The sequence below is a fragment of the Heptranchias perlo genome, chromosome 35 (genome assembly GCF_035084215.1).
Source record: "Heptranchias perlo isolate sHepPer1 chromosome 35, sHepPer1.hap1, whole genome shotgun sequence".
In the NCBI taxonomy this organism is placed as follows: Eukaryota; Metazoa; Chordata; class Chondrichthyes; order Hexanchiformes; family Hexanchidae; genus Heptranchias; species Heptranchias perlo.
The window spans coordinates 21,177,113-21,235,335 of NC_090359.1; the positions used below are offsets into that span (position 1 = coordinate 21,177,113).

General features: G+C 54.2%; 1 protein-coding gene across 2 annotated transcripts; it reads left to right on the plus strand.

The window, feature by feature from the left end:
• Positions 1–16,072: 16,072 nt before the first annotated feature.
• On the plus strand, positions 16,073–57,458 carry tnk1 (tyrosine kinase, non-receptor, 1). Of its 2 annotated transcripts, none has more exons than XM_067972062.1 (13): positions 16,073–16,140; positions 18,735–18,929; positions 20,585–20,737; positions 23,537–23,811; positions 25,720–25,846; positions 30,486–30,632; positions 31,096–31,190; positions 38,278–38,472; positions 39,202–39,260; positions 40,728–41,305; positions 44,729–44,824; positions 52,540–52,650; positions 55,027–57,458. In XM_067972062.1, exons 1-13 carry the CDS (start codon positions 16,108–16,110, stop codon positions 55,036–55,038), a joined length of 2,076 nt encoding a protein of 691 aa, XP_067828163.1. In that variant the 5' UTR covers positions 16,073–16,107; the 3' UTR covers positions 55,039–57,458. The 2 variants fall into 2 exon arrangements, with proteins under 2 accessions (XP_067828163.1, XP_067828164.1); XM_067972063.1 differs by having other exon boundaries at positions 40,728–41,177.
• The last annotated feature ends 765 nt before the right edge of the window (positions 57,459–58,223 follow it).

A 58,223-nucleotide genomic window follows, 5' to 3' on the forward strand; every position in this document is an offset into this window, starting at 1 on the left:
TCTCTCCCCCGTCTCTCTATCTCACTCTCTCCCCCGTCTCTCTATCTCACTCTCTCCCCCGTCTCTCTATCTCACTCTCTCCCCACAGTCTCTCTATCTCACTCTCTCCCCCCATCTCTCTATCTCACTCTCTCCCCCCATCTCTCTATCTCACTCTCTCCCCCATCTCTCTATCTCACTCTCTCCCCCCATCTCTCTATCTCACTCTCTCCCCCCATCTCTCTATCTCACTCTCTCCCCCATCTCTCTATCTCACTCTCTCCCCCATCTCTCTATCTCACTCTCTCCCCCATCTCTCTATCTCACTCTCTCCCCCGTCTCTCTATCTCACTCTCTCCCCCGTCTCTCTATCTCACTCTCTCCCCCGTCTCTCTATCTCACTCTCTCCCCCGTCTCTCTATCTCACTCTCTCCCCCATCTCTCTATCTCACTCTCTCCCCCATCTCTCTATCTCACTCTCTCCCCCATCTCTCTATCTCACTCTCTCCCCCATCTCTCTATCTCACTCTCTCCCCCATCTCTCTATCTCACTCTCTCCCCCATCTCTCTATCTCACTCTCTCCCCCATCTCTCTATCTCACTCTCTCCCCCGTCTCTCTATCTCACTCTCTCCCCCGTCTCTCTATCTCACTCTCTCCCCCATCTCTCTATCTCTCTCTCTCCCCCATCTCTCTATCTCACTCTCTCCCCCATCTCTCTATCTCACTCTCTCCCCCATCTCTCTATCTCACTCTCTCCCCCCATCTCTCTATCTCACTCTCTCCCCCGTCTCTCTATCTCACTCTCTCCCCCGTCTCTCTATCTCACTCTCTCCCCCGTCTCTCTATCTCACTCTCTCCCCCGTCTCTCTATCTCACTCTCTCCCCCGTCTCTCTATCTCTCTCTCCCCCGTCTCTCTATCTCACTCTCTCCCCCGTCTCTCTCTCTCACTCTCTCCCCCGTCTCTCTATCTCACTCTCTCCCCCCATCTCTCTATCTCACTCTCTCCCCATCTCTCTATCTCACTCTCTCCCCCGTCTCTCTATCTCACTCTCTCCCCCATCTCTCTATCTCACTCTCTCCCCCGTCTCTCTCTCTCACTCTCTCCCCCGTCTCTCTATCTCACTCTCTCCCCACAGTCTCTCTATCTCACTCTCTCCCCCGTCTCTCTATCTCACTCTCTCCCCCATCTCTCTATCTCACTCTCTCCCCCATCTCTCTATCTCACTCTCTCCCCCATCTCTCTATCTCACTCTCTCCCCCCATCTCTCTATCTCACTCTCTCCCCCGTCTCTCTATCTCACTCTCTCCCCCATCTCTCTATCTCACTCTCTCCCCCGTCTCTCTATCTCACTCTCTCCCCCATCTCTCTATCTCTCTCTCTCCCCACAGTCTCTCTATCTCACTCTCTCCCCCGTCTCTCTATCTCACTCTCTCCCCCATCTCTCTATCTCACTCTCTCCCCCATCTCTCTCTCTCACTCTCTCCCCCATCTCTCTATCTCTCTCTCTCCCCACAGTCTCTCTATCTCACTCTCTCCCCCATCTCTCTATCTCTCTCTCTCCCCACAGTCTCTCTATCTCACTCTCTCCCCCGTCTCTCTATCTCACTCTCTCCCCACAGTCTCTCTATCTCACTCTCTCCCCCATCTCTCTATCTCTCTCTCTCCCCACAGTCTCTCTATCTCACTCTCTCCCCCATCTCTCTATCTCACTCTCTCCCCCGTCTCTCTATCTCACTCTCTCCCCCCGTCTCTCTATCTCACTCTCTCCCCCATCTCTCTATCTCACTCTCTCCCCCGTCTCTCTATCTCACTCTCTCCCCCCGTCTCTCTATCTCACTCTCTCCCCCATCTCTCTATCTCTCTCTCTCCCCCGTCTCTCTATCTCACTCTCTCCCCCGTCTCTCTATCTCTCTCTCTCCCCCGTCTCTCTATCTCACTCTCTCCCCCGTCTCTCTATCTCACTCTCTCCCCACAGTCTCTCTATCTCACTCTCTCCCCCGTCTCTCTATCTCACTCCCTCCCCCGTCTCTCGATCTCACTCTCTCCCCACGGTCTCTCTATCTCTCTCTCTCCCCCGTCTCTCTCTCTCACTCTCTCCCCCAGTCTCTCTATCTCTCTCTCTCCCCCGTCTCTCTATCTCACTCTCTCCCCCGTCTCTCTCTCTCACTCTCTCCCCCAGTCTCTCTATCTCACTCTCTCCCCCCATCTCTCTATCTCACTCTCTCCCCCGTCTCTCTATCTCACTCTCTCCCCCGTCTCTCTATCTCACTCTCTCCCCCCATCTCTCTATCTCACTCTCTCCCCCGTCTCTCTATCTCACTCTCTCCCCCGTCTCTCTATCTCACTCTCTCCCCCCATCTCTCTATCTCACTCTCTCCCCCGTCTCTCTATCTCACTCCCTCCCCCATCTCTCTATCTCACTCTCTCCCCCGTCTCTCTCTCTCACTCTCTCCCCCCATCTCTCTATCTCACTCTCTCCCCCCATCTCTCTATCTCACTCTCTCCCCCGTCTCTCTATCTCACTCCCTCCCCCATCTCTCTATCTCACTCTCTCCCCACAGTCTCTCTATCTCACTCTCTCCCCCCATCTCTCTATCTCACTCTCTCCCCCGTCTCTCTATCTCACTCTCTCCCCCCATCTCTCTATCTCACTCCCTCCCCCATCTCTCTATCTCACTCTCTCCCCCCATCTCTCTATCTCACTCTCTCCCCCCATCTCTCTATCTCACTCTCTCCCCCATCTCTCTATCTCACTCTCTCCCCCGTCTCTCTATCTCACTCTCTCCCCCGTCTCTCTATCTCACTCTCTCCCCCCATCTCTCTATCTCACTCTCTCCCCCCATCTCTCTATCTCACTCTCTCCCCCGTCTCTCTATCTCACTCTCTCCCCCGTCTCTCTATCTCACTCTCTCCCCCCGTCTCTCTATCTCACTCTCTCTCCCCCATCTCTCTATCTCACTCTCTCCCCCATCTCTCTATCTCACTCTCTCCCCCGTCTCTCTATCTCACTCTCTCCCCCCATCTCTCTATCTCACTCTCTCCCCCCGTCTCTCTATCTCACTCTCTCCCCTGTCTCTCTATCTCACTCTCTCCCCCGTCTCTCTATCTCACTCCCTCCTCCATCTCTCTATCTCACTCTCTCCCCCGTCTCTCTATCTCACTCTCTCCCCCGTCTCTCTATCTCACTCTCTCCCCCCATCTCTCTATCTCACTCTCTCCCCCCATCTCTCTATCTCACTCTCTCCCCCCATCTCTCTATCTCACTCTCTCCCCCCATCTCTCTATCTCACTCTCTCCCCCATCTCTCTATCTCACTCTCTCCCCACAGTCTCTCTATCTCACTCTCTCCCCCGTCTCTCTATCTCACTCTCTCCCCCGTCTCTCTATCTCACTCTCTCCCCCATCTCTCTATCTCACTCTCTCCCCCCATCTCTCTATCTCACTCTCTCCCCCCATCTCTCTATCTCACTCTCTCCCCCCATCTCTCTATCTCACTCTCTCCCCCCATCTCTCTATCTCACTCTCTCCCCCGTCTCTCTATCTCACTCTCTCCCCCATCTCTCTATCTCACTCTCTCCCCCATCTCTCTATCTCACTCTCTCCCCCGTCTCTCTATCTCACTCTCTCCCCCATCTCTCTATCTCACTCTCTCCCCCGTCTCTCTATCTCACTCTCTCCCCCGTCTCTCTCTCTCACTCTCTCCCCCGTCTCTCTATCTCACTCTCTCCCCCGTCTCTCTATCTCACTCTCTCCCCCCATCTCTCTATCTCACTCTCTCCCCCGTCTCTCTATCTCACTCTCTCCCCCCATCTCTCTATCTCACTCTCTCCCCTGTGTCTCTCTATCTCACTCTCTCCCCCGTCTCTCTATCTCTCTCTCTCCCCCATCTCTCTATCTCACTCCCTCCCCCGTCTCTCTATCTCACTCTCTCCCCCCGTCTCTCTATCTCACTCTCTCCCCCGTCTCTCTATCTCACTCCCTCCCCCGTCTCTCTATCTCACTCTCTCCCCCCGTCTCTCTATCTCACTCCCTCCCCCGTCTCTCTATCTCACTCTCTCCCCCCGTCTCTCTATCTCACTCTCTCCCCCCGGCTCTCTATCTCACTCCCTCCCCCGTCTCTCTATCTCACTCTCTCCCCAGTCTCTCTATCTCACTCTCTCCCCCGTCTCTCTATCTCACTCCCTCCCCCGTCTCTCTATCTCACTCTCTCCCCCCGTCTCTCTATCTCACTCCCTCCCCCGTCTCTCTATCTCACTCTCTCCCCCCGTCTCTCTATCTCACTCCCTCCCCCGTCTCTCTATCTCTCTCTCTCCCCCCATCTCTCTATCTCACTCTCTCCCCCCATCTCTCTATCTCACTCTCTCCCCCGTCTCTCTATCTCACTCTCTCCCCCCATCTCTCTATCTCACTCTCTCCCCCGTCTCTCTATCTCACTCTCTCCCCCCATCTCTCTATCTCACTCTCTCCCCCATCTCTCTATCTCACTCTCTCCCCCATCTCTCTATCTCACTCTCTCCCCCCATCTCTCTATCTCACTCTCTCCCCCCATCTCTCTATCTCACTCTCTCCCCCCATCTCTCTATCTCACTCTCTCCCCCCATCTCTCTATCTCACTCTCTCCCCCATCTCTCTATCTCACTCTCTCCCCCATCTCTCTATCTCACTCTCTCCCCCCATCTCTCTATCTCACTCTCTCTCCCCCGTCTCTCTATCTCACTCTCTCCCCCGTCTCTCTATCTCACTCCCTCCCCCGTCTCTCTATCTCACTCTCTCCCCCCATCTCTCTATCTCACTCTCTCTCCCCCGTCTCTCTATCTCACTCTCTCCCCCATCTCTCTCTCTCACTCTCTCCCCCATCTCTCTATCTCACTCTCTCCCCCATCTCTCTATCTCACTCTCTCCCCCATCTCTCTATCTCACTCTCTCCCCCCATCTCTCTATCTCACTCTCTCCCCCGTCTCTCTATCTCACTCTCTCCCCCCGTCTCTCTATCTCACTCTCTCCCCCGTCTCTCTATCTCACTCTCTCCCCACAGTCTCTCTATCTCACTCTCTCCCCCCGTCTCTCTATCTCACTCTCTCCCCCCGTCTCTCTATCTCACTCTCTCCCCCATCTCTCTATCTCACTCTCTCCCCCCGTCTCTCTATCTCACTCTCTCCCCCCGTCTCTCTATCTCACTCCCTCCCCCGTCTCTCTATCTCACTCTCTCCCCCCATCTCTCTATCTCACTCCCTCCCCCGTCTCTCTATCTCACTCTCTCCCCCCATCTCTCTATCTCACTCTCTCCCCCATCTCTCTATCTCACTCTCTCCCCCATCTCTCTATCTCACTCTCTCCCCCCATCTCTCTATCTCACTCTCTCCCCCATCTCTCTATCTCACTCTCTCCCCCATCTCTCTATCTCACTCTCTCCCCCATCTCTCTATCTCACTCTCTCCCCCATCTCTCTATCTCACTCTCTCCCCCATCTCTCTATCTCACTCCCTCCCCCGTCTCTCTATCTCACTCTCTCCCCCCGTCTCTCTATCTCACTCTCTCCCCCGTCTCTCTATCTCACTCTCTCCCCCGTCTCTCTATCTCACTCTCTCCCCCCGTCTCTCTATCTCACTCTCTCCCCCGTCTCTCTATCTCACTCTCTCCCCCGTCTCTCTATCTCACTCTCTCCCCCATCTCTCTATCTCACTCTCTCCCCCCATCTCTCTATCTCACTCTCTCCCCCCGTCTCTCTATCTCACTCTCTCCCCCGTCTCTCTATCTCACTCTCTCCCCCGTCTCTCTATCTCACTCTCTCCCCCGTCTCTCTATCTCACTCTCTCCCCCGTCTCTCTATCTCACTCTCTCCCCCCGTCTCTCTATCTCACTCTCTCCCCCGTCTCTCTATCTCACTCCCTCCCCCATCTCTCTATCTCACTCTCTCCCCCGTCTCTCTATCTTACTCTCTCCCCCATCTCTCTATCTCACTCCCTCCCCCGTCTCTCTATCTCACTCTCTCTCCCCCGTCTCTCTATCTCACTCTCTCCCCCGTCTCTCTATCTCACTCTCTCCCCTGTGTCTCTCTATCTCACTCTCTCCCCCGTCTCTCTATCTCACTCTCTCCCCTGTGTCTCTCTATCTCACTCTCTCCCCCGTCTCTCTATCTCACTCTCTCCCCACGGTCTCTCTATCTCACTCTCTCCCCCGTCTCTCTATCTCACTCTCTCCCCCGTCTCTCTATCTCACTCTCTCCCCCGTCTCTCTATCTCACTCTCTCCCCCATCTCTCTATCTCACTCTCTCCCCCATCTCTCTATCTCACTCTCTCCCCCGTCTCTCTATCTCACTCTCTCCCCCGTCTCTCTATCTCACTCTCTCCCCCGTCTCTCTATCTCACTCTCTCCCCCATCTCTCTATCTCTCTCTCTCCCCCGTCTCTCTATCTCACTCTCTCCCCCCTGTGTCTCTCTATCTCACTCTCTCCCCCGTCTCTCTATCTCACTCTCTCCCCCGTCTCTCTATCTCACTCTCTCCCCCCGTCTCTCTATCTCACTCTCTCCCCCGTCTCTCTATCTCACTCTCTCCCCCCATCTCTCTATCTCACTCTCTCCCCCGTCTCTCTATCTCACTCTCTCCCCCCATCTCTCTATCTCACTCTCTCCCCTGTGTCTCTCTATCTCACTCTCTCCCCCGTCTCTCTATCTCTCTCTCTCCCCCATCTCTCTATCTCACTCCCTCCCCCGTCTCTCTATCTCACTCTCTCCCCCCGTCTCTCTATCTCACTCTCTCCCCCGTCTCTCTATCTCACTCCCTCCCCCGTCTCTCTATCTCACTCTCTCCCCCCGTCTCTCTATCTCACTCCCTCCCCCGTCTCTCTATCTCACTCTCTCCCCCCGTCTCTCTATCTCACTCTCTCCCCCCGTCTCTCTATCTCACTCCCTCCCCCGTCTCTCTATCTCACTCTCTCCCCAGTCTCTCTATCTCACTCTCTCCCCCGTCTCTCTATCTCACTCCCTCCCCGTCTCTCTATCTCACTCTCTCCCCCCGTCTCTCTATCTCACTCCCTCCCCCGTCTCTCTATCTCACTCTCTCCCCCCGTCTCTCTATCTCACTCCCTCCCCCGTCTCTCTATCTCTCTCTCTCCCCCCATCTCTCTATCTCACTCTCTCCCCCCATCTCTCTATCTCACTCTCTCCCCCGTCTCTCTATCTCACTCTCTCCCCCCATCTCTCTATCTCACTCTCTCCCCCGTCTCTCTATCTCACTCTCTCCCCCCATCTCTCTATCTCACTCTCTCCCCCATCTCTCTATCTCACTCTCTCCCCCATCTCTCTATCTCACTCTCTCCCCCCATCTCTCTATCTCACTCTCTCCCCCCATCTCTCTATCTCACTCTCTCCCCCCATCTCTCTATCTCACTCTCTCCCCCCATCTCTCTATCTCACTCTCTCCCCCATCTCTCTATCTCACTCTCTCCCCCATCTCTCTATCTCACTCTCTCCCCCCATCTCTCTATCTCACTCTCTCTCCCCCGTCTCTCTATCTCACTCTCTCCCCCGTCTCTCTATCTCACTCCCTCCCCCGTCTCTCTATCTCACTCTCTCCCCCCATCTCTCTATCTCACTCTCTCCCCCGTCTCTCTATCTCACTCTCTCCCCCATCTCTCTATCTCACTCTCTCCCCCCATCTCTCTATCTCACTCTCTCCCCACATCTCTCTATCTCACTCTCTCCCCCATCTCTCTATCTCACTCTCTCCCCCATCTCTCTATCTCACTCTCTCCCCCATCTCTCTATCTCACTCTCTCCCCCATCTCTCTATCTCTCTCTCTCCCCCGTCTCTCTATCTCACTCTCTCCCCCGTCTCTCTATCTCACTCTCTCCCCCATCTCTCTATCTCTCTCTCTCCCCCCATCTCTCTATCTCACTCTCTCCCCCCATCTCTCTATCTCACTCTCTCCCCCATCTCTCTATCTCACTCTCTCCCCCCATCTCTCTATCTCACTCTCTCCCCCCATCTCTCTATCTCACTCTCTCCCCCATCTCTCTATCTCACTCTCTCCCCCCATCTCTCTATCTCACTCTCTCCCCCATCTCTCTATCTCACTCTCTCCCCCGTCTCTCTATCTCACTCCCTCCCCCGTCTCTCTATCTCACTCTCTCCCCCGTCTCTCTATCTCACTCTCTCCCCCGTCTCTCTATCTCTCTCTCTCCCCCGTCTCTCTATCTCACTCTCTCCCCCGTCTCTCTCTCTCACTCTCTCCCCCGTCTCTCTATCTCACTCTCTCCCCACAGTCTCTCTATCTCACTCTCTCCCCCGTCTCTCTATCTCACTCTCTCCCCCATCTCTCTATCTCACTCTCTCCCCCGTCTCTCTATCTCACTCTCTCCCCCATCTCTCTATCTCACTCTCTCCCCCGTCTCTCTCTCTCACTCTCTCCCCCGTCTCTCTATCTCACTCTCTCCCCACAGTCTCTCTATCTCACTCTCTCCCCCGTCTCTCTATCTCACTCTCTCCCCCATCTCTCTATCTCACTCTCTCCCCCCATCTCTCTATCTCACTCTCTCCCCCATCTCTCTATCTCACTCTCTCCCCCGTCTCTCTATCTCACTCTCTCCCCCATCTCTCTATCTCACTCTCTCCCCACAGTCTCTCTATCTCACTCTCTCCCCCGTCTCTCTATCTCACTCTCTCCCCCATCTCTCTATCTCACTCTCTCCCCACAGTCTCTCTATCTCACTCTCTCCCCCCATCTCTCTATCTCACTCTCTCCCCCGTCTCTCTATCTCACTCTCTCCCCCGTCTCTCTATCTCACTCTCTCCCCCGTCTCTCTCTCTCACTCTCTCCCCCGTCTCTCTATCTCACTCTCTCCCCCATCTCTCTATCTCACTCTCTCCCCCGTCTCTCTCTCTCACTCTCTCCCCCGTCTCTCTATCTCACTCTCTCCCCCATCTCTCTATCTCTCTCTCTCCCCACAGTCTCTCTATCTCACTCTCTCCCCCGTCTCTCTATCTCACTCTCTCCCCACAGTCTCTCTATCTCACTCCCTCCCCCGTCTCTCTATCTCACTCTCTCCCCCGTCTCTCTATCTCACTCTCTCCCCCCGTCTCTCTATCTCACTCTCTCCCCCATCTCTCTATCTCTCTCTCTCCCCCGTCTCTCTATCTCACTCTCTCCCCCGTCTCTCTATCTCTCTCTCCCCCATCTCTCTATCTCACTCTCTCCCCCGTCTCTCTCTCTCACTCTCTCCCCCAGTCTCTCTATCTCACTCTCTCCCCCGTCTCTCTCTCTCACTCTCTCCCCCAGTCTCTCTATCTCACTCTCTCCCCACAGTCTCTCTATCTCACTCCCTCCCCCGTCTCTCTATCTCACTCTCTCCCCCGTCTCTCTATCTCACTCCCTCCCCCGTCTCTCTATCTCACTCTCTCCCCACGGTCTCTCTATCTCTCTCTCTCCCCCGTCTCTCTCTCTCACTCTCTCCCCCAGTCTCTCTATCTCTCTCTCTCCCCCGTCTCTCTATCTCACTCTCTCCCCCGTCTCTCTCTCTCACTCTCTCCCCCAGTCTCTCTATCTCACTCTCTCCCCCCATCTCTCTATCTCACTCTCTCCCCCGTCTCTCTATCTCACTCTCTCCCCCGTCTCTCTATCTCACTCTCTCCCCCCATCTCTCTATCTCACTCTCTCCCCCGTCTCTCTATCTCACTCTCTCCCCCGTCTCTCTATCTCACTCTCTCCCCCCATCTCTCTATCTCACTCTCTCCCCCGTCTCTCTATCTCACTCCCTCCCCCATCTCTCTATCTCACTCTCTCCCCCCATCTCTCTATCTCACTCCCTCCCCCATCTCTCTATCTCACTCTCTCCCCCCATCTCTCTATCTCACTCTCTCCCCCCATCTCTCTATCTCACTCTCTCCCCCGTCTCTCTATCTCACTCTCTCCCCCGTCTCTCTATCTCACTCTCTCCCCCCATCTCTCTATCTCACTCTCTCCCCCCATCTCTCTATCTCACTCTCTCCCCCGTCTCTCTATCTCACTCTCTCCCCCGTCTCTCTATCTCACTCTCTCCCCCCGTCTCTCTATCTCACTCTCTCCCCCGTCTCTCTATCTCACTCTCTCCCCCGTCTCTCTATCTCACTCTCTCCCCCGTCTCTCTATCTCACTCTCTCCCCCGTCTCTCTATCTCACTCTCTCCCCCCATCTCTCTATCTCACTCTCTCCCCCCATCTCTCTATCTCACTCTCTCCCCCCATCTCTCTATCTCACTCTCTCCCCCCATCTCTCTATCTCACTCTCTCCCCCATCTCTCTATCTCACTCTCTCCCCACAGTCTCTCTATCTCACTCTCTCCCCCGTCTCTCTATCTCACTCTCTCCCCCGTCTCTCTATCTCACTCTCTCCCCCATCTCTCTATCTCACTCTCTCCCCCCATCTCTCTATCTCACTCTCTCCCCCCATCTCTCTATCTCACTCTCTCCCCCCATCTCTCTATCTCACTCTCTCCCCCATCTCTCTATCTCACTCTCTCCCCAGTCTCTCTATCTCACTCTCTCCCCCGTCTCTCTATCTCACTCTCTCCCCCGTCTCTCTATCTCACTCCCTCCCCCGTCTCTCTATCTCACTCTCTCCCCCCGTCTCTCTATCTCACTCCCTCCCCCGTCTCTCTATCTCACTCTCTCCCCAGTCTCTCTATCTCACTCTCTCCCCCGTCTCTCTATCTCACTCCCTCCCCCGTCTCTCTATCTCACTCTCTCCCCCCGTCTCTCTATCTCACTCCCTCCCCCGTCTCTCTATCTCACTCTCTCCCCAGTCTCTCTATCTCACTCTCTCCCCCGTCTCTCTATCTCACTCTCTCCCCCGTCTCTCTATCTCACTCCCTCCCCCGTCTCTCTATCTCACTCTCTCCCCCCGTCTCTCTATCTCACTCTCTCCCCCGTCTCTCTATCTCACTCTCTCCCCCCATCTCTCGATCTCACTCTCTCCCCACAGTCTCTCTATCTCACTCTCTCCCCTGTGTCTCTCTATCTCACTCTCTCCCCCGTCTCTCTATCTCTCTCTCTCCCCCATCTCTCTATCTCACTCCCTCCCCCGTCTCTCTATCTCACTCTCTCCCCCGTCTCTCTATCTCACTCCCTCCCCCGTCTCTCTATCTCACTCTCTCCCCCCGTCTCTCTATCTCACTCCCTCCCCCGTCTCTCTATCTCACTCTCTCCCCCCGTCTCTCTATCTCACTCTCTCCCCCCGTCTCTCTATCTCACTCCCTCCCCCGTCTCTCTATCTCACTCTCTCCCCAGTCTCTCTATCTCACTCTCTCCCCCGTCTCTCTATCTCACTCCCTCCCCCGTCTCTCTATCTCACTCTCTCCCCCCGTCTCTCTATCTCACTCCCTCCCCCGTCTCTCTATCTCACTCTCTCCCCCCGTCTCTCTATCTCACTCCCTCCCCCGTCTCTCTATCTCTCTCTCTCCCCCCATCTCTCTATCTCACTCTCTCCCCCCATCTCTCTATCTCACTCTCTCCCCCGTCTCTCTATCTCACTCTCTCCCCCCATCTCTCTATCTCACTCTCTCCCCCGTCTCTCTATCTCACTCTCTCCCCCCATCTCTCTATCTCACTCTCTCCCCCATCTCTCTATCTCACTCTCTCCCCCATCTCTCTATCTCACTCTCTCCCCCCATCTCTCTATCTCACTCTCTCCCCCCATCTCTCTATCTCACTCTCTCCCCCCATCTCTCTATCTCACTCTCTCCCCCCATCTCTCTATCTCACTCTCTCCCCCATCTCTCTATCTCACTCTCTCCCCCATCTCTCTATCTCACTCTCTCCCCCCATCTCTCTATCTCACTCTCTCTCCCCCGTCTCTCTATCTCACTCTCTCCCCCGTCTCTCTATCTCACTCCCTCCCCCGTCTCTCTATCTCACTCTCTCCCCCCATCTCTCTATCTCACTCTCTCTCCCCCGTCTCTCTATCTCACTCTCTCCCCCATCTCTCTCTCTCACTCTCTCCCCCATCTCTCTATCTCACTCTCTCCCCCATCTCTCTATCTCACTCTCTCCCCCATCTCTCTATCTCACTCTCTCCCCCCATCTCTCTATCTCACTCTCTCCCCCGTCTCTCTATCTCACTCTCTCCCCCCGTCTCTCTATCTCACTCTCTCCCCCGTCTCTCTATCTCACTCTCTCCCCACAGTCTCTCTATCTCACTCTCTCCCCCCGTCTCTCTATCTCACTCTCTCCCCCCGTCTCTCTATCTCACTCTCTCCCCCATCTCTCTATCTCACTCTCTCCCCCCGTCTCTCTATCTCACTCTCTCCCCCCGTCTCTCTATCTCACTCCCTCCCCCGTCTCTCTATCTCACTCTCTCCCCCCATCTCTCTATCTCACTCCCTCCCCCGTCTCTCTATCTCACTCTCTCCCCCCATCTCTCTATCTCACTCTCTCCCCCATCTCTCTATCTCACTCTCTCCCCCATCTCTCTATCTCACTCTCTCCCCCCATCTCTCTATCTCACTCTCTCCCCCATCTCTCTATCTCACTCTCTCCCCCATCTCTCTATCTCACTCTCTCCCCCGTCTCTCTATCTCACTCTCTCCCCCGTCTCTCTATCTCACTCTCTCCCCCATCTCTCTATCTCACTCTCTCCCCCATCTCTCTATCTCACTCTCTCCCCCATCTCTCTATCTCACTCTCTCCCCCATCTCTCTATCTCACTCCCTCCCCAGTCTCTCTATCTCACTCTCTCCCCCCGTCTCTCTATCTCACTCTCTCCCCCGTCTCTCTATCTCACTCTCTCCCCCGTCTCTCTATCTCTCTCTCTCCCCCGTCTCTCTATCTCACTCTCTCCCCCGTCTCTCTATCTCACTCTCTCCCCTGTGTCTCTCTATCTCACTCTCTCCCCCGTCTCTCTATCTCACTCTCTCCCCTGTGTCTCTCTATCTCACTCTCTCCCCCGTCTCTCTATCTCACTCTCTCCCCCCGTCTCTCTATCTCACTCTCTCCCCCATCTCTCTATCTCACTCTCTCCCCCGTCTCTCTCTCTCACTCTCTCCCCTGTGTCTCTCTATCTCACTCTCTCCCCACGGTCTCTCTATCTCACTCTCTCCCCCGTCTCTCTATCTCACTCTCTCCCCCCTGTGTCTCTCTATCTCACTCTCTCCCCCGTCTCTCTATCTCACTCTCTCCCCCGTCTCTCTATCTCACTCTCTCCCCCATCTCTCTATCTCTCTCTCTCCCCCCTGTGTCTCTCTATCTCACTCTCTCCCCCGTCTCTCTATCTCACTCTCTCCCCCGTCTCTCTATCTCACTCTCTCCCCCGTCTCTCTATCTCACTCTCTCCCCCCGTCTCTCTATCTCACTCTCTCCCCCGTCTCTCTATCTCACTCTCTCCCCCATCTCTCTATCTCACTCTCTCCCCACAGTCTCTCTATCTCACTCTCTCCCCCCATCTCTCTATCTCACTCTCTCCCCACAGTGTCTCTATCTCACTCTCTTCCCCATCTCTCTATCTCACTCTCTCCCCACGGTCTCTCTATCTCACTCTCTCCCCCCATCTCTCTATCTCACTCTTCCCCAGTGTCTCTATCTCTCTCTCCTGTGTCTCTATCTCTCTCTCTCCCCGGTCTCTCTATCTCTCTCCCCCCCATGTCTCTATCTCTCTCTCTCTCCCCCCGTGTCTCTATCTCTCTCCCCCCCGTGTCTCTATCTCTCTCCCCCCCATGTCTCTATCTCTCCCCCCATGTCTCTATCTCTCCCCCCATGTCTCTATCTCTCTCTCTCTCCCCCCGTGTCTCTATCTCTCTCCCCCCCATGTCTCTATCTCTCCCCCCATGTCTCTATCTCTCTTTCTCTCCCCCCGTGTCTCTATCTCTCTCCCCCCCGTGTCTCTATCTCTCTCACCGACCCGTGTCTCTATCTCTCTCTCTCTCTCCCCCCATGTCTCTATCTCTCCCCCCGTGTCTCTATCTCTCTCACCGACCCGTGTCTCTATCTCTCTCTCTCTCCCCCCCATGTCTCTATCTCTCCCCCCGTGTCTCTATCTCTCCCCCCATGTCTCTATCTCTCCCCCATGTCTCTATCTCTCTCTCTCCCCCCGTGTCTCTATCTCTCTCTCTCCCCCCGTGTCTCTATCTCTCTCACCGACCCGTGTCTCTATCTCTCTCTCTCTCTCCCCCCGTGTCTCTATCTCTCTCTCTCTCCCCCCGTGTCTCTATCTCTCTCCCCCCCGTGTCTCTATCTCTCTCCCCCCCATGTCTCTATCTCTCCCCCCATGTCTCTATCTCTCCCCCCATGTCTCTATCTCTCTCTCTCTCCCCCCGTGTCTCTATCTCTCTCCCCCCCATGTCTCTATCTCTCCCCCCATGTCTCTATCTCTCTTTCTCTCCCCCCGTGTCTCTATCTCTCTCCCCCCCGTGTCTCTATCTCTCTCACCGACCCGTGTCTCTATCTCTCTCTCTCTCTCCCCCCATGTCTCTATCTCTCCCCCCGTGTCTCTATCTCTCTCACCGACCCGTGTCTCTATCTCTCTCTCTCTCCCCCCATGTCTCTATCTCTCCCCCCGTGTCTCTATCTCTCCCCCCATGTCTCTATCTCTCCCCCATGTCTCTATCTCTCTCTCTCCCCCCGTGTCTCTATCTCTCTCTCTCCCCCCGTGTCTCTATCTCTCTCACCGACCCGTGTCTCTATCTCTCTCTCTCTCTCCCCCCATGTCTCTATCTCTCCCCCCCATGTCTCTATCTCTCCCCCCATGTCTCTATCTCTCCCCCATGTCTCTATCTCTCTCTCTCCCCCCGTGTCTCTATCTCTCTCTCTCTCCCCCCGTGTCTCTATCTCTCTCCCCCCCGTGTCTCTATCTCTCTCACCGACCCGTGTCTTTATCTCTCTCTCTCTCCCCCCATGTCTCTATCTCTCCCCCATGTCTCTATCTCTCTCTCTCCCCCCGTGTCTCTATCTCTCTCTCTCCCCCCGTGTCTCTATCTCTCTCACCGACCCGTGTCTCTATCTCTCTCTCTCTCCCCCCATGTCTCTATCTCTCCCCCCATGTCTCTATCTCTCCCCCCATGTCTCTATCTCTCCCCCCATGTCTCTATCTCTCCCCCATGTCTCTATCTCTCTCTCTCCCCCCATGTCTCTATCTCTCTCTCTCTCCCCCCGTGTCTCTATCTCTCCCCCCGTGTCTCTATCTCTCTCACCGACCCGTGTCTCTATCTCTCTCTCTCTCCCCCCATGTCTCTATCTCTCCCCCCATGTCTCTATCTCTCCCCCCATGTCTCTCTCTCTCCCCCATGTCTCTATCTCTCCCCCATGTCTCTATCTCTCTCTCTCCCCCCGTGTCTCTATCTCTATCTCTCCCCCCCGTGTCTCTATCTCCCTCTCCGCCCTGTATTTCTATCTCTATCTCTCACTCTGCCCTCTTTCTCTCTCTCTCTCTGAGACTCCAGTCCCACGCTGACATGGCTGGCTCTTAACTGCCCGCTGAAGTGGCCAAGCAGGCCACTGGCTTGTCTGAAAACCAGGGCAACTCGGGATGGGCAATAAACTCCGGCCTTCCCAGCGACGCCCACATCCCGCGAATGAATATTTAAAAAACTTCCTCCACCAGCTGCAGTTGAACGAGTGGCTTCTTTACATAAATACTTGACCCACAGACTGTGACACACCAGGGGTCCCCTCTCACACTGCGGGGTCTACGCCAGACCCAGAAACCCAGAGAGCCTTGGAACACGGCCAAGCCATCGACTATCAGTCGTGGACTGTGTCTCCGGACTCCTCCCCTTCACTGTGCCTCAGGCCTTTCCTTCCCCGGGAGGCTGCGCCCCGACCCGACCCTCCCCCGGGGGGCCGCCCGCCGACCTTCCCCTCCCCCGGGAGACCACGCCCCTCCCCTCCCCTCCCCTGGGAGACCGCGCCCCGACCTTCCCCTCCCCCGGGAGGCCGCCCGCCGACCCTCCCCTCCCCCGGGAGGCCGCGCGCCGACCATCCCCTCCCCCGGGAAGCCGCGTGCCGACCTTCCTCTTCCCCCTGGAATTTTGGCCACCCAAAGCCCAGTTACCTCGGCCTATAAGGATTTACCCTACGCTGACGGATATTTTCTCCTGTTTGTCTCTCTCTCGCTCTCTCAGGGCACAGACGTCTCTTTGAGGCTGTTAAAAGACGACGAATGATGAGCCGGCCCAAATCCTGGATGTCAAAGGTAACGGCGAAAAGGCGTATCCAGCTGTGAGTCGCCACAGCTGGAGCGATGCGCTGGGGAGAACTCCCCCCCCTACTCTTCTTCGAAATAGTGGCCGTGGGATCTTTCACATCCGCCCGAGAGGGGCCCTCGGTTTAACCTCTCATCCAAAAGACGGCACCTCCGACAGTGCAGCACCCCGTCAGTACTGGCACTGGGAGTGTCGGCCTGGGATTATGGGCTCGAGTCTCTGGAGTGGGTCCCACGACGATCTGATAATGTCCAGATAATCTGTTTTTCGTGAATGTTGGTTGAGGCATAAATATTGGCCCCAGGACAACTGTAGGGAAAATGAGCAGAATTCTCCATAACAGCATAAGCCTGGAACAAGAAAGGCCATTCAGCCCATCTAGCCAGCTGCATACACAATCTTTACACAACTACCTGGATCTGGGACCATTTCACCCCCCCTTCCCTCGCCAACTGTCCCTCTCACCCCCTCATGAACCAAACCAATCTTGACTCAGTGGGTAGCATTCTTGCCTCTGAGTCAGAAGGATGTGGGACCGAGGCCCACTCCAGAGATTTTGAGCCCATAATCCAGGCCGCCTCTACCAATGTCAGTACCGAGGGAGAGTCGGAGGTGCCGTCTTTTGGATGAGACGTTAAACCGAGGGCCCCGCCTGCCCCTCTCGGGCGGACGTAAAAGATCCCACGGCCACTATTTCGAAGAAGAGCAGGGGGGAGTCCTCCCCGGTGTCCTGGGGGCCAATAGTTATCCCTCAACCAACATCACTAAAAAACGGGTTATCTGGTCATTTATCACGTTGCTGTTTGTGGGATCCTGCTGTGCGCAAATTGGCTGCTGCGTTTCAAGAGCGACTACACTTCAAAAGCCCTTCATTGGCTGGGAAACGCTTTGGGACGTCCTGAGGACGTTAAAGGCCCTTAGATAAATGCAAGTCTTTTCTTTCTCCCTCCATGACTTTCAGTCCACTTTCCGCGGGAGGTTTCGATCGCCTCACCCTGAACTCGGGAGCCGGGCCGCGTTTCCGCGTGCAGTGGGGGCTACCGCCGACGCCAGTGTACCCGTTCTGCCGGGCCTGGGTTCCAGGAGATTTGAGTAGGCCGGATCTCGCTTCAAAATACGAAGGCTCGTGGCTCGCCCAGAGCAAAGAGGACCCAACGTCGGCAGCGAGGCCTCTCTGCCCCCTCGGCACTCGAATACTTTAACCTGGTGGGTTACGGCCCGGAATTTCCTGGAAAGTTTCGGCGTGACCATGGTGCGAGAGCGAGGAGTTGCGCCGTCTTATTCTTCCCAAGGAAATTCGCAGCTTGAAACGGATTTACGCCGGAAAATCGCACACGCCAATTTCCTCGATCATTTGCCCCAACTCCGAGTTACGTCCGGCGTAACTCCGCTTGGCTCATTAACATAGCTCCGCCCCTCTCGGGCAAGAAAGTAAGGACTTGCATTTATATAGCGCCTTTCACGACCTCAAGATGTCCCAAAGCGCTTTACAGCCAATGACGTGTAAGGAAAGACCGGAGGACACAAGTTTCCTGCTTATGCCCGTTCTAAACAGGCCTAAATTTAGGCCTAAAATTTTAGGCCCAGCAAGACCCAAAGTCACTATTTCTGGTGTTTTATAGCGATTATTTTGAATGTTTTTTAAAAAATTTCTCCTCACTGCATTTTCTGTGTCTTTGAAAACTTTTTAATCGCACCAGAATCTGTTACGTTAAACACAGGAACAGGAGGAGGCCATTCAGCCCCTCGGGCCTGTTCCGCCATTCAGTCAGGTCACGGGTTGATCTGTATCTCAGCTCCACTCGCCCGCCTTTGCTCGATGCCCCCGCCTAACAAAAATCTGTCGATCGCAAGCTCGAAAGCTCCAATTGACCCCCCGCCCAGCATTCACAGCCTTTTGGGGGGAGAGGGTTCCAGATTTTGGGGCAGCTAGCTCCAGGGAGGAGTACCTTCACCACACGGACTCCAGCGGTTCAAGAAGGCGGCTCACCACCACCCTCTCAAGGGCAAACAGGGATGGGCAATAAATGCCGGCCTCGCCAGCGACACCCACGTCCCATAGAAGGAACATAACTGAATATATTTAAGGAGGAGCTAGATAGATTTCTAGACACAAAAGGCATCAAGGGGTATGGGGAGAGAGCGGGAATATGGTATTGAGATAGAGGATCAGCCATGATCACATTGAATGGCAGAGCCGGCTCGAAGGGCCGAATGGCCTACTCCTGCTCCTATTTTCTATGTTTCTATAAAAAAAAGTCAGTGCCAGCTTTAGGCATGCAGATGTTTCTAAGGCGCTAAAGCAGCCACCATTTTGTCTCTGCAGATGTTCCTAAGCCATTAAACCAGCCACCATTTTGTCTCTGCAGATGTTTCTAAGATGTTAAACCAGCCACCATTTTGTCTCTGCAGATGTTCCTAAGCCGTTAAACCAGCCACCATTTTGTCTCTGCAGATGTTCCTAAGCCGTTAAACCAGCCACCATTTTGTCTCTGCAGATGTTCCTAAGCCGTTAAACCAGCCACCATTTTGTCTCTGCAGATGTTCCTAAGCCGTTAAACCAGCCACCATTTTGTCTCCGCAGGTGTTCAGCGCGAGGACTGACGACTTATACGACCAGCCATCGTACGCGGGCGGCGCCTCGTCCTCGGCCCCGGAGTCGGAGTTCGCCCTCAAGTGCCTGATCAACGACAAGGACTTGGCGTTGTACGAGCGGCTGGGGAACGGTTCCTTCGGCGTGGTCAGGCGCGGCGAATGGAGGCTGCCGAACGGGCGCGTTGTGGGTATCCGCCTCGTGGAATGCGCCCGCGACGCCGCTCGTTCCACCCCGTGCGGAAACAGCGCGCGCCCCACCCTGCCTCCCCCCCGAATCCGGGTCACCGTATCTCGATCGATGTGTTGGTTCAGCGGGTCGCACTCTCACCTCTGAGTCAGAAGGTCAATGGGTTCAAGTCCCCACTCCAGAGACTCGAGCCCATAATCCAGGCCGACCCTCCCGGTGCCCACACTGAGGGAGTGCTGCACTGTCGGAGGTGCCGTCTTTCGGATGAGACGTTAAAACTGAGGCCCCGACTGCCCCTCTCAGGTGGATGTAAAAGATTCCAAGGCCCTATAGGAAGGAGAGCAGGGGGAGTTCTCCCCGGTGTCCTGGGCAAATATTTATCCCTGAACCAACATCACTAAAAATCAGATTATCTGGTCATTATCACATTGCTGATTGTGGGATCTTGCTATGCATAAATTGGCTGCTGTGTTTCCCCACGTTACAACAGCGACTACACTTCAGAGAAAATTTGACAAAAACACCATTTGTTTTTTAACCCCCTGGGATTTTTCTCCCTGGGATTTTTTGCTCTCATTGAGATTAATCTTCAATTCCTGGAGACTCCAGGGACAATCCTGGAGAATTGGTAACTCTTAGGAACGGCCACAATTGACCTCTTTGCTCTTGGGTGAGGGAAGGGACAAATTCAGGCCTGGTTCCCTCTCCTCATCGCCATCCAGTGTCCCCTGGTGGACAACACGCTGTAGTGGTCTTTGGGGGGGGGGTGAGGGGGGGCAGTGAGGGGGGTGGGTGTGCAGGTGATGTCCCTCACCATCTGGTACTGGCACTCACTGTCTAGGCTCACATGTCAAGACTGTCTGCCTGGGTGAGCTTTCGGAGGGCGGGCATTGCTTTCCCCCTTGTGGGTGGTGTTGCAATGGTGGGTTGGCATTGGCGTCACAGCCAGTGGGCACTGGATTTAGGGTGGTAGTGGTGGGTTGGCATTTGCGTCACAGCCAGTGGGCACTGGATTTAGGGTGGTAATGGTGGGTTAGCATTGGTGTCACAGCCAGTAGGCACTGGATTTAGGGTGGCAGTGGTGGGTTGGCATGGGTTTCACTGCCAGCAGGCACTGGATTTAGGGTGGTAATGGTGGGTTAGCATTGGTGTCACAGCCAGTGGGCACTGGATTTTGGGTGGCAGTGGTGGGTTGGCATTGGTGTCACAGCCAGTGGGCACTGGATTTCGGGTGGCAGTGGTGGGTTGGCATTGGTGTCACAGCCAGTGGGCACTGGATTTTGGGTGGCAGTGGTGGGTTGGCATTGGTGTCACAGCCAGTGGGCACTGGATTTCGGGTGGCAGTGGTGGGTTGGCATTGGTGTCACAGCCAGTGGGCACTGGATTTAGGGTGGTGATGGTGGGTTGGCATTGGTGTCACAGCCAGTGGGCACTGGATTTCGGGTGGCAGTGGTGGGTTGGCATTGGTGTCACAGCCAGTGGGCACTGGATTTCGGGTGGTGATGGTTGGCGGGTACAGGGTGGGGACGGCTGGGATGTACTGAGGTGCCGAATAATGTCACGATGCCGGGGGGCACTGACGCTGCGTTTGGGATTGGATCCTTTTCACTGATGATGGCCCACCCCCCCCCCCGCCCTTCCCTGTGTTCCAGTTGAACGTGGCGGTGAAGTGCCTGCGATCAGACATTGCGAACGAGATGGACCCCATGGCCGATTTCCTACAGGAAGTTAACGCCATGTACGCAATCAACCACCCGCACCTCATCCACCTGTACGGGGTCATCCTCAGTCACCCCATGAAAATGGTGAGTACCTTCTTGACCATAGTTGCCGAGCAACACTCTACACCTTTACTCCTGGGGGGAGACGGGGGGTCTCACAATGTACCTGGGGCTCCTCCAACTCCTCCGTCTCGACCTTTCTTGCCTCTATTTCATGAGATTGAGGCCTAGGTTCTGGTTTGGGGCCTGGGTTCTGGGTTGAGGCCTTGATTGAGGCCTGGGTTCTGGGTTGGGGCCTGGATTGAGGCCTGGGTTCTGGTTTGGGGCCTGGGTTCTGGGTTGGGGCCTGGATTGAGGCCTGGGTTCTGGTTTGGGGTCTGGATTGAGGCCTGGGTTCTGGTTTGGGGCCTGGATTGAGGCCTGGATTCCGGTTTGGGGCCTGGGTTCTGGGTTGGGGCCTGGATTGAGGCCTGGGTTCTGGGTTGGGGCCTGGATTGAGGCCTGGGTTCTGGATTGGGACCTGGGGCCTGGGTGAGCCCTGCTCCAGGACTCACCTTGACCATCTCTTGTTTATTTACACCTGTCACAGGCCTTGGTTGCTGGTCCCTCAGATAACACAACCGCCTGGGGACACCAAACTGACAGTGGGCCCACCTGAGGCTGCGATAAATAATTCTGTGTGTAATCTATGGCCCATCTGTCTGATTAACAACCAACAATAAATTATTGAACAAAATCCTGTTCAGATCCAGAAAACAATCTTATTGTCACAACATCCTGTGAGGATTCTACTGTTTTTCTAATTTGTTTTCCTCTCTCTGTCCATCTGGAGGGTGTCAGAGCTGGGACTAGAAAGCTTTTCACTCTCAGCATCAAGTCAGGGTTAGATACAGAGTAAAGCTCCCTCTACACTGTCCCATCAAACACTCCCAGGGCAGGTACAGCACGGGTTAGATACAGAGTAAAGCTCCCTCTACACTGTCCCATCAAACATTCCCAGGGCAGGTACAGCACGGCTTAGATACAGAGTAAAGCTCCCTCTACACTGTCCCATCAAACACTCCCAGGGCAGGTACAGCACGGGGTTAGATACAGAGTAAAGCTCCCTCTACACTGTCCCATCAAACACTCCCAGGGCAGGTGCAGCATGGGTTAGATACAGAGTAAAGCTCCCTCTACACTGTCCCATCAAACACTCCCAGGGCAGGTACAGCTCGGGTTAGATACAGAGTAAAGCTCCCTCTACACTGTCCCATCAAACACTCCCAGGGCAGGTACAGCATGGGTTAGATACAGAGTAAAGCTCCCTCTACACTGTCCCATCAAACACTCCCAGGGCAGGTACAGGGTTAGATACAGAGTAAAGCTCCCTCTACACTGTCCCATCAAACACTCCCAGGGCAGGTACAGGGTTAGATACAGAGTAAAGCTCCCTCTACACTGTCCCATCAAACACTCCCAGGGTCAGGTACAGGGTTAGATACAGAGTAAAGCTCCCTCTACACTATCCCATCAAACACTCCCAGGGCAGGTACAGCACGGGTTAGATACAGAGTAAAGCTCCCTCTACACTGTCCCATCAAACACTCCCAGGGCAGGTACAGCTCGGGTTAGATACAGAGTAAAGCTCCCTCTACACTGTCCCATCAAACACTCCCAGGGCAGGTACAGCACGGGTTAGATACAGAGTAAAGCTCCCTCTACACCGTCCCATCAAACACTCCCAGGGCAGGTACAGCACGGGTTAGATACAGAGTAAAGCTCCCTCTACACTGTCCCATCAAACACTCCCAGGGCAGGTACAGCATGGGTTAGATACAGAGTAAAGCTCCCTCTACACTGTCCCATCAAACACTCCCAGGGCAGGTACAGGGTTAGATACAGAGTAAAGCTCCCTCTACACTGTCCCATCAAACACTCCCAGGGCAGGTACAGCACGGGTTAGATACAGAGTAAAGCTCCCTCTACACTGTCCCATCAAACACTCCCAGGGCAGGTACAGCACGGGTTAGATACAGAGTAAAGCTCCCTCTACACTGTCCCATCAAACACTCCCAGGGCAGGTACAGCACGGGTTAGATACAGAGTAAAGCTCCCTCTACACTGTCCCATCAAACACTCCCAGGTCAGGTACAGGGTTAGATACAGAGTAAAGCTCCCTCTACACTGTCACATCAATGTTCCCATACCCGGAACACTCTGCCCCCTGCTGGGCCATGGTGACATGATCTTATCCCACTCCAGCCACACAATGGCCTCTCTGAATGAGACTGCCGGTTGTTCAGAGCTGTGAACGGGACGGAGACTGACCCAGAATCGATGGAGCAGGGAGAGGAGAGTCCCCTGCCTTGACTGCATTACTCAAACTCCGATCCCTGAGGTGAAAGGACAGTGATTAACACACTGCATCACCAGCTCCTTCTCTCTCTCTCTCTCTCTCTGTTCTTCCCCTTGTCCTTCACTCTTCATTTTTGGTCGCATTCTCCGAGGTTAAATCATGGAATCATACAGCACAGAAGGAGGCCGTTCGGCCCATCGTGCCTGTGCCGGCTCTTTGAAAGAGCTATCCAATTAGCCCCACTGCCCCCTGCCCTTTCCCCAGAGCCCTGCAAATCTTTCCTTTTCAAGCATTTATCCAATTCCCCCTTTTGAAAGCTACTCTTGAATCTGCTTCCACCGCCCTTTCAGGCAGCGCGTTCCAGATCAGAACAACTGGCTGCCGAAATAAATGTCTCCTCATCTCCTCCTCTGGCTCTTTTGCCAATTCTCTTAAATCTGTGTCCTCTGGTTTACCGACCCTCCTGCCACTGGAAACAGTCTCTCCTGATTCACTCCATCAAAAAACCCCCCCCCTCCTTCATAAACCTTTATCCTTTGACGCAGGTGACTGAGTTGGCGTCCTTGGGGTCTCTCTATGACCACCTGAGGGGGAGACACGGGGCGTTCCCCATCCACTTGCTGTGGCTGTACGCAGTGCAGGTGTGCGAGGGGATGGAGTACCTGGAGTGCATGCACTATATCCACCGCGACCTCGCTGCTCGTAACATCCTGCTGGCCTCCGAGGGCCTGGTGAAGATTGCGGACTTCGGCCTGACGCGCTCGCTGTTAAACTCCGACCATTATGTGATGCAGGCCCATCGGAAGATTCCCTTCGCTTGGTGAGATCTCCACGCTCCGTGTGAGCGAGGGCCTGTGCGCGATTGACCGTGTGCGTGTGCGTGACTGTGTATGACGCCCAGCTCTACCTCGCCACCACTTCTCTCGCCCCCCCCCGCCACTGTCTCCGATTCGTCACGCTGCTCGTCCCATGTCCAGTGGATGAGCAGAAAGTTCCCCCAACTAAATATTGGGAAGACCGAAGCCATTGTCCTCAGCCCCCGCCGCAAACTCCGTCCCCGAGCCGCCGACTCCATCCCTCTCCCTCTGGCCACTCTCTGAGGCTGAACCAGACTGTTCGCAACTTTGGCGTCCGATTTGCCCCCGAGATGAGCTTCTGACCACATGTCCTCTCCATCACCAAGACCGTCTACTCCCACCTCCGTAATATCGCCCGTCTCCGCCCCCTGCCTCAGCTCATCTGCTGCTGAAACCCTCATCCCTGCATTTGTTACCTCCAGACTTGACTATTCCAATGCTCTCCTGGCCGGCCTCCCATCTTCCACCCTCCGTAAACTTGAGCTCATCCAAAACTCTGCTGCCCCGTATCCTGACTCGCACCGAGTCCCGTTCACCCATCACCCCCCGGTGCTCTCTGACCTACATTGGCTCCCGGTCCGGGAACGCCTCGATTTTAAAATTCTCATCCTTGTTTTCAAATCCCTCCTTGGCCTCACCCCCTCTCCCTATCTCTGTAACCTCCTCCAGCCCCTACAACCCTCCGAGATCTCAGCGCTCCTCCAATTCCGGCCTCTTGTGCATCCCCCGATTTCCATCGCTCCACCATTGGCGGCCGTGCCTTCAGCTGCCTTGGCCCTAAGCTCTGGAATTCCCTCCCTAAACCTCTCCGCCTCTCTCTCCTCCTTTAAGACGCTCCTTAAAACCCACCTCTTTGACCTGTCCCATGTGGCTCGGTGTCAAATTGTGTTTGATAATCGCTCCTGTGAAGCGCCTTGTGACATTTTACTCTGTTAAAGGTGCTATATAAATGCAAGTTGTTGTTGTATGAGACTATTTCTGTCAGACTATGTGTACGTGTGACTGTGTGTACGTGTGTGTACGTGTGTGTACGTGTGTACGTGTGTGTACGTGTGTGACTGTGTGTACGTGTGTGACTGTGTGTACGTGTGTGACTGTGTGTACGTGTGTGACTGTGTGTACGTGTGACTGTGTGCGTGTATGACTCTGTACGTGTGACTGTGTGTACGTGTGTGACTGTGTGTACGTGTGTGACTGTGTGTACGTGTGACTGTGTGTACGTGTGTGACTGTGTGTACGTGTGACTGTGTGTACGTGTGTGACTGTGTGTACGTGTGTGACTGTGTGCGTGTTTGAAAGAGAGAGAGAACAGTTTACTATCTGATCTGTGTGCACAGGGTATATGTGCTCTATAATTGAATTGTGTGCACGTGTGTCTGTGCGCACGTGTGTGTGTGTGCAGACCACGTGTAATCTATGTGTTTGTATGTACACTGTCAATGTGTCATCCACATGTTTACAGGTGATTTGTAATCTGTGTTTACAAATGTGCAACTGTGTATTTGTACATGCAGGCGGTGCGCAATCCATGTGTGTACATGTAGGCAGTGCTGTTTAATTGTTGCATAATCGAGCGTGTATACCTTGCGTGTATGTGTTTGTATGGGTCTATATAATCACTGGGAGTAAGTATACCCGTACTCACACATGCCGATTATACAGCCCTACGCAAACATATACACAGGGGATTATGCAACAATGTGTGTACATCGTCACGGTAGTGTGCAGGGGGCGAAGGCCCACTTGATCCATTGATGCTAATCTGCTTGAAACGAATGAGTTACGACTGTGTGGGAATCAGCAAGAGGCTCCTCAGCCAGTGAGCAGTCTCTTTTACCCGTCGACAGACCTGCTCTCCTCCCTTTTCCCAGGTGCGCTCCGGAAAGCCTGAAATCTGGAACGTTTTCTCACGCGTCTGACGTCTGGATGTTCGGAGTGGTTTTGTGGGAGCTGTTCTCGTACTGCGAGGAACCCTGGCTGGGCATGCACGGCCGAGAGGTAAAGTAATAGGGACACTGCCGTTATTACATTCCAACCAGCAGATCTCCTGTGGCGTTAAGTGTCGGCCGTGGCTCACACTCTCGCCTCTGAGTCAGAAGGTCGTGGGTTCAAGTCCCCACTCCCGAGACTTGAGTCCCATAATCCCAGGCCGACGCTCCCAGTGCCAGTACTGAGGGAGTGCTGCGCTGTCGGAGGTGCCGTCTTTCAAATGAGGCGTTAAACCGAGGGCCCCGTCTGCCCCCCTCAGGTGGACGTAAATGATCCAATGGCCACTATTTCAAAGAAGAGCAGGGGAGTTCTCCCCAGTGTCCTGGCCAATAATAATCACTAAAGCAACTCATCTGATTATTATTGCTGTTTGTGGGATCTTGCTGTGCACAAATTGGCTGCTGCGTTTCCTACATCACAACAGTGACCACACTTCAAAAGTACTTCATTGGCTGGAAAGTGCTTTGGGACATCCTGAGGCCGTGAAAGGCACGACATAAATTTCTCTTTCTCTTTCTCTCTCTTTCTCTCTTTTTCTGTCTCTTTTCTCTCTTTCCCTCTTTCTCTTTCTCTCTCTTTCTCTCTTTTTCTGTCTCTTATCTCTCTTTCCCTCTTTCTTCCTTTCTCTTTCTTTCTCTCTTTTTCTGTCTCTGTTCTCTCTTTCCCTCTTTCTTCCTTCCTCTCTCTCTCTTTTTCTGTCTCTTTTCTCTCATTCCCCCTTTCTTCCTTTCTCTTTCTCTCTCTTTTCTCTCTTTCTCTCTCTTTTCTCTCTTTCCCTCTTTCTTCCTTCCTCTCTCTTTCTCTCTTTTTCTGTCTCTTTTCTCTCTTTCCCTCTTTCTTCCTTTCTCTCTCTTTCTGTCTCTTTTCTCTCTTTCCTTCTTTCTTCCTTTCTCTCTCTTTCTCTCTTTTTCTGTCTCTTTTCTCTCTTTTCCTCTTTCTTCCTTTCTCTCTCTTTCTCTCTCTTTTCTCTCTTTCCCTCTTTCTTCCTTTCTCTCTCTTTCTCTCTCTTTTCTCTCTTTCCCTCTTTCTTCCTTTCTCTCTCTCTCTCTTTTTCTGTCTCTTTTCTCTCTTTCCCTCTTCCTTTCTCTCTCTCTTTCTCTCTTTTTCTCTCTCTTTTCTCCCTTTCCCTCTTTCTTCCTTTCTCTCTCTTTCTCTCTTTTTCTCTCTCTTTTCTCTCTTTCCCTCTTTCTTCCTTTCTCTCTCTTTCTCTCTTTTTCTCTCTCTTTTCTCTCTTTCCCTCTTTCTTCCTTTCTCTCTCTTTCTTTCTCTTTTCTCTCTTTCCCTCTTTCTTCCTTTCTCTCTCTTTCTCTCTTTTTCTGTCTCTATTCTCTCTTTCCCTCTTTCTTCCTTTCTCTCTCTTTCTCTCTCTTTTCTCTCTTTCCCTCTTTCTTCCTTTCTCTCTCTTTCTCTCTCTTTTCTCTCTTTCCCTCTTTCTTCCTTTCTCTCTCTTTCTCTCTCTTTTCTCTCTCTCCCTCTTTCTTCCTTTCTCTCTCTTTCTCTCTCTTTTCTCTCTTTCCCTCTTTCTTCCTTTCTCTCTCTTTCTCTCTCTTTTCTCTCTTTCCCTCTTTCTTCCTTTCTCTCTTTTTCTGTCTCTTTTCTCTCTTTCCCTCTTTCTTCCTTTCTCTCTCTTTCTCTCTCTTTTCTCTCTTTCCCTCTTTCTTCCTTTCTCTCTTTCTCTCTTTTTCTGTCTCTATTCTCTCTTTCCCTCTTTCTTCCTTTCTCTCTCTTTCTCTCTCTTTTCTCTCTTTCCCTCTTTCTTCCTTTCCCTCTTTCTCTCTCTCTCTCTTTTTCTGTCTCTTTTCTCTCTTTCCCTCTTCCTTTCTCTCTCTCTTTCTCTCTTTTTCTCTCTCTTTTCTCCCTTTCCCTCTTTCTTCCTTTCTCTCTCTTTCTCTCTTTTTCTCTCTCTTTTCTCTCTTTCCCTCTTTCTTCCTTTCTCTCTCTTTCTCTCTTTTTCTCTCTCTTTTCTCTCTTTCCCTCTTTCTTCCTTTCTCTCTCTTTCTTTCTCTTTTCTCTCTTTCCCTCTTTCTTCCTTTCTCTCTCTTTCTCTCTTTTACTGTCTCTTTTCTCTCATTCCCCCTTTCTTCCTTTCTCTTTCTCTCTCTTTTCTCTCTTTCCCCCTTTCTTCCTTTCTCTCTCTTTCTCTCTTTTTCTCTCTCTTTTCTCTCTTTCCCTCTTTCTTCCTTTCTCTCTCTTTCTTTTTCTGTCTCTTTTCTCTCTTTCCCTCTTTCTTCCTTTCTCTCTCTTTCTCTCTTTTTCTCTCTCTTTTCTCTCTTTCCCTCTTTCTTCCTTTCTCTCTCTCTCTCTTTTTCTGTCTCTTTTCTCTCTTTCCCTCTTCCTTTCTCTCTCTCTTTCTCTCTTTTTCTCTCTCTTTTCTCCCTTTCCCTCTTTCTTCCTTTCTCTCTCTTTCTCTCTTTTTCTCTCTTTTCTCTCTTTCCCTCTTTCTTCCTTTCTCTCTCTTTCTCTCTTTTTCTCTCTCTTTTCTCTCTTTCCCTCTTTCTTCCTTTCTCTCTCTTTCTCTCTCTTTTCTCTCTTTCCCTCTTTCTTCCTTTCTCTCTCTTTCTCTCTTTTTCTGTCTCTATTCTCTCTTTCCCTCTTTCTTCCTTTCTCTCTCTTTCTTTCTCTTTTCTCTCTTTCCCTCTTTCTTCCTTTCTCTCTCTTTCTCTCTTTTACTGTCTCTTTTCTCTCATTCCCCCTTTCTTCCTTTCTCTTTCTCTCTCTTTTCTCTCTTTCCCCCTTTCTTCCTTTCTCTCTCTTTCTCTCTTTTTCTCTCTCTTTTCTCTCTTTCCCCCTTTCTTCCTTTCTCTCTCTTTCTCTCTTTTTCTCTCTCTTTTCTCTCTTTCCCTCTTTCTTCCTTTCTCTCTCTTTCTTTTTCTGTCTCTTTTCTCTCTTTCCCTCTTTCTTCCTTTCTCTCCCCTCTTTCTTCCTTTCTCTCCCTTTCTCTCTTTTTCTCTCTCTTTTCTCTCTTTCCCTCTTTCTTCCTTTCTCTCTCTTTCTCTCTTTTTCTGTCTCTATTCTCTCTTTCCCCCTTTCTTCCTTTCTCTTTCTCTCTCTTTTCTCTCTTTCCCCCTTTCTTCCTTTCTCTCTCTTTCTCTCTTTTTCTCTCTCTTTTCTCTCTTTCCCTCTTTCTTCCTTTCTCTCTCTTTCTTTTTCTGTCTCTTTTCTCTCTTTCCCTCTTTCTTCCTTTCTCTCCCTTTCTCTCTTTTTCTCTCTCTTTTCTCTCTTTCCCTCTTTCTTCCTTTCTCTCTCTTTCTCTCTCTTTCTCTCTCTATTCTCTCTTTCCCTCTTTCTTCCTTTCTCTCTCTTTCTCTCTCTATTCTCTCTTTCCCTCTTTCTTCCTTTCTCTCTTCCTGTCTCTTTTCTCTCTTTCCCTCTTTCTTCCTTTCTCTCTCTTTCTCTCTCTTTTCTCTCTTTCCCTCTTTCTTCCTTTCTCTCTCTTTCTCTCTCTTTTCTCTCTTTCCCTCTTTCTTCCTTTCTCTCTCTCTCTCTTTTCTCTCTTTCTCTCTCTTTTCTCTCTTTCCCTCTTTCTTCCTTTCTCTCTCTTTCTCTCTCTTTTCTCTCTTTCCCTCTTTCTTCCTTTCTCTCTTTCTCTCTTTTTCTGTCTCTTTTCTCTCTTTCCCTCTTTCTTCCTTTCTCTCTTCCTGTCTCTTTTCTCTCTTTCCCTCTTTCTTCCTTTCTCTCTCTTTCTCTCTCTTTTCTCTCTTTCCCTCTTTCTTCCTTTCTCTCTCTTTCTCTCTCTTTTCTCTCTTTCCCTCTTTCTTCCTTTCTCTCTCTTTCTCTCTCTTTTCTCTCTTTCCCTCTTTCTTCCTTCCTCTCTCTTTCTCTCTTTTTCTGTCTCTTTTCTCTCTTTCCCTCTTTCTTCCTTTCTCTCTCTTTCTGTCTCTTTTCTCTCTTTCCCTCTTTCTTCCTTTCTCTTTCTCTCTCTTTTCTCTCTTTCCCTCTTTCTTCCTTTCTCTCTCTTTCTCTCTTTTTCTCTCTCTTTTCTCTCTTTCCCTCTTTCTTCCTTTCTCTCTCTTTCTCTCTTTTTCTGTCTCTATTCTCTCTTTCCCTCTTTCTTCCTTTCTCTCTCTTTCTCTCTCTTTTCTCTCTTTCCCTCTTTCTTCCTTTCTCTCTCTTTCTCTCTCTTTTCTCTCTTTCCCTCTTTCTTCCTTTCTCTCTTTCTCTCTTTTTCTGTCTCTTTTCTCTCTTTCCCTCTTTCTTCCTTTCTCTCTCTTTCTCTCTCTATTCTCTCTTTCCCTCTTTCTTCCTTTCTCTCTCTTTCTCTCTCTTTTCTCTCTCTCCCTCTTTCTTCCTTTCTCTCTCTTTCTCTCTCTTTTCTCTCTTTCCCTCTTTCTTCCTTTCTCTCTCTTTCTCTCTCTTTTCTCTCTTTCCCTCTTTCTTCCTTTCTCTCTCTTTCTCTCTCTTTTCTCTCTCTCCCTCTTTCTTCCTTTCTCTCTCTTTCTCTCTCTTTTCTCTCTTTCCCTCTTTCTTCCTTTCTCTCTCTTTCTCTCTCTTTTCTCTCTCTTTTCTCTCTCTCCCTCTTTCTTCCTTTCTCTCTCTTCCACCTCCCCCTCTACCATCTATCCTGTGCTACAATGATGGTCTGTACAATAACACTAAGGGCCACTCCCCCCCCTCACTCTCTCTCTCTCTCTCTCTCCCTCCTCTTCAGATTTTAATGATGATCGACCGGGAAAGGAAGAGGTTGGAGCAGCCCGTCGACTGTCCGGCCAATATTTACAGCATGGCGCTGCAGTGCTGGTCAGCGCATCCGGACGATCGGCCGACGTTCAGCGCACTCCGTCCGCGGATCAAAGAGGTAGAGGCGGCTCTTTCACCCATTTTCAGCGGGTTTCCACCATCACCCCCTCCTCCCCTCCCCCCCCACCGAAGGGCTGCCAGACCCTCACCCCGGGTACTTCCCCCACCCCCACCCCGAGCGTCCACTTTGGACAGTGAGTGGTGACCGGCTGTTCGACCGTGGGAGCGCCAGCCTCGCTCTTGAGCAGATTGCCCTGATCAGCAAGGTTGTTACGTTTTGAGGATAGGCGGTTTACCGGGGGGGGGAGGGGAGGGGGGTGGGTTAAAGGGGAAGGGGGGGTGGGTTAAAGGGGAGGGGAGGTGGGTTAAAGGGGAGGGGAGGTGGGTTAAAGGGGAGGGGGCGCGGATTAAAGGGGAGGGGCGCGGATTAAAGGGGAGGGGGCGTGGGTTAAAGGGGAGGGGGGGTGGGTTACCCAGAGTGGGAGGGGCTCTACTGACCAGGTCCTGAAATTTCCTCACAGGCACGTCCAATGGAAGTGAAAGCCCTTCAGGACTTCAGCGAGGCTGGCAAGCTGAAGATGCAGAACAACGACACCATCACGGTTATTGACGGGCGGTAGGTACCGATCGGGCGGGAGGGAGGGGGCCATGTCTGCCCACCATGTAAGGAGAGGCCCCACCCACCCCTCCCGCATGAGGGGGAAGGGTCTTCGAGTGGGCAGCCCGTTTCACAGCCCCAGATTCACATCCACAGGGACCTCTGGTTTCCTGCAAGGGGCGATATCAGGGGGTTTCTGTATCCGGGGGCTTCTCCCGAGGATGTGCCAGCTGATCTGGACGATCCCTGCGGAAATTCAGCCCCATGTCTCCTGCTGCCGCCTCCGCGCTCTGCCCCATGCAAATCCCCATTGCTGAACCATCAGTGAACAACTGGAACAGTCTCCCCAAGAGTGTGAGAGTGACATGTGTGGGGTATATCAGAGAGGGTTACAGTGAGGGGTGTGGGGTATATCAGAGAGTGTTACAGTGAGGGGTGTGGGGTATATCAGAGAGTGTTACAGTGAGGGGTGTGGGGTATATCAGAATGTTACAGTGAGGGGTGTGGGGTATATCGGAGAGTGTTACAGTGAGGGATATGGGGTATATCAGAGAGTGTTACAGTGAGGGGTATGGGGTATATCAGAGAGTGTTACAGTGAGGGGTGTGGGGTATAACAGAGAGTGTTACAGTGAGGGATATGGGGTATATCAGAGAGTGTTACAGTGAGGGGTATGGGGTATATCAGAGAGTGTTACAGTGAGGGGTATGGGGTGTATCAGAGAGTGTTACAGTGAGGGGTGTGGGGTGTATCAGAGAGTGTTACAGTGAGGGGTATGGGGTATATCAGAGAGTGTTACAGTGAGGGGTATGGGGTATATCAAAGAGTGTTACAGTGAGGGGTGTGGGGTATATCAGAGAGTGTTACAGTGAGGGGTATGGGGTATATCAGAGAGTGTTACATTTAGGGGTGTGGGGTATATCAGAGCGTGTTACAGTGAGGGGTGTGGGGTATATCAGAGAGAGTTACAGTGAGGGTGTGGGGTATATGGCGGAGTCCAGCACGTGAGTGCAAAAGACAAGGCTGAAGCGTTTGCAACCATCTTCAGCCAGAAGTGCCAAGTGGATAATCCATCTCAGCCTCCTCCCGATATCCCCACCATCACGGAAGCCAGACTTCGGCCAATTCGATTCACTCCACGTGATATCAAGAAACGGCTGAGTGCACTGGATACAGCAAAGGCTATGGGCCCTGACAACATCCCAGCTGTAGTGCTGAAGACTTGTGCTCCAGAACTAGCTGCGCCTCTAGCCAAGCTGTTCCAGTACAGCTACAACACTGGCATCCACCCGACAATGTGGAAAATTGCCCAGGTATGTCCTGTCCACAAAAAGCAGGACAAATCCAATCCGGCCAATTACCGCCCCATCAGTCTACTCTCAATCATCAGCAAAGTGATGGAAGGTGTCGTCGACAGTGCTATCAAGCGGCACTTACTCACCAATAACCTGCTCACCGATGCTCAATTTGGGTTCCGCCAGGACCACTCGGCTCCAGACCTCATTACAGCCTTGGTCCAAACATGGACAAAAGAGCTGAATTCCAGAGGTGAGGTGAGAGTGACTGCCCTTGACATCAAGGCAGCATTTGACCGAGTGTGGCACCAAGCAGCCCTAGTAAAATTGAAGTCAATGGGAATCAGGGGGAAAACTCTCCAGTGGCTGGAGTCATACCTAGCACAAAGGAAGATGGTAGTGGTTGTTGGAGGCCAATCATCTCAGCCCCAGGACATTGCTGCAGGAGTTCCTCAGGGCAGTGTCCTAGGCCCAACCATCTTCAGCTGCTTCATCAATGACCTTCCCTCCATCATAAGGTCAGAAATGGGGATGTTCGCTGATGACTGCACAGTGTTCAGTTCCATTCGCAACCCCTCAGATAATGAAGCAGTCCGAGCCCGCATGCAGCAAGACCTGGACAACATCCAGGCTTGAGCTGATAAGTGGCAAGTAACATTCGCGCCAGATAAGTGCCAGGCAATGACCATCTCCAACAAGAGAGAGTCTAACCACCTCCCCTTGACATTCAACGGCATTACCATCGCCGAATCCCCCACCATCAACATCCTGGGGGTCACCATTGACCAGAAACTTAACTGGACCAGCCATATAAATACTGTGGCTACGAGAGCAGGTCAGAGGCTGGGTATTCTGCGGCGAGTGACTCACCTCCTGACTCCCCAAAGCCTTTCCACCATCTACAAGGCACAAGTCAGGAGTGTGATGGAATACTCTCCACTTGCCTGGATGAGTGCAGCTCCAACAACACTCAAGAAGCTCGACACCATCCAAGATAAAGCAGCCCGCTTGATTGGCACCCCATCCACCACCCTAAACATTCACTCCCTTCACCACCAGCGCACAGTGGCTGCAGTGTGCACTATCCACAGGATGCACTGCAGCAACTCGCCAAGGCTTCTTCGACAGCACCTCCCAAACCCGCGACCTCTACCACCTAGAAGGACAAGAGCAGCAGGCACATGGGAACAACACCACCTGCACGTTCCCCTCCAAGTCACACACCATCCCGACTTGGAAATATATCGGCCGTTCCTTCATCGTCGCTGGGTCAAAATCCTGGAACTCCCTTCCTAACAGCACTGTGGGAGAACCGTCACCACACGGACTGCAGCGGTTCAAGAAGGCGGCTCACCACCACCTTCTCAAGGGCAATTAGGGATGGGCAATAAATGTCAGCGACGCCCACATCCCGTGAACGAATAAAAAAAAAAAAAAATATCGGAGAGTGTTACAGTGAGGGGTGTGGGGTATATCAGAGAGTGTTACAGTGAGGGGTGTGGGGTATATCAGAGAGTGTTACAGTGAGGGGTGTGGGGTATATCAGAGAGTGTTACAGTGAGGGGTGTGGGGTATATCAGAGAGTGTTACAGTGAGGGGTGTGGGGTATATCAGAGAGTGTTACAGTGAGGGGTGTGGGGTATATCAGAGAGTGTTACAGTGAGGGGTGTGGGATATATCAGAGAGTGTTACAGTGAGGGGTGTGGGGTATATCAGAGAGTGTTACAGTGAGGGGTATGGGGTATATCAGAGAGAGTTACAGTGAGGGGTGTGGGGTATATCGGAGAGTGTTACAGTGAGGGGTGTGGGGTATATCAGAGAGTGTTACAGTGAGGGGTGTGGGGTATATCAGAGAGTGTTACAGTGAGGGGTATGGGGTATATCAGAGAGAGTTACAGTGAGGGGTGTGGGGTATATCGGAGAGTGTTACAGTGAGGGGTGTGGGGTATATCAGAGAGTGTTACAGTGAGGGGTATGGGGTATATCAGAGAGAGTTACAGTGAGGGGTGTGGGGTATATCGGAGAGTGTTACAGTGAGGGGTGTGGGGTATATCAGAGAGTGTTACAGTGAGGGGTGTGGGGTATATCAGAGAGTGTTATAGTGAGGGGTGTGGGGTATATCGGAGAGTGTTACAGTGAGGGGTGTGGGGTATATCAGAGAGTGTTACAGTGAGGGGTGTGGGGTATATCAGAGAGTGTTACAGTGAGGGGTGTGGGGTATATCAGAGAGTGTTACAGTGAGGGGTGTGGGGTATATCGGAGAGTGTTACAGTGAGGGGTGTGGGGTATATCAGAGAGTGTTACAGTGAGGGGTGTGGGGTATATCAGAGAGTGTTACAGTGAGGGGTGTGGGGTATATCAGAGAGTGTTACAGTGAGGGGTGTGGGGTATATCAGAGTGTTACAGTGAGGGGTGTGAGGTATATCGAAGAGTGTTACAGTGAGGGGTGTGGGGTATATCGGAGAGTGTTACAGTGAGGGGTGTGGGGTATATCAGAGAGTGTTACAGTGAGGGGTGTGGGGTATATCGGAGAGTGTTACAGTGAGGGGTGTGCGGTATATCAGAGAGTGTTACAGTGAGGGGTGTGGGGTATATCAGAGTGTTACAGTGAGGGGTGTGAGGTATATCAGAGAGTGTTACAGTGAGGGGTGTGGGGTATATCGGAGAGTGTTACAGTGAGGGGTGTGGGGTATATCAGAGAGTGTTATAGTGAGGGGTGTGGGGTATATCGGAGAGTGTTACAGTGAGGGGTGTGGGGTATATCAGAGAGAGTTACAGTGAGGGGTGTGGGGTATATCGGAGAGTGTTACAGTGAGGGGTGTGGGGTATATCAGAGAGTGTTACAGTGAGGGGTGTGGGGTATATCAGAGAGTGTTACAGTGAGGGGTATGGGGTATATCAGAGAGAGTTACAGTGAGGCGTGTGGGGTATATCGGAGAGTGTTACAGTGAGGGGTGTGGGGTATATCAGAGAGTGTTACAGTGAGGGGTATGGGATATATCAGAGAGAGTTACAGTGAGGGGTGTGGGGTATATCGGAGAGTGTTACAGTGAGGGGTGTGGGGTATATCAGAGAGTGTTACAGTGAGGGGTGTGGGGTATATCAGAGAGTGTTATAGTGAGGGGTGTGGGGTATATCGGAGAGTGTTACAGTGAGGGGTGTGGGGTATATCAGAGAGTGTTACAGTGAGGGGTGTGGGGTATATCAGAGAGTGTTACAGTGAGGGGTGTGGGGTATATCAGAGAGTGTTACAGTGAGGGGTGTGGGGTATATCGGAGAGTGTTACAGTGAGGGGTGTGGGGTATATCAGAGAGTGTTACAGTGAGGGGTGTGGGGTATATCAGAGAGTGTTACAGTGAGGGGTGTGGGGTATATCAGAGAGTGTTACAGTGAGGGGTGTGGGGTATATCAGAGTGTTACAGTGAGGGGTGTGAGGTATATCGAAGAGTGTTACAGTGAGGGGTGTGGGGTATATCGGAGAGTGTTACAGTGAGGGGTGTGGGGTATATCAGAGAGTGTTACAGTGAGGGGTGTGGGGTATATCGGAGAGTGTTACAGTGAGGGGTGTGCGGTATATCAGAGAGTGTTACAGTGAGGGGTGTGGGGTATATCAGAGTGTTACAGTGAGGGGTGTGAGGTATATCAGAGAGTGTTACAGTGAGGGGTGTGGGGTATATCGGAGAGTGTTACAGTGAGGGGTGTGGGGTATATCAGAGAGTGTTATAGTGAGGGGTGTGGGGTATATCGGAGAGTGTTACAGTGAGGGGTGTGGGGTATATCAGAGAGTGTTACAGTGAGGGGTGTGGGGTATATCAGAGAGTGTTACAGTGAGGGGTGTGGGGTATATCGGAGAGTGTTACAGTGAGGGGTGTGGGGTATATCAGAGAGTGTTACAGTGAGGGGTGTGGGGTATATCGGAGAGTGTTACAGTGAGGGGTGTGGGGTATATCAGAGAGTGTTACAGTGAGGGGTGTGGGGTATATCAGAGTGTTACAGTGAGGGGTGTGGGGTATATCGGAGAGTGTTACAGTGAGGGGTGTGAGGTATATCGAAGAGTGTTACAGTGAGGGGTGTGGGGTATATCGGAGAGTGTTACAGTGAGGGGTGTGGGGTATATCAGAGAGTGTTACAGTGAGGGGTGTGGGGTATATCGGAGAGTGTTACAGTGAGGGGTGTGAGGTATATCGGAGAGTGTTACAGTGAGGGGTGTGAGGTATATCAGAGAGTGTTACAGTGAGGGGTGTGGGGTATATCGGAGAGTGTTACAGTGAGGGGTGTGGGGTATATCAGAGAGTGTTACAGTGAGGGGTGTGGGGTATATCGGAGAGTGTTACAGTGAGGGGTATGAGGTATATCGAAGAGTGTTACAGTGAGGGGTGTGGGGTATATCAGAGAGTGTTACAGTGAGGGGTGTGGGGTATATCAGAGAGTGTTACAGTGAGGGGTGTGGGGTATATCAGAGAGTGTTACAGTGAGGGGTGTGGGGTATATCAGAGTGTTACAGTGAGGGGTGTGGGGTATATCGGAGAGTGTTACAGTGAGGGGTGTGAGGTATATCGAAGAGTGTTACAGTGAGGGGTGTGGGGTATATCGGAGAGTGTTACAGTGAGGGGTGTGGGGTATATCAGAGAGTGTTATAGTGAGGGGTGTGGGGTATATCGGAGAGTGTTACAGTGAGGGGTGTGGGGTATATCAGAGAGTGTTACAGTGAGGGGTGTGGGGTATATCAGAGAGTGTTACAGTGAGGGGTGTGGGGTATATCGGAGAGTGTTACAGTGAGGGGTGTGGGGTATATCAGAGAGTGTTACAGTGAGGGGTGTGGGGTATATCGGAGAGTGTTACAGTGAGGGGTGTGGGGTATATCAGAGAGTGTTACAGTGAGGGGTGTGGGGTATATCAGAGTGTTACAGTGAGGGGTGTGGGGTATATCGGAGAGTGTTACAGTGAGGGGTGTGAGGTATATCGAAGAGTGTTACAGTGAGGGGTGTGGGGTATATCGGAGAGTGTTACAGTGAGGGGTGTGGGGTATATCAGAGAGTGTTACAGTGAGGGGTGTGGGGTATATCGGAGAGTGTTACAGTGAGGGGTGTGAGGTATATCGAAGAGTGTTACAGTGAGGGGTGTGGGGTATATCGGAGAGTGTTACAGTGAGGGGTGTGGGGTATATCAGAGAGTGTTACAGTGAGGGGTGTGGGGTATATCGGAGAGTGTTACAGTGAGGGGTGTGCGGTATATCAGAGAGTGTTACAGTGAGGGGTGTGGGGTATATCAGAGTGTTACAGTGAGGCGTGTGAGGTATATCAGAGAGTGTTACAGTGAGGGGTGTGGGGTATATCGGAGAGTGTTACAGTGAGGGGTGTGGGGTATATCGGAGAGTGTTACAGTGAGGGGTGTGGGGTATATCGGAGAGTGTTACAGTGAGGGGTGTGGGGTATATCAGAGAGTGTTACAGTGAGGGGTGTGGGGTATATCAGAGAGTGTTACAGTGAGGGGTGTGGGGTATATCAGAGAGTGTTACAGTGAGGGGTGTGGGGTATATCGGAGAGTGTTACAGTGAGGGGTGTGGGGTATATCAGAGAGTGTTACAGTGAGGGGTGTGGTGTATATCAGAGAGTGTTGCAGTGAGGGGTGTGGGGTATATCGGAGAGTGTTACAGTGAGGGGTGTGGGGTATATCGGAGAGTGTTACAGTGAGGGGTGTGGCTGATGTCTTCGGGCGGGGTGGTTGTTGACGTATCTTTAGTCTTGTTTGTGTTGCCTGGACGGAGAGATGTTTCCGGGTCCTCACATCCGGCCCTTTGTCCTCTCCAGGCCTGAGTTGGTGTTCTGGCGGGGACAGAACAAGAAGACGCTGCAGGTGGGCCTCTTCCCTCAGGCCTGCGTGGCGGCCAGCGTGAACCGCTCGGCGCCGGTCATCAGCTGCCCGCTGAAGAACAGCTTCGTCCATGCCGGGCACGGCGACATCGACCCACGACGCTCGTGGGGCTTCCCGGAGAAGATTAACGAGTAAGTCTCGGGTTCAAGGCCTTTCCCGCGCTTGCGGACTCCTTTGCGCTTCCGGTGAGCGACAATCGGGAGATGGGGGAAGCCTCAGTCTGTGGGCCGCGCCCAGCAGGTGAGTCCCAGGCTTCATCCCCGGCCTAGGAGCTGTCCAATCGGTTGGGCTTTGGGAAAATTTGGCCAAGGGTTCCTGATCCTGCAGGAAAGGGTAACTTGGAACTTGGTTCCCGGTGTTGCTGGGGTGGCACTGGGAAGAGGCTAGAACGCCTATCCTCCAGGCGACATGGGCCTTTGACTTCGAGGTCAAAGGCCTAAAGGATCAGTGAGAGTGGTACACAGGTTGAGGCGGTACACGGTTACCATGGGATACAGGCTCTGCTTGGCAACCGCGTGCGGTGTCTGGGATGGAACCGGTACATTTGAAGGCGCAGTTCCTGCCTCCAGCCTCTGTTCCATTGGCTGCCTCCCCCAATTGCCCTTTCCCTTCAAAGGTCGTTCAGAGGTCAATCGCGAGCACGTCCGCTCGGCCCATCTTAGCCGAACGACCCAGCGGTCCTCCCACAACCGTTCCCCCTGCTGCCTTTGTGTGTCCGCGGTCAACGTTCCCCTCGCTCTCTTCCCCCCCCACCCCCCCCGGCCTTCCCCAATCCCTCACCCGCGGGTGTTCCATTGCGGGTCCCATTTTAGCCCTTTCTCCCATTCCGTTCACTGACCGGTGCCTCTCTGATCCCACAGGAAGTCTTCGAGTAACCTGCCAGACAACAGGAACGCAATCCAACTGCTGAAGATGTCAGGTATGTCAGTGATTTGGACTTAAATGTGGGGGGGCATGATTGAGAAGTTTGCAGATGATACAAAAATTGGCCGTGCGGTTGATAGTGAGGAGGAAAGCTGTAGACTGCAGGAAGATATCAATGGACTGGTCAGGTGGGCAGGAAAGTGGCAAATGCAATTCAATCTGGAGAAGTGTGAGGTAATGCAATTGGGGAGGGCAAACAAGGCAAGGGAGTACACAATAAATGGGAGGATACTGAGAGGTGTAGAGGAAGTGAGGGACCTTGGAGTGCATGTCCACAGATCCCTGAAGGTAGCAGGACAGGTAGATAAGGTGGTAAAGAAGGAATATGGTACACTTTCCTTTATTAGCCGAGGCATAGAATATAAGAGCAGGGATGTTATGCTGGAACTGTATAAAACACTAGTTAGGCCACAGCTTGAGTACTGTGTACAGTTCTGGTCACCACATTACAGGAAGGATGTGATTGCACTGGAGAGGGTACAGAGGAGATTTACGAGGATGTTGCCAGGACTGGAGAATTTTAGCTATGAGGAAAGATTGGATAGGCTGGGGTTGTTTTCTTTGGAACAGAGGAGGCTGAGGGGAGATTTAATTGAGGTGTATAAAATTATGAGGGGCCGAGATAGAGTGGATAGGAAGGACGTATTTCCCTTAGCAGAGAGGTCAAAAACCAGGGGGTGTAGATTTAAAGTAGTTGGTAGAAGGATTAGAGGGGAGCTGAGGAGAAATGTTTTCACCCAGAGGGTGGTGGGGATCTGGAACTCACTGCCTGAGAGGGAGGTAGAGGCAGAAACCCTCAACTCATTTAAAAAGTCCCTGGATGTGCACTTGAAGTGCCGTAACCTACAGGGCCACGGACCAAGAGCTGGAAAGTGGGATTAGGCCGGATAGCTAGGATGGGCCTACACATGGTGGTCCTTAATACCTCCATGGCAACTAGGGATGGGCAGAGAGTGCTGCCTCGCCAGTGTTGCCCACATCGCAAGAGCAGTTATAAAAATGGGCATCATTGAGATCTCAGCCGTGGCTCAGTGGGCAGCGCGCTCTCACCCTCGAGCCAGAAGGCCATGGGTTCAAGTCCCACTCCAGAGACTTGAGCCCATAACCCAGGCCGACACTCCCAGTGCCAGTACTGAGGGAGTGCTGCACTGTCGGAGGTGCCGTCTTTCGGATGAGATGTTAAACCGAGGCTATCTCTCTTTTTCTGCCCCTTTCTCTCTTTCCCTCTTTCTTCCATTCTCTCTTTCTTTCTCTCTCTCTCTCTTTCTTTCTCTCATCCCTTCTTTCTCTCTTTCTTTCCCTTTTTTGTTTCTCTCTCTTTTTCTTTCTCTTTCTCACTTTCTCTCTCTCTCTCTTTATCTATCTATCTATCTTTCGATGTATCTATCCACCTAAATACTGTCTCCTTCCCCGAAGTGTACAATTTACTGACCAGGCCCCGCCTGTGTGTTTGCATCCTCAGGCCTTTCCCGAAGTTTGGACTCCAATATCGACACCAAGAAGCAGCCGGCCGCGAGCGGTCAGGGTCAGGAGTCCGGCTCAAAGCCCGTCTCCAAGCAGCGCCTCAGGCGGATGGGAGAGCAGGCCCTGGCCCCCCTCCGGGCCGGCAGGGGCCAGGGGAACGAGAGGCCAAGAAAGGGAGCCAGGGACGGGCGGCGCTGGGCGGCCGAGGCGGAGGACGTGGTGCCGGCCGTGGCCAAGCTGAGGCTGAGGGCGGTCCAGCCGCGGCCAAACTGCTGGTCCATGGTCTGGCCCCAAGTGGACTTCCACCTCCCGGGCGGGCAGAACGAACGGACCAGGCAGGAGCAGGAGGCCGCCGGGAGGCTGGGAGTCGAGGCCCAGTCCAAGCCGGCTCCCCCGTCCCACCACCAGACGGAGCAGAAGAAGGGCTCAAGGCCGAGTGAGCAGCAAGGTAGACCCCGAGGTCCCAGGGGCAATTATCTCCGCAAGAGTATCTCCGAGGAGGCACCAGCAGCCCAGTCGGAGGCGGGGATTAGGCGGCAGGGGAGCGACCCCGGTCTACAGGACAAAATTAAACGTGTATGTTGCTACCCCAGGTCCGGAGGCTCTGGTAAAAGCTTTCCGAGACACCGAGAGAATCGATGGGCGCTAGCTGATCTCCCGTGGCAACGCTTGCACAGGTAGCCTCGAGGCAACGGCCAGCCACTAAGATGTGTTCAGTTCAGGCGTGTCCCCTTTAAGGCCGCTCTGAGGCACTGCCGCTAAGATGTGCTCAACTCAGGCGTGTCCCCTTTAAGGCCGCTCTGAGGCACTGCTGCTAAGATGTGTTCAACTCAGGCGTGTCCCCTTTAAGGCCGCTCTGAGGCACTGCCGCTAAGATGTGTTCAACTCAGGCGTGTCCCCTTTAAGGCCGCTCTGAGGCACTGCTGCTAAGATGTGTTCAACTCAGGCGTGTCCCCTTTAAGGCCGCTCTGAGGCATTGCCGCTAAGATGTGTTCAATTCAGGCGTGTCCCCTTTAAGGCTGCTCTGAGGCACTGCCACTAAGATGTGTTCAATTCAGGCGTGTCCCCTTTAAGGCTGCTCTGAGGCACTGCCACTAAGATGTGTTCAATTCAGGCGTGTCCCCTTTAAGGCTGCTCTGAGGCACTGCCACTAAGATGTGTTCAATTCAGGCGTGTCCCCTTTAAGGCCGCTCTGAGGCACTGCCTGCGGGCAGGTGCTGGGAGTGGGGGGTTGGGGGGTGGAGAGTGGACATTGGTGGCCGGAGGAGCGGGGGGTATGAAGTGGACTAAACCGATTCTCTCGGGCCCAATTAGCGACTAACTGTTGAGGGACTTTTCGGTAGATTGGCGGATGCTGATAAAAATCCTCAGCCTTTGGGAGGAGGCCTGGGTTATGACAGTCAGAACAAAACTAGCAGGAAGTGACTGGCTTTCTTTATCGTTTTAAACACGTACACATATATATACTCGACATTCTGAAGTGGGACGGGGGGGGGGGGGATTTTAATCTTTGGTCTGGCCCGTCCAGACCTCTGGCTCGTGTGCGGCCTCCCGAACTCTGACCCTCGGATGTCAGTCTACCAGGAACACCAGGCTGGAAAACTGTTTAATGACCTTTTAACAAGGAATAAAACCCAACACTAGTACAGTACAGGGGGAGGGGCTGAATGGGGAGAGCAGGGGGAGGGGCTGAATGGGGAGATAGCAGGGGGAGGGGCGGAATGGGGAGATAGCAGGGGGAGGGGCGGAATGGGGAGATCGCAGGGGGAGGGGCGGAATGGGGAGATAGCAGGGGGAGGGGCGGAATGGGGAGATAGCAGGGGGAGGGGCTGAATGGGGAGAGAGCAGGGGGAGGGGCGGAATGGGGAGATAGCAGGGGGAGGGGTGGAATGGGGAGATAGCAGGGGGAGGGGCGGAATGGGGAGATCGCAGGGGGAGGGGCTGAATGGGGAGAGAGCAGGGGGAGGGGCGGAATGGGGAGATAGCAGGGGGAGGGGCGGAATGGGGAGATAGCAGGGGGAGGGGCTGAATGGGGAGATAGCAGGGGAAGGGGCTGAATGGGGAGAGAGCAGGGGGAGGGGCGGAATGGGGAGATAGCAGGGGGAGGGGCGGAATGGGGAGATAGCAGGGGGAGGGGCTGAATGGGGAGATAGCAGGGGGAGGGGCGGAATGGGGAGATCGCAGGGGGAGGGGCGGAATGGGGAGATAGCAGGGGGAGGGGCGGAATGGGGAGATAGCAGGGGGAGGGGCGGAATGGGGAGATAGCAGGGGGAGGGGCGGAATGGGGAGATAGCAGGGGGAGGGGCGGAATGGGGAGATAGCAGGGGGAGGGGCGGAATGGGGAGATAGCAGGGGGAGGGGTGGAATGGGGGCAGATTACCTGCAGTAAAGAGCAGTCACAATCACCACTGTTACTGGCAGTAGTGGCGCTGAGGTGAGAGGGGCCCCAGTTAGCAGCTGGAGTTGGGGAGAAGCGGAATGGGGGAGTGAGGCAATGGATGGTACAAGGGAAGGGACAATGGATGGTACAAGAGAAGGGGCAATGAATGGTACAAGGGAAGGGGCAATGAATGGTACAAGGGAAGGGGCAATGAATGGTACAAGGGAAGGGGCAATGAATGGTACAAGGGAAGGGGCAATGGATGGTACAAGAGAAGGGGCAATGAATGGTACAAGGGAAGGGGCAATGAATGGTACAAGGGAAGGGGCAATGAATGGTACAAGGGAAGGGGCAATGAATGGTACAAGGGAAGGGGCAATGAATGGTACAAGGGAAGGGGCAATGAATGGTACAAGGGAAGGGGCAATGAATGGTACAAGGGAAGGGGCAATGGATGGTACAAGGGAAGGGGCAATGAATGGTACCATGGAAGAGGCAATGGATGGTACAAGGGAAGGGGCAATGGATGGTACAAGAGAAGGGGCAATGAATGGTACAAGAGAAGGGGCAACAGATGGTACAAGGGAAGGGGCAACAGATGGTACAAGAGAAGGGGCAATGAATGATACAAGAGAAGGGGCAATGAATGGTACAAGAGAAGGGGCAACAGATGGTACAAGAGAAGGGGCAACAGATGGTACAAGAGAAGGGGCAATGAATGGTACAAGAGAAGGGGCAATGGATGGTACAAGGGAAGGGGCAATGGATGGTACAAGGGAAGGGGCAATGGATAGTACAAGGGAAGGGGCAATGGATGGTACAAGAGAAGGGGCAATGGATGGTACAAGGGAAGGGGCAATGGATGGTACAAGGGAAGGGGCAATGGATGGTACAAGGGAAGGGGCAATGAATGGAACAAAAGAAGGGGCAATGAATGGAACAAGAGAAGAGGCAATGGATGGTACAAGGGAAGGGGCAATGGATGGTACAAAGGAAGGGGCAATGAATGGTACAAGGGAAGGGGCAATGGATGGTACAAGGGAAGGGGCAATGGATGGTACAAAGGAAGGGGCAATGAATGGTACAAGGGAAGGGGCAATGGATGGTACAAAGGAAGGGGCAATGAATGGCATTGAAAAAGGAGAAGGAAGGAGCAATAGATGATGGTGAAAGGGGCAATAGATGGCAATGAAAGGGGAGACAGAAGGGGAGGCAGAAACTGGGAGTTATGCCTTGGGGGGTGGGAGGAAGGGAAGTGTTGGTGTTAACTGAGAGGTGGTGGGGAGAGTGGTTTAGGAGTAGGTGAACAGAGTGAGAGGCAGAAGAATTGGAGAGCTGGGTGGGGTGGGGCGGAAGGAGGGGAGAGCAGAAGGAGGGGCTGCCTGGGACATTCCTTGGATTGGAAAAGTAGAGGGAGGGGCTGTGGGATAGCGGGGAGCTGGGAGTAGGTGATGGGTAGGAGGGCGGGGTGATGGACCGTCGACTGTTGAGAGGCGGAGACCGAGGATTTAGTGGGGAGGTGGAATGGGTTGAATGTTCTCCCCTGGATGATGCTCACACACATGTGCAGCTTGTCCATAGTCAATGATCTGGTACTTTCCATCCTTCTTCCCCATCAGGTCCAGGAGACGGTGCATGGAGTCACCACACAGGAGTGCCACGAAGCCTTGCAGGGCACCAACTGCGATATTCAGAAGGCAATCCAACACTTAAAGGTAAGAGCTGGTGAGTGGGTAATGGGATGGTGAGCGGGTAATTGGGGGGGTGAGTGGGTATTGGGGTGGTGAGTGGGTATTGGGGTGGTGAGCGGGTATTGGGGTGGTGAGCGGGTATTAGGGTGGTGAGCGGTATTGGGGTGGTGAGCGGGTATTGGGGTGGTGAGTGGGTATTGGGGTGGTGAGCGGGTATTGGGATGGTGAGCGGGTATTAGGGTGGTGAGCAGGTATTGGGGTGGTGAGCGGGTATTGGGGTGGTGAGCGGGTATTGGGATGGTGAGCGGGTATTGGGATGGTGAGCGGGTATTGGGGTGGTGAGCGGGTATTGGGGTGAAGAGCGGGTATTGGGATGGTGAGCAGTATTGGGATGTTGTGCGGGTATTGGGATGGTGAGCGGTATTGGGATGGTGAGCGGGTATTGGGATGGTGAGCGGGTATTGGGGTGGTGAGCGGGTATTGGGATGGTGAGCAGTATTGGGATGTTGTGCGGGTATTGGGATGGTGAGCGGGTATTGGGGTGGTGAGCGGGTATTGGGATGGTGAGCAGTATTGGGATGTTGTGCGGGTATTGGGATGGTGAGCGGTATTGGGGTGGTGAGCGGGTATTGGGATGGTGAGCGGGTATTGGGGTGAAGAGCGGGTATTGGGATGGTGAGCAGTATTGGGATGTTGTGCGGGTATTGGGATGGTGAGCGGGTATTGGGATGGTGAGCGGGTATTGGGGTGAAGAGTGGGTATTGGGATGTTGTGCGGGTATTGGGATGGTGAGCGGTATTGGGGTGGTGAGCGGGTATTGGGGTGAAGAGTGGGTATTGGGGTGGTGTGCGGGTATTGGGATGGTGAGCGGTATTGGGATGGTGAGCGGGTATTGGGGTGAAGAGTGGGTATTGGGGTGGTGAGCGGGTATTGGGGTGGTGAGCGGGTATTGGGGTGAAGAGTGGGTATTGGGGTGGTGAGCGGGTATTGGGGTGGTGAGCGGTACTGGGATGGTGAGCGGTAATGGGATGGTGAGCGGTAATGGGATGGTGAGCGGGTATTGGGGTGAAGAGTGGGTATTGGGGTGGTGAGCGGGTATTGGGGTGGTGAGCAGTATTGGGATGTTGTGCGGGTATTGGGATGGTGAGCGGGTATTGGGGTGGTGAGCGGGTATTGGGATGGTGAGCGGTATTGGGATGGTGAGCGGGTATTGGGGTGGTGAGCAGTATTGGGATGGTGTGCGGGTATTGGGATGGTGAGCGGGTATTGGGGTGGTGAGCGGGTATTGGGATGGTGAGCGGGTATTGGGGTGAAGAGTGGGTATTGGGGTGGTGAGCGGGTATTGGGGTGGTGAGCAGTATTGGGATGGTGTGCGGGTATTGGGATGGTGAGCGGGTATTGGGGTGGTGAGCGGGTATTGGGATGGTGAGCGGTATTGGGATGGTGAGCGGTATTGGGATGGTGAGCGGGTATTGGGGTGGTGAGCAGTATTGGGATGGTGTGCGGGTATTGGGATGGTGAGGGGTATTGGGGTGAAGAGTGGGTATTGGGGTGGTGAGGGGTATTGGGGTGAAGAGTGGGTATTGGGGTGGTGAGCGGGTATTGGGGTGGTGAGGGGTATTGGGGTGAAGAGTGGGTATTGGGGTGGTGAGCAGTATTGGGATGGTGAGCGGTATTGGGATGGTGTGCGGGTATTGGGATGGTGAGCGGGTATTGGGGTGGTGAGCGGGTATTGGGATGGTGAGCGGTATTGGGGTGGTGAGCGGGTATTGGGGTGGTGAGCAGTATTGGGATGGTGTGCGGGTATTGGGATGGTGAGCGGGTATTGGGGTGGTGAGCGGGTATTGGGATGGTGAGGGGTATTGGGGTGGTGAGCGGGTATTGGGGTGGTGAGCGGTATTGGGGTGGTGAGCGGGTATTGGGGTGGTGAGCAGTATTGGGATGGTGAGCGGGTATTGGGGTGGTGAGCGGGTATTGGGGTGGTGAGCGGTATTGGGGTGGTGAGCGGGTATTGGAGTGGTGAGCAGTATTGGGATGGTGAGCGGTATTGGGATGGTGAGCGGGTATTGGGGTGGTGAGCGGGTATTGGGATGGTGAGTGGGTATTGGGGTGGTGAGCGGTATTGGGATGGTGAGTGGGTATTGGGGTGGTGAGCGGTATTGGGATGGTGAGTGGGTATTGGGGTGGTGAGCGGTATTGGGATGGTGAGCGGTATTGGGATGGTGAGCGGTATTGGGGTGGTGAGCGGGTATTGGGGTGGTGAGCGGTATTGGGGTGGTGAGCGGTATTGGGGTGGTGAGCGGGTATTGGGGTGGTGAGCGGGTATTGGGGTGGTGAGTGGGTATTGGGATGGTGAGCGGGTATTGGGTTGGTGAGCGGTATTGGGATGGTGAGCGGTAATGGGATGGTGAGCGGTAATGGGATGGTGAGCGGTATTGGGATGGTGAGCGGGTATTGGGATGGTGAGCGGATATTGGGGTGAAGAGTGGGTATTGGGATGGTGAGCGGGTAACGGGGTGGTGAGCGGTATTGGGGTGGTGAGCGGGTATTGGGATGGTGAGCGGTATTGGGGAGGTGAGCGGTATTGGGGAGGTGAGCGGTATTGGGGCGGTGAGCGGGTATTGGAGCGGTGAGTGGGTATTGGGGTGGTGAGCGGGTATTGGGATGGTGAGCGGGTATTGGGGTGGTGAGCAGTATTGGGGTGGTGAGCGGTAATGGGATGGTGAGCGGGTATTGGGATGGTGAGCGGGCTGTGGGGGCGGTGAGCGGGCTGTGGGGGCGGTGAGCGGGCTGTGGGGGCGGTGAGCGGGCAGTGGGGACGGTGAGTGGGCTGTGGGGGCGGTGAGCGGGTATGAGGGCGGTGAGCGGGCTGTGGGGGCGGTGAGCGGGCAGTGGGGACGGTGAGTGGGCTGTGGGGGCGGTGAGCGGGTATGAGGGCGGTGAGCAGTCTGTGGGGGCGGTGAGCGGGCAGTGGGGACGGTGAGTGGGCTGTGGGGGCGGTGAGCGGGTATGAGGGCGGTGAGCAGTCTGTGGGGGCGGTGAGTGGGCTGTGGGGGCGGTGAGCGGGTATGAGGGCGGTGAGCAGTCTGTGGGGGCGGTGAGCGGGCTGTGGGGGCGGTGAGCGGGTATTGGGGCGGTGAGCGGGTATTGGGGGGGTGAGCGGGTATGAGGGCGGTGAGCGGGCTGTGGGGGCGGTGAGCGGGTATGAGGGCGGTGAGCGGGTATGAGGGCGGTGAGTGGGTATTGGGGGATGAGCGGGTATGAGGGCGGTGAGCGGGTATTGGGGCGGTGAGCGGGTATTGGGGGCGGTGAGCGGGTATTGGGGGGGTGAGCGGGTATGAGGGCGGTGAGCGGGTATGAGGGCGGTGAGTGGGTATTGGGGGGGTGAGTGGGTATGAGGGCGGTGAGCGGGTATGGGGGCGGTGAGCGGGTATTGGGGGCGGTGAGCGGGTATTGGGGGGGTGAGCGGGTATGAGGGCGGTGAGCGGGTATGAGGGCGGTGAGCGGGTATTGGGGGGGTGAGCGGGCTGTGAGGGCGGTGAGTGGGCTGTGGGGGCGGTGAGTGGACTGTGGGGGCGGTGAGTGGGCTGTGGGGGCGGTGAGTGGGCTGTGGGGGCAGTGAGTGGGCTGTGGGGGCGGTGAGTGGGCTGTGGGGGCGGTGAGTGGGCTGTGGGGGCGGGGGGTGGGCTGTGGGGGCAGTGAGTGGGCTGTGGGGGCGGTGAGTGGGCTGTGGGGGCGGTGAGTGGGCTGTGGGGGCGGTGAGCGGGCATGAGGGCGGTGAGCAGGTATGAGGGCGGTGAGTGGGCTGTGGGGGCGGTGAGTGGGCTGTGGGGGCGGTGAGCAGGCTGTGGGGGCGGTGAGTGGGCTGTGGGGGGGTGAGCGGGCTGTGGGGGCGGTGAGCGGGCATGAGGGCGGTGAGCGGGTATTGGGGGGGTGAGCGGGCTGTGGGGGCGGTGAGCGGGTATGAGGGCGGTGAGCGGGTATTGGGGGGGGTGAGCGGGCTGTGGGGGTGGTGAGCGGGTATTGGGGCGGTGAGCGGGTATGAGGGCGGTGAGCGGGCTGTTGGGGCGGTGAGCGGGTATTGGGGGGGTGAGCGGGTATGAGGGCGGTGAGTGGGTGTGAGGACGGTGAGCGGGTATGAGGGCGGTGAGCGGGTATTGGGGCGGTGAGCGGGTATGAGGGCGGTGAGCGGGTATTGGGGCGGTGAGCGGGCTGTGGGGGGGTGAGCGGGTATGAGGGCGGTGAGCGGGTATTGGGGGGGTGAGCGGGTATTGGGGGGGTGAGCGGGTATGAGGGCGGTGAGCGGGTATTGGGGGGGTGAGTGGGTATGAGGGCGGTGAGCGGGTATTGGGGCGGTGAGCGGGTATGAGGGCGGTGAGCGGGTATTGGGGCGGTGAGCGGGCTGTGGGGGCGGTGAGCGGGTATTGGGGGGGTGAGTGGGTATGAGGGCGGTGAGCGGGTATGAGGGCGGTGAGCGGGTATTGGGGCGGTGAGCGGGCTGTGGGGGCGGTGAGTGGGTATGAGGGCGGTGAGTGGGTATGAGGGCGGTGAGCGGGTATGAGGGCGGTGAGTGGGTATTGGGGGGGTGAGTGGGTATGAGGGCGGTGAGTGGGTATGAGGGCGGTGAGTGGGTATGAGGGCGGTGAGCGGGTATGAGGGCGGTGAGCGGGTATGAGGGCGGTGAGCGGGTATGAGGGCGGTGAGTGGGTATTGGGGGGGTGAGCGGGTATGAGGGCGGTGAGTGGGTATGAGGGCGGTGAGCGGGTATGAGGGCGGTGAGTGGGTATGAGGGCGGTGAGCGGGTATGAGGGCGGTGAGGGGTATGAGGGCGGTGAGCGGGTATGAGGGCAGTGAGCGGGTATGAGGGGGGTGAGCGAGTATTGGGGGGGTGAGCGGGTATGAGGGCGGTGAGCGGGTATGAGGGCGGTGAGCGGGTATTGGGGGGGTGAGCGGGTATGAGGGCGGTGAGCGGGTATTGGGGGGGTGAGCGGGTATGAGGGCGGTGAGCGGGTATGAGGGCGGTGAGCGGGTATGAGGGCGGTGAGCGGGTTTGAGGGCGGTGAGTGGGTATGAGGGCGGTGAGCGGGTATTGGGGCGGTGAGTGGGTATGAGGGCGGTGAGTGGGTATGAGGGCGGTGAGCGGGTATGAGGGCGGTGAGCGGGTATTGGGGGGGTGAGCGGGTATGAGGGCGGTGAGCGGGTATTGGGGCGGTGAGCGGGCTGTGGGGGCGGTGAGCGGGTATGGGGGCGGTGAGCGGGCTGTGGGGGCGGTGAGCGGGTATTGGGGCGGTGAGCGGGCTGTGGGGGGGTGAGTGGGCTGTGGGGGAGGTGAGCGGGTATGAGGGCGGTGAGCGGGTATGAGGGCGGTGAGCGGGTATTGGGGGGTGAGCAGGTATGGGGGCGGTGAGCGGGTATGAGGGGGGTGAGCGGGTATTGGGGGGGTGAGCGGGTATTGGGGGGGTGAGCGGGTATGAGGGCGGTGAGCGGGTATTGGGGGGGTGAGCGGGCTGTGAGGGCGGTGAGCGGGTATGAGGGCGGTGAGTGGGCTGTGGGGGGGGTGAGTGGGCTGTGGGGGGGGTGAGTGGGCTGTGGGGGGGGTGAGTGGGCTGTGGGGGCGGTGAGCGGGCATGAGGGCGGTGAGCGGGCATGAGGGCGGTGAGTGGGCTGTGGGGGCGGTGAGTGGGCTGTGGGGGCGGTGAGTGGGCTGTGGGGGCGGTGAGTGGGCTGTGGGGGGGGTGAGTGGGCTGTGGGGGGGGTGAGTGGGTATTGGGGGGGGTGAGTGGGCTGTGGGGGGGGTGAGTGGGCTGTGGGGGGGGTGAGTGGGCTGTGGGGGGGGTGAGTGGGTATTGGGGGGGGTGAGTGGGCTGTGGGGGCGGTGAGCGGGCTGTGGGGGGGTGAGTGGGCTGTGGGGGGGTGAGTGGGCTGTGGGGGGGGTGAGTGGGCTGTGGGGGGGGTGAGTGGGCTGTGGGGGGGGTGAGTGGGCTGTGGGGGCGGTGAGCGGGCTGTGGGGGGGTGAGTGGGCTGTGGGGGCGGTGAGTGGGCTGTGGGGGCTGTGAGTGGGCTGTGGGGGGGTGAGTGGGCTGTGGGGGGGGTGAGTGGGCTGTGGGGACGGTGAGTGGGCTGTGGGGGCGGTGAGCGGGTATGAGGGCGGTGAGTGGGCTGTGGGGGCGGTGAGTGGGCTGTGGGGACGGTGAGTGGGCTGTGGGGGCGGTGAGTGGGCTGTGGGGACGGTGAGTGGGCTGTGGGGGCGGTGAGCGGGTATGAGGGCGGTGAGTGGGCTGTGGGGGCGGTGAGTGGGCTGTGGGGGCGGTGAGTGGGCTGTGGGGGCGGTGAGCGGGCTGTGGGGGCGGTGAGTGGGCTGTGGGGGCGGTGAGCGGGCTGTGGGGGGGTGAGTGGGCTGTGGGGGCGGTGAGTGGGCTGTGGGGGCGGTGAGTGGGCTGTGGGGGCGGTGAGTGGGTATTGGGGGCGGTGAGCGGGCTGTGGGGGGGTGAGTGGGCTGTGGGGCGGTGAGTGGGTATTGGGGGCGGTGAGCGGGCTGTGGGGGGGTGAGTGGGCTGTGGGGGCGGTGAGCGGGCTGTGGGGGGGTGAGTGGGCTGTGGGGCGGTGAGTGGGTATTGGGGGCGGTGAGCGGGCTGTGGGGGGTGAGCGGGCTGTGGGGGGGTGAGCGGGCTGTGGGGCGGTGAGCGGGCTGTGGGGGCGGTGAGTGGGTATTGGGGGCGGTGAGCGGGCTGTGGGGGCGGTGAGTGGGTATTGGGGGCGGTGAGCGGGCTGTGGGGGCGGTGAGCAGAGTAGTTGAGGTGAATAGAATAGATGTATTTAAGGGGAAGCTCGATAAACACATGAGGGAGAAAGGAATAGAAGGATATGGTGATAGGGTGAGATGAAATGGGGAGGGAGGAGGCTCGTGTGGAGCATAAACACCGGGATAGACCAGCAGGGCCGAATGGCCTGTTTCTGTGCTGCAGACTTGATGTAAACAAAGAGAGATTTCATAAACCAGGCTTGTGTTCCCCGGAATATAGAAGGTTAAGGGGGGATCTGATTGAGGCTTTTAGGATTTTGAAAGGAATTCATTGGGTGGATGGAGAGAAACTTTTTCCCACTGGTGGAGGGAGTCAAGGTCAAGGGGACATAATCTTAAAATCAGAGCCAGGCCATTCAGGAGAGAAGTCGGGAAACACTTCTTCACACAAAGGGTGGTAGACGTGTGGAACTCTCTCCCACTAAAAGCAGTAGATGCCAGCTCAATTAATAATTTAAAATCTGGGATCGATGGATTTTTGCTGGCCACGGGAATTCAGGGATATGGAGCCGAGGCGGGTAAATGGAGTTCGGGTACAGATCCGCCAAGATCTGAATGAATGGCGGAACAGGCTCGAGGGGCTGAATGGCCTGTTGCTGTGATTATAGGCAGTAGTATTTTGGGATATAGTATGTGAGTAATTTGAGACATGACCTGTGGTGAGTGTAACAGGCTTGGGAGGGAACAGGCGGCTTCGGGCCTATGGTCCCCAAAGCTCTCCAACCTCCTCACCTCATGTCCGGGTCTGTTGGAGACTAACTGAGAGAGATCGATCGCTACGATTAGTCAACAACTCCCGTTATCGTTGTACCATGCGACTACCAGGATGGTAGATGGCGAACGAGATGGACCTTAGACGTCTTTTCCGTCCAGCAATTCCTGTGTTCCTATTGTGGTCCGCACAATTCCCTCAGCTCTCCCCTTGTCTTTCCGACAGGTCCAACAGCTTTACAACATGAGTCAGAAGTCCCGAGAGGAATGCCAACTCATCCTGCAGGAGTTTAATTGGAGCCTGGAGGCGGCCAGCCAGTTCCTGCTGAAGGAGAGGGTGAGTGTGTCAGTGGGCTAAGCTTCAGGAGGAGAGGGGCAGGATAACAAAGATAACAGTATGGGATGTGATCTGGTGATGGGGCGTTTTATCCACCTCTGTATCTGACCCGTGCTGTACCCAGGAGAGTTTGAAGGGCAGTGTAGAGGGAGCTTTACTCTGTATCTAACTCTGTACCTGCCCTGGGAGAGTTTGAAGGGCAGTGTAGAGGGAGCTTTACTCTGTATCTAACCCGTGCTGTACCTGCCCTGGGAGTGTTTGATGGGACAGTGTAGAGGGAGCTTTACTCTGTATCTAACCCTGTACCTGCCCTGGGAGTGTTTGATGGGACAGTGTAGAGGGAGCTTTACTCTGTATCTAACCCTGTACCTGCCCTGGGAGTGTTTGATGGGACAGTGTAGAGGGAGCTTTACTCTGTATCTAACCCGTGCTGTACCTGCCCTGGGAGTGTTTGATGGGACAGTGTAGAGGGAGCTTTACTCTGTATCTAACCCGTGCTGTACCTGCCCTGGGGAGTGTTTGATGGGACAGTGTAGAGGGAGCTTTACTCTGTATCTAACCCGTGCTGTACCTGCCCTGGGAGTGTTTGATGGGACAGTGTAGAGGGAGCTTTACTCTGTATCTAACCCGTGCTGTACCTGCCCTGGGAGTGTTTGATGGGACAGTGTAGAGGGAGCTTTACTCTGTATCTAACCCGTGCTGTACCTGCCCTGGGAGTGTTTGATGGGACAGTGTAGAGGGAGCTTTACTCTGTATCTAACCCGTGCTGTACCTGCCCTGGGAGTGTTTGATGGGACAGTGTAGAGGGAGCTTTACTCTGTATCTAACTCGTGCTGTACCTGCCCTGGGAGTGTTTGATGGGACAGTGTAGAGGGAGCTTTACTCTGTATCTAACTCGTGCTGTACCTGCCCTGGGAGTGTTTGATGGGACAGTGTAGAGGGAGCTTTACTCTGTATCTAACTCGTGCTGTACCTGCCCTGGGAGTGTTTGATGGGACAGTGTAGAGGGAGCTTTACTCTGTATCTAACTCGTGCTGTACCTGCCCTGGGAGTGTTTGACGGGACAGTGTAGAGGGAGCTTTACTCTGTATCTAACCCGTGCTGTACCTGACCCTGGGAGTGTTTGACGGGACAGTGTAGAGGGAGCTTTACTCTGTATCTAACCCGTGCTGTACCTGCCCTGGGAGTGTTTGATGGGACAGTGTAGAGGGAGCTTTACTCTGTATCTAACCCGTGCTGTACCTGCCCTGGGAGTGTTTGATGGGACAGTGTAGAGGGAGCTTTACTCCGTCTCTAACCCGTGTTGTACCTGCCCTGGGAGTGTTTGACGGGACAGTGTAGAGGGAGCTTTACTCTGTATCTAACCCTGTACCTGCCCTGGGAATGTTTGATGGGACAGTGTAGAGGGAGCTTTACTCTGTATCTAACCCTGTACCTGCCCTGGGAATGTTTGATGGGACAGTGTAGAGGGAGCTTTACTCTGTATCTAACCCGTGCTGTACCTGCCCTGGGAGTGTTTGATGGGACAGTGTAGAGGGAGCTTTACTCTGTATCTAACCCGTGCTGTACCTGCCCTGGGAGTGTTTGATGGGACAGTGTAGAGGGAGCTTTACTCTGTATCTAACCCGTGCTGTACCTGCCCTGGGAGTGTTTGACGGGACAGTGTAGAGGGAGCTTTACTCTGTATCTAACCCGTGCTGTACCTGCCCTGGGAGTGTTTGACGGGACAGTGTAGAGGGAGCTTTACTCTGTATCTAACCCTGTACCTGCCCTGGGAATGTTTGATGGGACAGTGTAGAGGGAGCTTTACTCTGTATCTAACCCGTGCTGTACCTGCCCTGGGAGTGTTTGATGGGACAGTGTAGAGGGAGCTTTACTCTGTATCTAACCCGTGCTGTACCTGCCCTGGGAGTGTTTGATGGGACAGTGTAGAGGGAGCTTTACTCTGTATCTAACCCGTGCTGTACCTGCCCTGGGAGTGTTTGACGGGACAGTGTAGAGGGAGCTTTACTCTGTATCTAACCCGTGCTGTACCTGCCCTGGGAGTGTTTGACGGGACAGTGTAGAGGGAGCTTTACTCTGTATCTAACCCTGTACCTGCCCTGGGAATGTTTGATGGGACAGTGTAGAGGGAGCTTTACTCTGTATCTAACCCGTGCTGTACCTGCCCTGGGAGTGTTTGATGGGACAGTGTAGAGGGAGCTTTACTCTGTATCTAACCCCTGCTGTACCTGCCCTGGGAGTGTTTGACGCCAACACCTGGAAGGGAGCGAATAGATTCCCTGTGCTGAAATCCTTCTCCTTTATCCTGGACACAATGCACAATAATACAAACCAAACATTTTTCTGAATAAACTTCCTGTTTTCCACTTGCAGTTGAAATCCTGAAGGTCCCACACGGAATCTGAGGAACATGGCAGGAATCTTGCGCCAGCAGCGAACTGGACCCCAGAATTTTATGGACACCTTTCAGAGCTCTGGTTGCCCAGATTTGTGTAAAGATTCTCGACTTGTGCGGGTGGACTGGGAGCAGTTCGATTTGCCGGCAGATATCACATTGATATCCATGCATTGATTGTTTGGCTCTCGTCTGACTCCATTCGGAAATCAGAAAGGGAATCCCGACGGCAGTCAAGGGGAGGACTGTAGGTAATGACCCCTCACCGTCCTCCCCCGCTCCTCCTCCACCCCCCCCCCCTCAACCCACCCGCAAAATGAGCCAAATGGGAATTTCGGACTCGTGTCGTGCGATGCGATTGGTCCAGGCTGTTTACTCGTCCGCGTCACCGGGTCACGTGATCCAGGGAGCCACCCGATTTTCGAAAGCCAGGCCGCGAATGGAACGACCCGATGGATCGCGGCGTCCAGATGTCCAGGACCGGGAAAATCCAGCGTCCAGGAACTGTCACGTGACATCTCTTGACCGCCTCTCTCTCAAAAAATATCTTTCTCCAGGGGCTGACTCTCCATAGAATTACATAGAACGTACAGCACAGAAACAGGCCATTCGGCCCAAAAGGTCCATTTATGCTCCACACGAGCCTCCTCCCACCCTACTTCATCTCACCCTATCAGCATATCCTTCTATTCCTTTCTCCCTCATGTGTTTATCCAGCTTCCCCTTAAATGTATCTCTGCTATTCGCCTCAACTACTCCTTGTGGGAGCGAGTTCCACATTCTCACCACTCTCTGGGTAAAGAAGTTTCTCCTGAATTCCCGATTGGATTTATTAGCGATTATCTTATATTTATGGCTCCTGGTTTTGGTCTCCCCCACAAATGGAAACATCTTCTCTATGGTCTACCCTATCGAACCCCTTCGTAATCTTAAAGATCTCTATCAGGTCACCCCTCAGCCTTCTCTTTTCTGGAGAAAAGAGCCCCAGCCTGTTCAGCCTTTCCTGATAGCTTTAATCTTTCAATTCTGGTATCATTCTTGTAAATCTGTTTTTGGACCTTCTCCAGTGACCTCTTTAACCTCTTGAATTTGCTGATACTTTCCAGCCCCACAGCCTCGTTTGGCAGTCAATACCATTATCCCCCACCCACTGCGTAAAATAGTTCAAGGCAAGCTGTTCTTTCTAAGTTTGAAGCTATGCCCTCTTGTCAGAGAAAGAACTTGCATTTATATAGCGCCTTTCACGACCTCAGGACGTCCCAAAGCGCTTTACAGCCAATGAAGCATGGTCACTGTTGTAATGTCGGGGAACATGACAGCCAATTTGCGCACAGCAAGCTCCCACAAATAGTGGTTGAGGGATAAATATCGGCCAGGACGCTGGGGAGAACTCCCTTGCTTTTCTTTGAAATAGTGGCCATGGGGTCTTTTACGGCTCTCTGAGAGGGGCCTCGGTTTAACGTCTCATCCAAAAGACGGCACCTCCAGACAGTGCAGCACTTCCCTCAGTACTGGCACTGGGAGTGCCGGCCTGGATTTTGTGCTCAGGAGTGGGACTTGAACCCACGACCTTTCTGGGTCGGAGGTGAGAGTCTGACCCGCCAAGCCACAGCTGAGACCTATGAAAGGATTTGTTGCTCTTGTATATGTCATTTCGGATGCGGGCTACTTGTATAAGGAACATCGGACCAGCAGGAGGCCATTCAGCCCGTCGAGCCTGTTCCGCCATTCAATGAGACCATGGCTGATCGATGACCGAACTCCAGATACCCGCCTTAGCCCCATATCCCTTAATAACTTTGGTTGACAAAAAGATTGGGTCAAGCCTCCCGTTTTCTGCAACCTGTCCTCAAAACTCTTAGTCCCTGCTTTCAATCTAGTTACCCTTCTCTGTACCCCCTCCAGTGACCGGAGAACTGTCTCAGGCTGGTGGCCAGGGGGGTGTCGCTGGCAAGGCCCATCCCCAGTTGGTCCCTTGAGATGGTGGTGGCGGGCCGCCTTCTTGAACCGCTGCAGTCCCGTGTGGCGAAGGCACTAAGGGAGGGAGTTCCAGGATTTTGACCCAGCGACCATGAAGAAACGGCCGCTCTGTGTCCAAGTCGGGACGGTGCGTGTGACTCGGAGGGGGGACGAGGTGGGAGTTGTTCCCCATGCACCTGCTGCCCTTGTCCTTCTAGGTGGCGGAGGTCTCAGATTTTGGGACCACCTCCTGAGATTTGTGGCCCATCCCTCTGACTCGATAAATGCCAATGGACACTGAGTTGCTACCTTTCAGCAATCTGACCCTCAATAGCCCCAATTTTCTCCGCTAGGTCGCGCCCTGTACAATAAAGACCATTTGGCTTATATTGCCACTGTTTTGTTATCCTTTGCCGGTCTCGTTTAGAATAAACTGAACTCCGAAATCCTCTTGATGCCGTTTCTGTGTCCGATCATTTCGTGCTTAGAGTCATAGAGTTATACAGCACGGATAGAGGCCCTTCGGCCCATCGTGTCCGCGCCGGCCATCAAGCCCTGTCTACTCTAATCCCATATTCCAGCATTTGGTCCGTAGCCTTGTATGCTATGGCATTTCAAGTGCTCATCCAAATGCTTCTTGAATGTTGTGAGGGTTCCTGCCTCCACAACCCTTTCAGGCAGTGAGTTCCAGACTCCAACCACCCTCTGGGTGAAAAAGTTCTTTCTCAAATCCCCTCTAAACCTCCCGCCTTTTACCTTGAATCTATGTCCCCTTGTTATAGAACCCTCAACGAAGGGAAAAAGCTCCTTAGTATCCATCCTATCTGTGCCCCTCATAATTTTGTACACCTCAATCATGTCCCCCCTCAGCCTCCTCTGCTCCAAGGAAAACAAACCCAATCTTCCCAGTCTCTCTTCGTAGCTGAAGCGCTCCAGCCCTGGTAACATCCTGGTGAATCTCCTCTGCACCCTCTCCAAAGCGATCACATCCTTCCTGTAGTGCGGCGACCAGAACTGCACACAGTACTCCAGCTGTGGCCTAACCAGAGAGGTCCGCCATTATTGGCCGCCATCTTGTTATGCCATTTCTTTGCCTGGTGCTTTTAAATCTCTACCAGGTTTGTGTGTCGGCTGAAGGCTGTCAAAAAATAATGGGGGTGGGGGGGCGGTGTGGTTCTGAGCAGGCCATTCAGCCCCTCGAGCCTGTTCCACCCGT

Excerpts from the sequence above, each read along its gene's own strand:
- tnk1 (XM_067972062.1), top strand. The coding sequence starts at position 16,108 with ATGATGAGCCGGCCCAAATCCTGGATGTCAAAG. Across the intron at positions 31,191-38,277 it reads ATCACGGTTATTGACGGGCG|GCCTGAGTTGGTGTTCTGGC; the intron begins GTAGGTACCGAT and ends TGTCCTCTCCAG. Across the intron at positions 38,473-39,201 it reads TTCCCGGAGAAGATTAACGA|GAAGTCTTCGAGTAACCTGC; the intron begins GTAAGTCTCGGG and ends CTGATCCCACAG.